The sequence below is a fragment of the Lathyrus oleraceus genome, chromosome 5 (assembly GCF_024323335.1).
Source record: "Lathyrus oleraceus cultivar Zhongwan6 chromosome 5, CAAS_Psat_ZW6_1.0, whole genome shotgun sequence".
NCBI classification, from domain to species: Eukaryota; Viridiplantae; Streptophyta; class Magnoliopsida; order Fabales; family Fabaceae; genus Lathyrus; species Lathyrus oleraceus.
The window spans coordinates 447,474,496-447,546,584 of NC_066583.1; positions in this window are offsets into that span (position 1 = coordinate 447,474,496).

Consider the following 72,089-nt stretch of genomic DNA (forward strand, 5'->3'; position numbering starts at 1 on the left):
CTTGACCCTTCAAAAGGTTGAGCATTATCTTGGTTGCAAGAATACATCATCATCATCATGGTTTTGTCATCCTCAAGGTTTCAGAATTCATGCTCAGGTTTCTTGGGATTAGGGTTTTGACCTCTGGTCAACCTTAATAAGTGCCATTCTACCAGTCAGGGTTTCTCAAGGAGATGGGGTTTATTTCTTGGATGGAGATCATATGGTTATATTATTGAGCTAATTTGAGCTAGGGTGTCATTTTGGAGCCAATCCCTCAAGTGGTTGAGGCTCAAGCTGGTCAGAGCACTTCTAAGTCATCTGTCAACCAAAAAGTCAACAGAAAGTCAACTGTGGGTTTTTGAACTGGGAAATTGATTTTTTTCATCCCATTCATGTTCCAACAATGTTTATTCATCATGTCAAATACATATCTTGAGCAATTTGAGGTCAGATCAAAAGTTTCCAAAAATGGAAAGTGACCTGTAATTGACTGTTTCCAAAAATGGAAAGATTTTGGTCCAAATTCAACTTGATCTTACATCATCAAGGAAGCTTCTAATGAAATTTTGTCCAACATGAAAGTTGAATATCTATCTCTCCCATTTCCAAAAAGTCCAATATCATGAGTTTATGATGAATGGTGGAGGAGATATGATCAAATCATTGCCAAGTGTGCTTGAAACTTCAAAAGGGCATAACTTTTGACTCATAACTCCAAATTGAGTGCCTGTTTTTGCACTTTGCTCCTCATGACCTATAATTTCCAAATCATTCATCACATTGCATGAATTTTCATAACATGACAATTTGCATATTCATGTTTATTTTGGAGGGAAAATTGCAAATTTGAAATTGGTGCATTGTATGGACAAAATACCATTGCCATTGTGTTCATTGGATGATTTTAAGTGAAATTAATCATGCATGTGGTACTGTTCACGTCCACATTTGCCATGCACCTTCCATTTTCAAATTTTGGTCACACACCCTATTTCACTTAATCACAATTAACCAAGCTTAATTAATTTTTTCAGTAGGATTAACATGTCATATAAATACATAATCCTAACAGAATTTATGAGGTTTTCACCATTTCTAGATCTAAAATTTTTTCCCTCCAAAATTTTCTCCCAATCCAAATTCAAATTTTCTTCACATAAGCTATTGATTTTCTTCCATATTCTTGTTCTCTGATATTGATTTAGTGTAGATCAAGCATTTGATCATTGATTTTGGCCAGAATTCATGCATAATCCAAGGAAGAACACAAACATGGAAGTTCAAGTTTGAGCTAGATCTAAGCCTCTCCAAGCCTCAATTCATTCTTAAAGCTTCATAACAAGTGCTCAGGAGCAGATCTACACACGGGCCAAGCCTTGAATCACCAGAATTCACTACTGCCATTGTTGGAGCTTCAAGAAGGTGAAAATTTCGAATCTCCTAATTCTCTATTTTATGCACATAGGCTTGTAGATCTATTCATGCTGGAAATTCTGATATAAAGAACATGAAAAATGGTGCAATATTGACAAAGTTATGTGGATCTAAAGTTTGGTGTTCAAAGATGTTTTTGATCGATTCTTGAAATTCATGATGATTTAGACTGAAATATTGTTAGATTTGGAACCTACATGGCAAGGCGAGTTGAATGATGTATTCACTTTTAAAAACTGCAAAAAAAAATGGAGGTTACTGTTCACCACCGTCTTCATGAGGAAGACGGTGGTTTCCGCCGTGAGCCCCACCGTGCACGGCCGTGGTTACTGTAGCGCTAGGGTTTGCTGCAAATTCACTGTAGCGCTCCAAAACGACACCGTTTCGTCTTGGCGCGTCCCTCACTTCGATTCCAGCCTGAGACATTTTTTTCAAATTAATTCACATTTCACCATTTCCCTCCAATTTGACATGTACCTGTTTCTTCATTCATTCATATTTTTTACCAAATTTGAAAAATCATAACAAATTGAAAAATGATCCAATTAATTCCCAATTTTTTGCAAAATGTTCATGTGTTTGTCTATTATTGTTTGATATGAATTTCAAGATTTTATCATTTCTGGATTTTGAATTGTGGACTGTTATTTGAGTATGATGCAAAAGGTGACATGCTTCATTCATTCTATTGTGAAATGCTCATACATTGGCCAATTGACTTGAAATTAGGTACACTGATTCCTAACTTGTTGATGGTTTTTTTAGGCTTGGTTGTTTATTTTTCTCATTTTTCATTTCTGTTTTAGGCACATGATTGTATGGTGTGACAATGTGTGTCACACAATTTGATGTTGATCTTCTCCATTTTCATTGTCTTATCAATTGAGCTCCTCTGTTTATAATTTTTGGCATGATGATTGTGATTGATATGTTGTGTACTCATGAAAATTTCCAGAATTGTTTGAGTCATTTCTGATTTAATATGGAATTTTGATTCTTCATGTCCAAGTGTGATCACCTTGTGTACCTTTTGCATTATCTTGTGCAATTGATGACATTGCTTGATGATTTTGACTTGGTCCTTTTTAGGACATGTTCTTGATTGAACGTAGTTGCTTCATGTTGAATATAAAGTTATGTTTTGACTTTTTGATTCACCTTTGACCCTAGGCTTTGCCCTAGGGGTTTGTACTCACATTTGAGCTTTGAATTTCAGGTTCAAGTATTCATCTCCATGATTGATGTTGCCTCATCATTTAAGCTTGGCTATTTGCTATGTTTGCCAACCTTTGGTTCTTTTGTAGGTCCTTTGGTGAATCACTTGAGTGTTTGCCTTATGGCTTACATGTTGTACATATTGGTTGTCTGACTGTTGTTATCTGTTGTTTGTTTGTCTGAACATAGTGCTGATTGTTTAGCTTTTCCTACAGGTACTTTAGCCGCTTTAACTCATTGTTTGAGTTGCTTTTCTTGTGGTTGGCATACCACCTAGGTAACTTCCTATTCTCTAAGTAGTCTGGAAGACCTATCATGTTCTTTTGGCAGGCACCTGTCTGAAGCCCTCCTTAAGAGGCAATGTTTGTGCTTGTTTATCTTTGTGCCTTGTACTTCAAAGACCTCCTAAGTGAAGAGGCATTGGCATATAGAAGGGATGTGCAATCCATCCCCTGCTATTCAGTTGAGTCTTTCATCTTGCTCGCACTACGTGCTGATGCATTTTGAATAAACACCCAAGATCATTGTATATCGAGTCAGTCATGTGGAGTAGAGTTCCTCATTCTGGACTCCCACACTTTCATTGATTAGAGCTCACCCAGGCCCAGGTTAAGAGCTTTTACCCTCATTACCTTTTCATCTGCTCACCCTAACTCTCAATGTTAGGGTTAAGAGCTCAAAACACCCTAACAGAACCGGCTTGTTTGTCGAGGTTGACATGACCCCTTGACTAAAGCCCAGCCTTGTATGAGCCACTTGTTTGCATATAGTGTGTGTGCTTGCTCTCCTGTGCTTGTGTTTGCTTACTTGATTGATGTTTAGGCTAGCTTGCTCCCTGTGCGAGTTAGGTTTTGATTGGAGACCTCAACATAGGGATCGTATGCATGACAACTTCTAGGCTCGAGTCGTAGTCTCCCTAGTAGTCTGTTATCTCCCTAGTCTCTGGTTAGGATAGAAGTTTTTTCCCTTTTAAGGGGAAATACGTCGCCCTGATCCTCATACCAGATGAGGTACGTAGGCAGGAGATCGTGCGAGATCTCTCCCTTCTAGTCTGTGAGTTCCCGACTCCCTTCTAGTCTGTGTGTTCACCCTTTTTATTTTTCAACCCTTCTGCTTTGGTTGTGTGTTTGGAGTCTGATGTAAGCCCAGCTATTGGCATTCGGGTTCCCGTTTGTTGTTGTTTGTTTGGAGTCTGATGTAAGCCCAACGATTGGCATTCGGTTTCCTGTTTGTGTTTCTTGTGTTACGAGTCAGACGTAAGACGAGCCATTGGCAGTCTGTTTCCATTTGCGAGTTTCTTTTGACGTCTCAGCGTCTTTGTGTTGTCTTTTGTTTCGGCGTGCATTAGCCGAACTACGGTAGCTCTGATTCTCATTCCAGATGAGATACGTAGGCATAGGATGCGATATCCTAGCGAGCCCGTTTCCCATTTCCCCGAACTACATAGACTCTGATGTTTGTTTCTGACAAACTACGTAGGCCCAGGATGCGACATCCTGCCGAGTCCACTTCCGTCCTCTTCCATCTGTGTTTTATTCCAGTGTGTGTGCATTCTTTTTGAGCAGTTTCTTAGCAACCTTATTCTATTCTTTTGAGCGTGGATCGCGTCGAGTACGACGGATGTGAGGGGTGCTAATACCTTCCCCTTGCGTAACCGACTCCCGTACCTTGCAATCTCTGGTCGTAAGACCATTCCTTTCCCTCTCTTAGGTTTACTTCGAGCGTTTCCTTTCCCTCCTTTGGGATAAATAACGCACGGTGGCGGCTCTGTGTCTTTTTCCCGCCGGTTGTTTTTTCGCGTTGCGACAGTATTTTCTATCAAAAGGGTAAAGATCCCCAACATTTTAAGCAGAAGATTGTGCATGATTGGTATAATGTACATAGGAAAGGAATATCCAAGCTTGGTCCGCACAATTGTATAGCTTTGGAAGCTTACACTCTTTGGGTGAAGAAGAGAGCTTTGGAAGTGAAGATGCCTTATACTTGTAAAAGACATATATCTATGGATGTGGGTAAGCCATTAACTCTCCCTAACCAATATTTATAGGAGTTGGAAGACGCACTCACCAAGATGAAACAAGAGAAGGATATGTTGGAAGAGCGGTTCCATGCTTTGAGCAAGAAGCATGAGGAGTTGCAGCTTGAGTCTAAGGACAAAGATGCACTTATTGAGCTTCTTGAAGACCAAGTGACGAAGAGACGGAGAGAACCATAGGTTTCATCTTCCTCTAGTATGCCTCAGCCTTCCGTCGCTTGGAAGAAGATTATTGACCAACTTGTCCTCAAGAAGACTCAGATGAAGGCTTCTTTTGAGTCAGGGATCCGACGCATTCGAAGGAAGTACGCGCCTACAGCCAGACTTTCTGACATTGTTGTTAGGGATACTTAGGATGACTAGTCTGCTTTTCTCTTGTATTTTTCATTTGGTTTCTAAAATTGTACTCAGTGTAATCCTTCCAATTATATAAATAAAAGAGATTTTTATGGTCATATCAAATTGTTGCAATTATTGTTAAATGTATATATATATATATATATATATATTTTCAAATAATAGAGTAAGTTTCTTGAAAATAAAAAACAATCAAGCATTGAATTTCATGCATTATTTGTATAAGCAGGTTTTTCTTTCGCCAGATGTCTCATTGTTGTTTCTTTTGTGCTTTAGCCAAGCTGACTCATCGGTACAATACTCGCGCCAATCACTCCAGAATTATGGAACATCTTTAGCAAGAGAATAGAGATTTGAAAGAGGAGATCGCCCGCCGGTTTGCCATTATAGAGTCAGTTCTAGCTGCACAGAGCCAGTCTTCTCCAACACCTACAACTCCTACTCCTTAGAGGATTGTTATTTCAGAGGTGGCTACCTCTACTGTTCCCGTAACTGCCACTCATTTCACGCCTGCCATGCTTGCCGGATTCCCGTGGGGAATGTCTCCGAACTTCGTGCCTAGGGGATTTGCTCCTACATTTTCTTCTATGTCGACATCTAGCCTGGTCATGTTTGTGCCATAGCCTGTTGTGCACACCTTGCCTCGAGTGGAAGACACCATTTATCATTTTGAGCCGTCTGAGGGCCCAGATGTATATGAGAAAATGGACGAGATGAAAGATCAATTTCTTGAGCTGCGCAAGGAGTTGAAAACCTTAAGAAGTAAGGATCTATTTGGGAAGAGTGTTACTGAATTGTGTTTGGTGCCGAATGTGAAGATTTCGGTGAAATTCAAAGTTCCTAACTTTGAAAAATACAAAGGGAACACATGTCTGCTCAATCATTTGGTGATGTATGCCCGTAAAATGTCCACCCAAAAGGACACCGATCAGCTGTTGATCAACTACTTTAAAGATAGTCTGACTGGTGTTGCCCTAAGATGGTATATGGGGTTGGATAGTGCGAGCATCCGCACTTTCAACGATTTGGGTGAAGCATTCGTAAAGCAGTACAAGTACAACATTGATATGGATCCCGATAGAGATCAGTTGAGATCATTGTTTGAGAAGGACAAGGAAACATTTAAGGAGTATGCGTAGAGATGGAGAGAATTCGCTCCTCAGATCAATCCTCCTTTAAAGGAAAAGGAGATGAACAAGATTTTCCTAAAGACCCTTAGCTCATTTTACAATAAGCGGATGACCGCCAGTGCCCCCAGTGATTTTATCGAAATGGTAAATATGGGGATGGGGCTAGCAGAAGGTGTCAGAGAAGAACGGTTGTCTAAGGAGGAAGTATCTTCCAGCAAGAGATACGACAACAATTTTGGTAAGAAGAAAGACAGTGAAACTAATGAAATTTCTAGTGGGAGGCAGAGAAGGCCTCAAATAAGAAGAAGTCAACCATCCCATCAACATCATCATCAGGTATCATCAGTAATTCTTGTGTTTTCAGCAAATCAGTCAACACCAGTTCAACAACAACAACGTCAACAACAACCACAACAACAAACAAACACCTACAATAATAACAATACCAACAATCATCAACAACAAAATTTTGAAAGGAAGAAGGTTTCTTTCGACCCGATTTTGATGACCTATGCAGTGCTTTACCCATCGTTGGTTCTCAAGAACCTATTCCAACCAAGAAATCCTCCACAAATACCTAAACCACTTTCATAGTGGTACAAACCGGACCTCCGTTGTGCTTTTCATCAAGGAGCACCCGAACATGATATTGAGAACTGTTATCCACTCAAATATGAAGTCCAGAAGCTAGTGAAAAGTGGAATGGTGTCCTTTGAGGACCGTGAACCTAACGTGAAAGCTAACCCATTGCCTGATCATGGAAATTCATCTGTCAATATGGTGGACGGCTGCCCTGGGGAGTTCAAAGTGTCTGACGTCTGTTTCATTCAAAGGTCCTTGGTGACGATGCATAAGGACATTGGCTTGGTGAGCGATTGTGAGCATGACCACGATGGTTGTGCTATCTACAATGTTAATTCAAGAGGTTGTGAGATTGTGAAAAAAGACATCCAGCGGTTGATGGATGAAGGTATAATTCAGATTGTTCAATCTCGACACATAGATGACGATGTCAATGTGATTGTTCCTGTTTTTAAGAATCTCGAGAAAGTGGTGATTCAATATGATAGCAATAACAGTAACAATATAAGCCAGAGATCGGTATCACCGTTGGTCATACGGTTGGCAGGTCCAGTCCCGTACGCATCCGATAAGGCTATTCCTTATCAGTATAATGCAACTATGGTGAATGATGGTCAAGAGGTTCCATTACCTACGACCAATTATGTCATGAGCATTGCTGATGTTATCAAGATGACCCGCAGTGGTCGAGTGTTTGTACCGGTGTTCCCAAAAGATATGGAAGAGTCAACAGATGGTAAGAAGGTAGAAGTGCTCGCAGTAGATTCGGTTAGTACTTTAAAGCGTCAGTCTGGTAAATCCAGCAGTTTGAAGACTAACGATGATGATGAAGTGCTTAGGATAATAAAGAAAAGTGAGTTCAATATGGTGGAGCAGCTGCTCCAAACCCCCTCAAAGATTTCACTACTGTCTCTGTTAATGAATTCCGAAGTGCACAGAGAAGCACTGCAAAGAGTTCCAGAACAAGCATTTGTGGAACATGATGTTACGGTGGATCAGTTCGATCATATTATAGCTAACATCCCTTCCTGCAACAATCTCTGTTTCTGTGATGAAGAACTTCCTGAGGAGGGTAGGAATCATAATCTGGCTTTGCATATCTCGATGAATTGCAAAGATGATGCTTTATCCAATGTGCTTGTTGACACCGAATCTTCATTGAATGTGCTCCAAGGTCAACATTATTAAAGTTGGTATACCAAGGAGCGCCTATGAGGTGTAGTGGTGTAATTGTCAAAGCTTTCGACGGTTCGCGCGAGATAGTGATAGGTGAAGTGGACCTTCCGGTGAAGATAGGTCTGAGTGATTTTCAAATTACTTTTCAAGTAATGGATATCCACCAGACCTACAATTGTCTGTTGGGAAGGCCATGGATCCACGAGGCAGGAGCTGTTACCTCCATGTTGCATCAGAAGCTCAAATTTTTGAAGAATGGCAAGCTTGTCATTGTTGGTGGGGAGAAGGCACTGTTGGTTAGCCACTTGTCATCTTTATCTTAGGTTGTAGCTGAGGATGAGGTTGGAACTCCGTTCTAAGCCTTATCTATTGCTATTGAAAAGAGAGTTGGAGCACCTATGTCCTCATTGAAGGATGCAAGGAAGATTGTTGAAAAAGGAATTGTTGATTAGTGGGGACGAGTGGTAGAGGTCTTCGACAATAAGAATAGAACCAGTATGGGTTTTCAGCAAGGGTTGTAAGCTACTAGATCATAGGATATATAACATAGCTTCTGTAGCGGAGGGTTCATTCATGGAAATGAACAACACTTAGCTATTGTGCTAGAGGGTGACGAAGAGGAAGACTGCACCAATTTTGTGATGCATGGAAAGGCATCCAACAATTGGATTGTTGTTGATATTCCTGTTATTATGCTTCGATCTAAGTAATTGCTTTTATTTGTTTTTGAAAATCCTTCTCCTATGCCTAAGGGAGAAGCGAATATTGTTTGGGCATTTTCAATTTGATCATTAATAAACTATAATTCTATTCATCCACATCTATGATGTTTTATTTTTACTTTTTGCTTTATTCTGAAAATGGTAATCCCAAAAAACATAAATAAAACAATATAATTGCCCATCTGCATAATATTTGGTCACAAATTATGAAAATATCAAATCATTATGCAGGTTGGTTTCTAACCCCATTGAATACGATTATCCTTCACCTTCTCCAAATTTAGAATTCCCTGTGTTTGAGGCTGAGGAGGAAAGTGATGAAGAAGTGAGTGATGAATTGTCTCGTCTTCTTGAGCATGAAGGAAAAGCCATTCAGAGATTCGAAGCAGATTGAGTTAGTCAACTTGGGTTCCGAGGATGATGTGAAGGAAGTCACGATTGGGGCTCCACTATGTCTAGATGTTAAAAAGGGGTTGATTGATCTTCTCCGAGAGTACTCAGATGTGTTAGTCAAGCAGAATGTCTGTCAGTCAAGCAGAAGTTGAGAAGAACGCATCCTGATATGGCAGTGAAGATCAAAGAAGAAGTGCGGAAGCAGATTGATGTCGGTTTCCTTGTGACCGCCGAGTATCCTTAATGGGTGGCCACTATTGTGCCTGTGCCAAAGAAAGATGGAAAAGTCCGCATGTGTGTTGATTATAGAGATTTGAATAAAGCCAGTCCGAAAGATGATTTCCCTCTACTAGACATTGATATGCTGGTAGACAATACTGCTAAATTCAAAGTTTTTTCATTTATGGACGGATTTTCCGGATATAATCAGATCAAGATGGCACCCGAAGATATGGAGAAAACCACATTCATTACACCCTGGGGAACATTCTGTTATAGAGTGATGCCTTTCGGTTTGAAGAATGCTGGTGCAACTTGCCAAAGAGCAATGACTACTCTTTTTCATGATATGATGCATAAAGAGATTGAAGTTTATCTTGATGATATGATTGCTAAATCCATTGATGAGGAAAAACATGTTGAGCATTTGCTGAAGCTATTCCAGCATTTGAGGAAGTATAAACTTCACTTAAATCCCAATAAGTGTACATTTGGTGTTCGTTCTGGTAAGTTGTTAGGCTTTATTGTTAGCGAGAAGGGTATTGAAGTTGATCCTACCAAGGTCAAAGCAATATAAGAGATGCCTGCGCCCAAAACTGAGAATCAAGTTAGAGGTTTCGTCGATCGCTTGAATTATATCTCAAGATTCATTTCACACATGACTGCCACATGTGCGCTTATATTCAAGCTTCTTTGGAAAGATAACTCTTATGATTGGATCGAAGATTGCCAAAAAGCTTTTGATAGTATCAAGGAACATCTGCTTGAGCCTCCAATTCTGTCTCCACCTGATGAAGGAAGACCATTGATCATGTATTTGACTGTTCTTGAAGATAGTATGGGTTGTGTTCTTGGTCAGCAAGATGAGACTGGAAAGAAATAATTTGCAAATTACTACCTTAGTAAGAAGTTCACCGACTGTGAGACTCGGTATTCTACGCTAGAGAAAACTTGTTGCGCATTGGCTTGGGCTGCTAGGCGTCTGCGTCAATATATGTTGAATCATACCACTTGGTTGATAACCAAAATGGATCCAATCAAGTATATGTTTGATGAGCCCGCTTTAACCGGGAGAATTTCCCGTTGGCAAATGTTGTTATCAGAGTATGATATTGGATACCGATCTCAGAAAATGATCAAAGGTAGTGTCTTGGCTGACCATTTAGCTCACCAACCAATTGAAGATTATTGTCGCAATCTAAAAAGGGAATGCGAAAAAACAACTGGCGAAAAGAGAAATGACAGAAGAGTCGCAACCATGCGTTATTTATCCCAAAGGAGGGAAAGGAAACGCTCGAAGTAAACCTGGAAAAAGGAAAGGAAAAGACAAGGTCTCGCAACCAAATCTTGGGTTCGGAAGTCGATTATGCGAAGGGAAGGTATTACCACCCCTACGCATCCGTAGTACTCTACGGGATCCACTCTTGTTGTTCTTGTCTAAAGGGTGTGGGTTTATCTAATGTATGATTTACTAAAAGAGGGGTCAAAGGAAAATGACTCGCACGGATGTCGCATCCACTGCATACGTATCTCATCTGAATATGAGAATTAGAGTCTTCGTCGCTCGGCTACCTATTGGTTAAAGAGGAGTGTGCTCGCTAAGACATCGCGTCTTATGCCTACGTATCTCATCTGGAATGAGAATCAGAGCAAACTGTAGTTCGACTGACCTATTTGTTTGTTTTGGGTTTTTTAGATGAACGACGTTACTACGCAATCTACCGGATGCTCGACCTTTGGAGACTTACTCGCCTGTAGTAGAAGGAGTTAACGCGTTCTTAGGAGAAGAAAAATCAATGAGTTTGTTTGTGTTTTAGGAATGCTCATGCAAAAAGGAAGTCCTAGACAAAGGAACTGTGCTACCTTAATTGACATGCAAACGAGAGACTATACGAAGCCTAGCAATCCTATGGGAAGACGATCACACCATACAAAACAAACATGCATAAAGTAAAATGCCAAAAAGGGGCTCAAACATACATGTGTAGGGCTTTAGTCAAGAAGGGTCATATCAACCTCGACAAACAAGCCATGGAATAGGTAATCAAATGGGCTCTTAACCACTGACATTGAACGTCAGGGTGAGCAGATCAAAAGGGTAATGAGGATAAGACCTCATAGCTCTTAACCCTGGACAGGGTGAGCTCATGACAAAAAATGGGGATTCAGAAAGGTGGAACCCTCTCCACTGACTGTCCGGACAAAAGATCTTGGGCTTTTGTTCTCAAGTATTGACACGTAGTACGAGCATAAAGAACGACACACTGAATAACGGGGGATTGACAACTAACCCCTTTTATCCGTCAGTTGCCTCTTCATGGAGGTTTTTGGGCACAAAAGTAAACACACAAAAAAACATTACCTCCTATCGAGGTCTTCTAGCTAAGAAAGCGGTAAAATGCGGGAAAGATAAAGGGATCAAGAGGTCTACCACACGGATAAAAATCCGAAGTAACAGCAACTAAAGAAATAAGAAACCCAGAGATCTCCCAAGCTTGCACCATCAAAGAAAACAAGTCAGCAAGGCAATCAGAATAAATCTCCCAATGATATCCCACAAATAAAGTGGAATACCAAGCAAACTATCTCTCCAAGAGTCATATGAGCCCTCACAAAAACTCACCAAACAGGTTAGAATAACAAGATGGGGTGCAATCAAGAGTTGCCTCAAATCAAAATGTAACCACATGAATCATGCCATTAAAGTTCACAAAAAGCCCACAAGAAGCAACCAAGGGTAGGAGGCCTAAACCTCTTGTCAAACATATGCATCAAAAGGGTATCAAAAACTCAAAATCAGGGGGGTCAGGACCCACACATCAATACATGACATATATACTAGAACATGTGCCCGGATGCTACAGAAAGCATGTCATAACAAACATAAAATAGGTTGGAGAGCAAACAGCGAAAATCAGCTACTGTCGCGATCGCTACTGCTTCGCTTAGCGAAGGCTTAGCGAAGCCTCGCTACAGGCTCGCCTAGCGATGGTGCTAGCGAATGCATGCGAGTTCTGGATTTTCCATTGGTAACAATACGATTTCAGAAGCCCCAAACCCTATGGTATCCCTCTTAGCAACGAAGTGATCAAACATTCAAGGCATTATTCTACACATTCATGCACATCTAAACCCGCATGCAAAACCTCACGATAATACCTCATACATTCAGAGTATTCAAATTAAAAGCATAAAGTAATGAGAATAAGGCAAACCTGACTGGAGAGATCGAATGAAATTGAATTGCGCCGTTGGGTTCGCAGAACAATCTTAGGGTTTATATGAGAGGGAATTGGTTCTTTGCAGATGAGTTCCTTTCAGTCTCTAGAGGCTGCTCTGAATTCTGTTAGCTCTTCTCTTCTGCCAGCTCTGTTCTTTTCTCTCTAGGGTTTTGTTTCACTGAAACTCTAGAATTTATAACCTGATTTTCGTGACTTTGTGGGCTCAAATGAGAGAGGTCCAAGTCCAAGATTTTTCTGTTATTTTTTAAAACGCGTGCGCTTTGCCTAGCGAAGAATTTGCTCGCCTAGCGAGCATGACAGTTCAGACTCGCTAGGCGAACACGCTGCTCGCCTAGCGAGCATGACAGCTCATGAACAGACTTTTGCTCCTTCAAGATTAACGTTTTGAATGATGAATAAACCCCATTTGAACATGTTGGAAGTAACTCAAGTCATTCCCTTGTGTTGACTGATCACCCAGATAGAACCCACAAAGTGTCTTGGATGACATTCAAGCTTCTTGGATCTAAATCTGATCGACATGATGAAATGCAATATGAAATGTTAAATGACCTAAAAATGAATGCATGAGTGAGGGGGGCAAATTTGAGGTGCTACAGCTGCCCCTACTCAATCAACTGGAGACCCGAAAAGAAGAAATCAACGGCTTTCGCACTTTCGAGGTATCAAGGGATTGAATACAATAAAAGCCTGAAAATTTGCACTGAAGTGAAGTGAAGTAATAATGCCTGTCAGAATCGGCAAAGAGGTGGTCTTGAAAGAAGAATCCGTCTGGTACGGTGAGAGTCGGTCTGAATACCGAAAAAGAATGTTAACCTGGATACCAAAATAAATGGTAACACAGAAATAACCATGGCCTGAATGCCGCTCATTAGTCTGACTACTGGAAATGACTTCGATCTGAACATCGGAAGATATGAGATTATTAATATCGGTATGAACACCGAGAGGCTGGCCTGAATGCCACTTCGGTCTGAATACCGGAAAAATTGGCCTGAATGCCACTTCGGTCTGAATACCGGAAAACTGGCCTGAATCCCACAAGTTGCGTCGTCGGAAAATTATTCGATCTGAACATCGTAAAATCGGCCTGAATGCCACAAGTTGCGTCGACCTGAACGTCGGAAACTTCTTCGATCTGAACATCGAAAAATTGGCCTGAATGTCACTTCGGTCTGAATATCGGAAATTTGGCCTGAATGCCACAAGTTGCATCGACCTGAACGTCGAAAACTTCTTTGATCTGAACATCGGAAAACTGGCCTGAATGCCACTTCGGTCTGAATACCGGAAAACTGGCCTGAATGCCACAAGTTGCATCGACCTGAACGTCGGAAACTTCTTCGATCTGAACACCGGAAAATCGGCCTGAATGCCACTTCGGTCTGAATACCGGGAAAAACTTTCATGCCTCTCAGCGTCGGCAGAAATATGGGAGAATGATAATTGAGGCGGCACACGGGCCAACGACCTATGCTGGGGATAGTAGGTCATGAACAATCTTTCAGTCTGAGCACTGGAAACAACTTCTGGCTTATCACTTGGGACACCGAGAATGCCTTATGCTTTACATGCGTATGTTTGAATTTTTCAAGGGTGTAATGCTCTATGAAAATGGAAATGCTATGCGATTTAGGAGGATGTAATGCAATATGATTCTACATGCAGGGATGCGAAATGCTGGGGAGAATGCCAAGCCGAGGCAAGGAATTTTGCTGGGGAAATGATCACAATCTTCTGGACCCTGGAAAGGCTGTTGGAGATGCACCTCACAAATAACTCTGTGGGGAAATGACCCGCCACACGGTGTTCTGGCAAATAACAAAATACCGAGGCTTTGACTGAGGAGAGAACGGCACTGAAAACCTGCTGTTGGGGAAAGCGACAGTGGTTCTGGCAACGATGATCTGCAAGAGAGACGACTCAGCAGGGGAAGAAAACACCGATACGGTACCGAGGTTCTGCTTCAAGGAAGGAGACCATGGATCTAGCGTCGAGATCATCGATCTGGCATCGAACTCTAAGGAGCAACCGCTACTGCTGGGAAGATACAGTCTGGCACTATCAATTCCGCTGGGGATATACAGTCTGGCACTGTCAACTCTATTGGGGAGTGTATAATCTGAAACAACTGCTTGGGGGAGCACAACAGTGAGAGTCTGCTGGGGTTTGAAGAATCCAATGCTCTGATAAGCTCTGCAGGGATATGATACCAAGCTCCGACTGTTGGGGGAAAACATCCGGGATCATCGGCTGGGAACTTTAAGGAAATGCCCCGAGTGTACCTGTTCTGAATAACGATCCAAAGCACTTAAAATTTACAGCAATTTTCAATGTTTATTTAGCACGTACCTGTAAAGCTCTTATGTTTCATGATGCAATGTTTATCAAAAATTCGGACGTCATTTTTGCAAACAAAATAGTAAAATAAAAACGAACACAGAGATGTACTGAATAACATGATTTTATTGATTGAGTGGCCTCTGAATAGGCATTTACATCAGGAAGCAATCCCTGGAAAGAGGTAATCGCACAAAAGATAAAAAACAGAAATTAATTTAATGGCAACGTGAAGTGGATTTCTATCGGGTTCCAATTCTGCTATGACTCGCTCGTCTTCAAGATCCTCCAGATGATCAGCTTTCTGAAAAAGGTGAATGGACTGTTTCCTATCCTTCGGAAGTTTCCAGTTATCGACATGAGATGAGATTCAGAACTACTCAGAACGCAGTCATTCGCTTAATCCCTAACTTTTCCCTGGATCGCCCTTTTCGGGTTTTCAATCCACCGGCATACCCATTTTTGCCTAAGTTACCTTTCCAGGTTTTCAACTTACCGGGTGTACAATCTTTTCATTTTTAATCCCTAATTTTTGCCCGAACCTTTTCATTTTCTTGGTTCGTCGGGATGCCCATTTTTTGCCTGGACTATTCTTTTTATTGTCCAGCGGGTCCATTTTATGCGAAGTATTTTTTAACTGCGTATGAGTTCACAGGGTAAGTGAAGTTTTCACCATCCATCGTTGCAAGCATTAAGGCCCCACCATCAAAAACCTTGGTGACAATATACGGTCCATCATAGTTAGGAGTCCACTTGCCCCTGTGATCTGTTTGAGGAGGAAGGATCCTTTTCAACACTAAATCTCCAACTTGGAAACACCGAGGACGCACTCTCCGATCAAAGGCTCTCTTCATCCGACTCTGATACAACTGCCCATGACAAATGGCTACCATTCTCTTTTCTTCGATAAGACTCAACTCATTGAACCTTGTCTGAATGCATTCAGCTTCGTCTAACTTGACATCCAACAGGACTCTTAGAGAAGGAATCTCCACTTCAACAGGTAGGACAACTTCCATACCAAACACAAGGGAGTAAGGGGTTGCCCTGGTCGACGTACGTACTGAAGTACGGTACCCATGCAAGGCAAAGGGTAGCATCTCATGCCAATCTCTGTACGTGACGACCATCTTCTGCACAATCTTCTTTATGTTCTTATTTGCTGCCTCAACAGCGCCGTTCATCTTAGGGCGATAAGGGGAAGAATTGTGATGCTGAATGTTGAAGTTCTGGCACAACTCCTTCATCATTTTGTTATTGAGATTAAAACCATTATCGATAATGATTCTTTCGGGAACCCCATAACGACAAATGATTTCGTTCTTAATGAATTGGGCAACCATATGTCTGGTGATATTCGCCAATGATGCTGCTTCGACCCACTTGGTGAAATAGTCGATGGAAACAAGGATGAAGCGATGCCCATTGGAGGCAGTCGGCTCAATCTTTCCAATCATATTGATGTCCCACAGGGAAAAAAGCCACGGCGAAGACATCACATTCAAAGGATTTGGCGGCACATGTACCTTATCAGCATAAATCTGGCATTTATGACACTTCCTAGCATATTTGAAACAATCAGATTCCATGGTCAACCAGTAATAACCCGCTCTCAACGATTTCTTAGCCATTGCATGTCCACCGGCGTGAGTACCGAAGGAGCCTTCATGAACTTCCTGTATTAACATGTCTGCTTCGTGTCTATCCACGCATCTGAGCAAAACCATGTCGAAGTTCCTCTTATACAACACATCGTCTTTGTTCAAGAAAAAACGACCTGCCAATCTCCTCAAAGTCTTTCTATCATTGTTGGATGCCCCTGCAGGGTACTCTTGATTCTTCAGAAAGCACTTGATGTCGTGATACCAGGGCTTGTCGTCAACTACCAGTTCAGCAGCAAACACATACGCGGCCCTGTCGAGGCGCATCACATTGATCCTGCGAGCGTGGTTCCACCAAATCACGTTGATCATGGAGGATAGAGTGGTGAGAGCATCTGCCATCTGATTCTCATCACGAGGTATATGATACAGCTTTACTGTTATGAAGAAAGTCAACAATCTTCTCGTGTAATCTCTGTAAGGGACCAGATTGGGCTGGAGAGTATTCCAATAACCATTCACTTGATTGATCACTAGAGTTGAATCTCCGAAGATGTCCAGAGTCTTGATTCTCAAATCAATGGCTTGCTCAATACCCAAGATACAGGCTTCATACTCAACTTCATTATTGGTGCACTCGAAAGTCAAACGAGCGATGAAAGGCATGTGGGCACCTTTCGGAGTAGTAATGACAGCACCAATTCCACTTCCTGTGGAATTGACAGACCCATCAAACAACAAAGTCCACCTTTCGTTTGGATCAGGTCCCTCCTCCACAACTGGCTCTTCACAGTCTTTCATCTTGAGGAACATGATGTCTTCATCTGGAAAATCAAACTTCATCGGCTCATAATCATCAATCGGCTGCTGAGCAAGATAGTCTGACAGAATACTCCCTTTGATGGCTTTCTGGGATGTATAATGGATGTCGTACTCTGTCAGTACCATTTGCCAAAGAGCAACCCTTCCGGTGAGAGCTGGCTTCTCAAATATATATTTGACTGGATCCATTTTGGAGATCAGTAAGGTTGTGTGAGTCAGCATGTATTGTCTCAAACGCTTAGCAGCCCATGCAAGTGCACAACATGTCTTTTCAAGCATTGAGTATATCGACTCGCAGTCTGTGAATTTCTTACTCAGGTAGTAGATGACATGCTCTTTCCTACCTGTCTCGTCGTGTTGACCGAGAACACAACCCATGGAATTATCAAGTACTGTCAAATACATAATCAGCGGTCTCCATGGGACTGGAGGCATAAGGATTGGAGGATTCTGCAAATACTCCTTTATCTATTCAAAAGCCCTTTGACAATCATCATTCCACCTGATAGCCTGATCTTTCCTCAACAATTTGAATATTGGCTCACACGTGGCTGTTAGGTGAGAGATGAACCTTGCAATATAGTTCAACCTCCCTAAGAAACCACAGACTTGTTTCTGTGTTCTTGGCTCAGGCATTTCCTGTATCGCTTTTACTTTGTCAGGATCCACCTCAATCCCTTTTTCACTAACAATAAAACCTAGCAGTTTTCCAGATCTCACCCCGAAAGTACACTTGTTTGGATTAAGCCTCAGCTTGAATTTTCTCAACCGCTCAAATAGCTTCTGCAGATTCACCAAATGTTCTTCTTCTATCTGAGATTTGGCAATCATATCGTCAACATAAACCTCGATTTCATGATGAATCATATCATGGAAAAGAGTCACCATAGCTCGTTGGTATGTTGCCCCAACATTTTTCAGACCAAACGGCATCACCTTGTAGCAGAAGGTGCCCCATGGGATTATGAAAGTTGTCTTCTCCATGTCTTCTGGTGCCATCTTAATTTGATTATAGCCAGAAAAGCCATCCATGAAGGAGAATACCGAGAACTGAGCCGTGCTATCCACCAAAACGTTAATGTGAGTGTAAGACCCCAATTTTGTCCCTAAGATCCCTCATGGCATCATATCATAGCATTGCATAAACCTTAAGAATCATTGGACACCTTGCTTCCTTCCCTGTGGGTGGGATCTTTCTTGAGAGTGATTCTTGATCACCCAGAATTTCTTGCATTTATGTATCATTGCTTTTCTTTTAATCACTAACCAAAAATGTACAAAAAATATGTCATCTAACATTTGTCTTGGAGCTTAAGCAGTCAATAGGTCAAGGCATTCAAGTGAATCCTTTGTGCAAGAGATGAGGGTTCCATTGAGATATGGATCATGTGATCATTATTTTGAGCTTATATGAGCTATAGGTCCATTTTGGAGCAAATTCCCCAAGTGGCAAAGGCCCAAGTTCATCAGAATATTTTCAGGTCATCTAAGGACCAATACAAGTCAACTGCAAGTCAACTGAGGGCTTTGAGTGTGAGAATTGAATTTATTCATCCCATTCATGTTCAAACAAGGCTTATTCATCATGTCAAACATCTACATTGAAGAATTTGAAGTCAAAGCAAAAGTTTCCCAAAATGGAAAATGACCTGTAATTTCAAGTTTCCAAAAATGGAAAGTTTTTGGACCAACTTCAACTTGACTTTCCAACATCAAAGAAGCTTCAAATGAATTTTTGTCCAACATGAAAGTTGAAGATATCTCTCTCCTATTTCCAAAAAGTCCAAGATAATGAGAATCAGATGAATTGTTGAGAAGATATGGTCAAATGATTGCCAAGTGTGCATGGAACTTCAACAAGCCATAACTTTTGATCCAAAGCTCCAATATGAGTGCCTCTTGTTGCATATTGCTCCTTATGACATATATTTTCCAAATCATTCATGGCATTGCATGAAATTTCATCACATGACCATTTGCTCATTCATGAACATTTTGGAGGGAAATTTGGAAATTTGAATTTGGTGCATCATATGAACAAAATACCATTGCCATTATGCTTATGAGATGATTTTGAGTGAGTTTACACCTCCATGTTGTACTGTTCACGTGTAGATTTGCCATGCACCTCACATTTTCCAATTTTTGCCATACACCTCATTTTCACTAATCATAATTAACTCATGCTTAATTCTGATTTGGATGTGATTAAGAGACCATATATAAATCAAATCATAACAGAATTTCACAGTTTTTGAACATTCTAGATCCAAATTTTTCTTTCCCTCCATTTTTTCCCTCCATTGAAACTTCAAAATTCTCCACATAGCATAGCAATTTTCTTCAATATTCTGGTTTATTGAGTGTTGTGGATGAAGAATCAAGCATTGGAACAGTGATTTTGGCCAGAATTCGTGCATACTCCAAGAAAACTCATGAAGATGGAAACTTCCATTTGAGCTAGATCTAGGTCGTGCCAAGCCTCAATTATTGCATCAAACTTCAAGTCATCATCTCAGGATTGGATCTGGATCAATTGAAGCCTTGAATCGCTTGTTTTCTCATACTGCTCTTCAAGAGGTTAGAATTTTGAACCTCTTAATTCTTCAAACCATTGCCATGTTTAAGTAGATCTCATCATGCTGAGCATTCTGATGGTTATAGAATTGATTTTGGTTGTGTATTAAGCAAGATATGGTGATTTGAATGTTTGAATGCATTTATGTTTTCTCTTCGATTTGCACTGGTTATGATGAATTAATGTGAATTGATGCTGGATTTGTGTTCCTCGTGTGTTAAGCTTTCGAATGATGTAGTTTTTGCCTGTTTCTGGAAAAGATTTCATGCACGTACACTGTAGCACCACCGTCTTCATGAAGAAGACGGTGGAAACCACCACTGCCGCCGCCTGTAACAGATTGAGCTGGCTAGGGTTCTTGTCCACGCGTGCATCCTCATGGCAAAACTATTGGTCTGTATTCCTTTGACTCGCTCGCATGGCATTTGACTGTGCTGACTGTGGCGCCACATCATTTATTTAAACGTTGCGTTTTGATCCTTGTGAACGCTGCACACGGTTCGATTCCTGGCTGTGTGGTTTTGTGGATTTATTTGTTCCAACGCTCATTTTTTCTGCATACGTAGTTCGATCCTCCGCTCCTGCATTTTTTCAAATTTAATTCACATTATTTCATTTCCCTCCATGTTTTCATATGATTTCTTCATCATTATTCCAATATTTTCATCCAACTTTGAAAAATCATAACAAATTGAAATTTAATCCAAATAACTTCCAATTTTTGGCTACTTGTTCATATGGATGTCTACTATTTTGTGATGCTGACTTCCTGATTTTATCATTTCTGGAATTCTAAATGTGATTGATTCTTTGGACATGTATGCAAATGTGACATGCTTCATTCATTCTATTGTGAAATGCTCATACATTGGCCAATTGATTTGAAATTTGGTACATTGATTCCCAACATGTGGCATGATTTTTGAGGCTTGGTTGTGCATTTTTAGCATTTTTCATCTCTGTTTTAGACACATGATTGCATGGTGTGACAATGTGTGTCACACAATTTGATGTCATACTTGTGCATTTTCATTTCTAGGTCAATTGAACTCTGTTGATTCTAATTTTTGGCATGATAAGTGTGTTTGACATGTTGTATGCTCATAAAAATTTCCAATTTTGTTTGATTCATTTCTGTTTTAATATGGAATTTTCATTCTTGATAACCAATTGTGTGCTTTGAAATTGTCTTTGCCATAGCTTGCTCATGAGATGACTTTCCTTGATGCTTTTAACTTGGTCCTTTTTAGGACATGTTCATGATTGATTAAATGAGCTTTATGTTGAATATTGGTTGCTGTTTTGACTTTTTACTTTGCCTTTGACCCTAGCCTTGGTGCTAGTGGTTTGTACTCATCTTTTGAGTTTTGCATTTCAGGTTCAAGCTCTTAGTCCCAATGGTTTATGTTGATCTCATGAATTGAGATGCAATTTGCTTTGTTTAACTAATGTTGATTATGTTGTAGGTCCTTGGGTGGCTAACTCACTTGAGCTGTTGACTTACATTGTGTATATTGGTTGTCTCACTGTTGACTGTCTGTTTGGTTTGTCTGAATGTGAATATTGACTTGTTTGATTTTCTTACAAGTGCTTTAGTAGCTTTAACTCATTACTTGAGTTGCTTTGCTTTGCTTGTGGTTGGTATACCACTTAGGTAATCTCTCTAACTCCATGTAGTCTGGAAGCCCTGTCATTTCTGTTTGGCAGGCATTTGGCTAAAGTCCTCCTTAAGAGGCAATGTCTGTGATTGTTTATATTTGTGCCATGTACTTCAAGTCCTCCTAAGTGAAGAGGCAATTGGCAAATAGAAGGGATGTGCAATCCATCCCCTGCTACTCAGTTGAGTCTTTCATATTGCTCGCACTATGTGCTGATGCATTTGAATAAACACCCAAGATCATTGTATATAGCGTCAGTCATGTGGAGTAGAGTTCCTCATTCTGGACTCCCACAGCTTCTTTGATTCAAGCTCACCCCGGCCAGGGTTAAGAGCTATGAGGTCTAACCCTCATCTCCCATTTCATCTGCTCACCCTGACAGTCAATGTCAGTGGTTAAGAGTCTGAACACCCATAACAGTATTGGCTTGTTTGTCAAGGTTGATATGACCCCTTGACTAAAGCCCAACTTTGATTGAGCCTCTTGGTTGTGTATAGCGTGTGATAATTGATTGATTGTTTGCTTATTTGTGCATCATTCATATGTTTGCTTTGCATTTGTTATTTGTTTTGTTTGAGGAGTCAGATGTAAGACCATTGATTGGCTATCTGTTTCCTGTTCCTTTTGGGGAGCTGGATATAAGACCATTTATTGGCACTCCATTTCCTGTTTTATTTCTTTTGTGGAGTCAGATGTAAGACCAGTGATTGGCTATCTGTTTCCTATCTTGTTTCTTTTTATGGAGTTGGACGTAAGACCATTTATTGGCACTCTGTTTCCCATTTGTTTTCGGAGTTGGACGTAAGACCATTTATTGGCCATCCATTTCCAGTTTTGTTACTCCTTGAGCTTGCTTATTTGCTTTTGCCTTGTGTTGCCTGATTCTAAAGGAACTTCCTTGGATCATTTCTATGATCTTGAGAAAGCAACTCCTATGTGGGGCTTTGTTCCTTATCCTCAACCCTTTCGTGCTAAACCTTACCCTTTTTTCATCCTTAAACCCAAACCAGAAAATTTTGTGCAAACATTTTCACCTGTTTTCAAAACTAGAAACCTAGGCCTTAAGCCTCTGATTTTCAAACTTCATTTTCACAATACTTCTTTTGAATTGAATCTAATGTCAACTTTGACCATTTTTGTGAATACTCTAATTGGTTAATTTCACTCACTCAATTGCTTTTTGTGGCCCTGTCCACTTCTTGATAAGTTTGCATGCATTAGCCGTAGATCTGAATTATCTTAGTGGTTGATGTAAATCTCACCGCATCCTTAGTGAGTTGATTGTAAGACTTCCATACTCATATGGGGTTAACCCCTCCCTAGTATGTTGAAGCCATCCTCACATGGTGGATTGTTGGTTCAGGTTGAGTGTTCTCCCTTTGATAATGAAAGACCTTAAGGCTTTTGTTTAAAATCAATCCACTCATCTTTTGGAAATCTTTTAGCCGAACTACGAGGTTTTGATCCTGTAAAGGTACGTAGGCAATGGGTTCATCCATCCAAACACAAAAATAATAAAACTTGTACATTCTTTTCTCATCTCTTCCCTCATGTTTGCACAATAAATATTTTCATAAACGATACTTTTTACAACAAGTTGTGAAAAGGGTTCCCTAGGAGTACCTAGGATGCATTGGGTGCCTAACACCTTCCCTTTGCATAATTACCCCCTTACCCAGATCTCTGTACCCCTTTTATTAGTTTTCTTTGCAAAACTTCTTAGGCTTTTGTTCACTTTCTAGCCATTCCTTTGGATAAATAGAAGTGCGGTGGCGACTCTATCTTTGTATGCTTTACTTTTGATTTAGTCAATAAATCTAAAGGCGATGAATACACCGCTATAGTGAGGTAATGGGAAATCATCTTTAGGGCTAGCTCTATTCAGATCCTAGTAGTTGACGCACATCCGTACCTTTCCATCCTTCTTAGGTACTAGAACGATGTTTGCAACCCATGGCGGATAATTGGTGACTGCTAGAAACCCTGCATCCAATTGTTTTTGCACTTCTTCCTTTATCTTGACAGCCATCTCTGGTCTTGTTCTTCTGAGCTTCTGCTTAACCGGAAGACAACCTTCTTTGAGAGGCAAACGGTGTACCACGATGTCTGTGTCAAGCCCTGGCATGTCCTGATAAGACCAGGCGAAGATGTCAACATACTCTTGCAGCAATTCAATCAACCCCTTCTTCACATTGTCTTCTAAAGCAGCCCCTATCTTGATTTCTCTCTTGGCGTCCTCGGTGCCAAGATTAATCACTTCAGTAAACTCTTGATGCGGTTGAATGACCCTTTCCTCCTGTTTTAATAACCTGGCAAGTTCTTCATGGAGTTCACAATCTTCATCACCCTCTTCTTCAGCTTGAAAGATTGGATTTTCAAAGTCGAAGCGAGCCATAGCAGAATCGTTATCAATAGGATCCGGTGATGTGCATCTGCATGAGTGATGTTATGTGCTTATGAGTGTGAACAAGGATTGAAAACTAAACAAAACATTGCCAAATATATTTTTTGATTTATACTTTGGATTTTTGAAAACTACAAAAATAGAAAGACAGTGAACGAAATATTTGAATGCAAAAAGACGTCCTTTCTTGATGATAAAAAATGCAAGTATCCGCATAGATGAACCCTACAATGAGTCATTACGCCCTGGGCGGAACGTAAGACTTGGATATGCATGAATAAACAAAGAAAATTACTCTTTCAGAAGAGTGACTTGGAAAATCTCTTTAGAAGACCAGTTGCGGAGAACTTCACCCGGGATCCTCGGACGTACCCAGTTATCGATGTCGCAATCACTACCCCCATCTTCATCGTTGATTACAGAGACCTGGCCATACTGAATGATGCCAGCACTAGAGAAAGTAATCGGCCCCTGCCAAGTCTGAGGCGTTGAAGTACCCACATCCGAAACATCGGAATCAAGTTCATAAAGGACATCAGAATCAAACGCCATGTTTGGAATATCAGCAACAACATCAGAAAAATTAATTACATCATCATGGATTACATAATCAGTAGGAACAACATCTGCGAATTCATCAGTAGCACCTTCAAACACTTCTTCCTCAACCCCTTCCATAGACTCTTGGACAGACAAATCTTCAACCTGGAGGATACCATTGTCAAGCAAGGTCTGGATACCCTGATGTAGTTTCAAACAAACTTCACTCTGAGTAGCACAATCCAAACAACCCTTCCCACAACCGGGGAAAACATCGGTCTTCAACAAGTAGCCCTTGATATCCAACAACGAAGTCTTCAGCTTTAACACATCTTTGACGGGTCTGGCTTCCCCTTCCATTATATTAACATTTGCACCACCATGTTGGGGCATGAGATTGTTGACGACATTCGGAGCCGGTGCAAGGTCGATGGCCTTTGAATCTATGAGGTCCTGAACTACGTGCTTAAAAGCTTTGCAGTTCTCAATATTGTGACCAGGTGCCCCAGAGTGGAAGCTACACCTAGCGTTGGCGTCGTAACCCACCAGAAGCCTACCAACAGGAGGAGCCAGAGTGCGTAACTGCACAAGTTGTAGTTGTTGAAGACTAGAAAGCAACTGAGCGTACGACATTGGAAGAGTGTCGAAACGCTGGTCCATCATCCTTTGCCTCTGTTGATAGGCGGGTCTGTTACCCTGTTGTTGTTGTTGGTACTGAGTTTGCTGACGTTGTGGTTGTTGTTGTTGTAGCGGTGCTGCATCCAGAATGGTCACAGCCGCAACATACGGTTGTTGATGATAGTTCTGAAAGTCATTCCTTCGGTTACCCCTGTTCTAATAAGAAGATAAGGCACTTGCATCCCCTTCTCCCCTCTTCTATCCCTGAATGAACGGCTTCTTCACCCCTGATGAAGATCCACCTCCACCCTGGATCTTGTATGTCTTCAGGTAATTCTCCACCCTCTCTCCGGTAGAGACTACTTCAGCAAAGTTGGAGGCATTGTAACCCACCAGGCGCTCCAAGTAAGGTCCGGGCAGAGTGTTCATGAACATGTTAGCCATTTCCTTCTCCAACATAGGAGGTTGAACATGGGAAGTCGTCTCCCTCCAGCGTTAAGCGTATTCCCTAAAGCACTCATTGCTTTTAAGAGACAGATTCTGAAGTTGAGTTCGGTCCGGAGCCATGTCTGCATTATACTGATACTGCTTCACGAAAGCCTCAGCCAAATCCCTCCAGTAGCGGATGTGGACTCTGTCCAGCCTCATATACCATTCCAGGGATGCCCCAGCTAGGCTGTCCTGGAAAAAGTAGATAAGCAACTTTTCATCATCAGAGTATGCAACCATTTTACGGAAATAGGCTTGCACATGGGTCTTCGGGCAAGAGTTGCCGCTGTATTTGTCAAATATCGGGACCTTGAATTTCGGTGGCACCCTCACGTCTGGGACCAATCCCAAGTCAGCAACGTCTACTCCCAGAGGATTCTGTCCTTCCACTGCCTTCAACCTCTCTTCCAGTCTCCGAAACATAGGGTCCATACCATGACTCATACCAAAGTCCTCCTGAAGCAAGGGGAACTGATCCTCCTGATCATCATGGACGGGTTGTTGACCGGAGTTGAAAAGTAGGATCGGGATAGGCCCCGGTCCACTGGGTCCGTTAACCTCTCCAGCTGGAGGATCTGTCAACGTCTCTGGTTGAGTAGTGGCGGGATTCCTCTGCATCATCTGCCTGAGCTCTTGTTGTCCCTGAGCCACCCCTTGAACCACATCTATGAACTGATTCATGCGAATCTTCATCTCGGCGAGCTCTGCTTGTAGGCTTTCCATTACTCTCTGGTAGTTTCTGCGGGTACCGTACCGGTGAATGCCTGAGTCAGCTATCCTGCTAGTGGAACACCAAATAATATGAGAACACTGCAGCGGTACCTGTTATGCAAGATATGTAAGTGAATATGTAGATGCAATGACATGTTTATTAATTCCAACGGGTATTCTACCCCCTTGATTCCAGTCTCACATCAGACAGAAAGCGCAAGAAGACCGAGTTGTGGATAAACCTCTGAGATCAAGATACAATAAGGAAAACCATCGTATGAATGAGTTCAAGAAGGGAAAGGCCTTAGCCAACAGTACATCAAAAATGATCTCCACAACAAGCCTGTGAATCATCACTACAATACAATAAGTAAAGAGAGGAACAAAAATCAGGAATCAGCCTCTTGTATACAACCCATAAGGACTGCTCCTCACTTTAGCCAATAGTGGCACTGTGTCAGGATGATCTGGAGATTCTGTCAAACGCCGGATAAGCAGATTCCTTATATGAATAACTCCATCCAACTCGTTGATGTGCTCTCTGTTGTAATTCCCATCATCTTCTCCGAATACCTCTTCAAGTCTGGATTTCTTCAAACCTGCCAGCACTTTGAGTTCCTCAATCTATCCTTGAGCTTTGTTGAGTTGATCTGTGATATAACCATTGGTTGAACGGGCGCACAGAAGCTCATTGTTCTTCTCCTTCAGCAAAATCTTCAACTTCTCCATCTGACCAGTTAATTCGCCCATCATCTCCTCCTCCTTTACCTTCCTAGAAGTTGAAAATGTATCCCATCGCTCTTGCCAACTAGCTAACTTACCATGAGCATCTGTTAACTGTTGTTTGACTCGCCTCAACTCAGAACTGGATGATCCTAAGGCTTTGTCTGCCTTCCTGAAGAAGTCCACCTCCACAGCTAATTTCCTCTCTGCTTCCCCTTGCAATCTGACGGCTTCCCCCTTCTGATATTCTGCCTCATGGAATTGATGCCTACGGTCTTGCAGCTTCACACTTAACTCCGAGTTTTCAATTTGAAGCTCCTCCATGGCATTCTTCAATTTGTCATGCTCCTCTCGGCTCACCATGGTTGACTGCTCAGGAGTAGGTGGATACAAAGGTTCTTCAATAGGAAACGGCAGACCAAACTCTTCGACTCTTTCTTGAAGCCACTCTTCATATTGAGGGTAAGTTCTACAATCTCCTTTTCCAAGCATAGTTTTTCCTCTCTTGATCACCTTGAGCCAAGCCTCAGCTGCCTTACGGGATACAGTCAAATCAGATGAAGAATAGAAAAACAGAGCTTCTTCCACATCTTTTTCCAAAGACGGAGTTCTTAAAGCATATCCAAACTGTCTAACAGCTAGAGAGGGATTGTAGTTGATACCTCCTCTTCTTCCTACCAATGGTACATTCGGGAAGTTCCCACAACTACGAATAATATCTGCCAGAAGCAAGCTCCGGTCTGACCACCAAGAAATATCTTTAGCTCTTATCCCCATCAGTCTCTTTGACCAACTCAACGAGTTTTTGGCATCAACGAACGCTCCTGACTTGGGTAGGTGGGAACTGAACCACTTATGAAACAAGGGTGCACAACAATTCACCACTCCTCCTTTTCTATTTTCATTCCTGTGATGCACTGAATGAAAGAAATCTCCCAACAAGGTCGGCACTGGATTTCCCAACACGAAGAGGCGTATTGCGTCTACGTCCACAAATTTTGCGACATTAGAAAACAGGACAATCCTGTATACGCAAAGAGCCAACACAGCATTGAAACCCCTCTGATCACCATCTTCAATCTTCTTCTTTGCTTCTCCCAGTAAGAAACTCAAATGAAAACCATTGACTTCTCCCTTCTGACACATATTAGCCTTCAAGACTGATTCCCCAAAATATGTGGCTGAAGCAACCATGTTGAGATCGGGCAGAAACTCGGAACTATAGAATAGCAACTGCGGCTTGATAGGAACTCTGAGAAAACTAGCAACCTCCTCCAAAGTAGGGACCAAAATATAATATGGGAACGTGAAACACCTCAATGGAAGGTCATAGAACTGCAACAGTGTAAAGAGAGCATCATGTTGATCCTTGGAAAGAACCGTGACGAAACTTAGAATCAAACCGTACTCCTTCCGGAATCCTTCTAGAGAATCGTGATTCATTAACTTCATCAGTTGTTGAATAGGCTCCTAGCAAACCACAGAAAACTTGTAGGCGACATGTCTCTTTCTGCCAATATCCATCTTAAGAGAACCAGAAAAACCCCGACCGGAATCAAGAAGAAGATGTAAACCCCCTAGAAATGGTTAAAGATGTGTTAAATGATATGAATGCAGAATGATGTGATGCAATGCAGTGACATGGAAATCAAGATTGTTGTATCTGCTTGAATATCTGTTGGGTCGCACTGTCTGAAGAGAAACCCACTGAGGAATATATAAAAGATCAAAGCTCTGCTCTAACAAGAATACCAGAAAACCGGGTTGGTTGAAGGTTAAGGTTTCCTGAATTTAGCCCGCCCCTCACTAGTAGGTTCTAAGAACAGAAGTTCGTCAACTTCGGCCCTTCAGTCGAGAATAATACGTTTACCACTAAAGGTTTGGCATTATTACGAGATAAAAGTCCTCCATTGACTCCCCTCAACAGGGTATCCTAATAGCAAGTTCACAGTCTCGGGGTCCTCGGATTGAGCAGCAAGAATGCGCCCACCAGAGCTAACATAATCACGTCTTGGAGGAGAGGCTTCGACTGAGTTCTCAGGAAATGGTAACCAGAGTCGACGATTTCTAAAGGAACATCTGTCGTTATGGAACACCCATAGGACAAAATATATCCAAAAGAAACCTCGTCTGGAATGTGGGTCTTCATGAACGACTTAACGTAGCAACATGCCACGCAAGCCTCATGACTATCCGCTCTAAAACCTGTGTGTACACTCAAGCCTGGGTAGTCGGTTTACCTCTCATAGAACAAACCACCCCAACAAACAACCAAACCAACAGCAGAACCAACAGATACAAGCAATGATATGTACACAATGCAATAAAAAGGGAATGCGAAAAAACAACCGGCGAAAAGAGAAATGACAGAAGAGTCGCCACCGTGCGTTATTTATCGAAAAGAAGGGAAAGGAAACGCTCGAAGTAAACCTGGAAAAAGGAAAGGAAAAGACAAGGTCTCGCAACCAAATCTTGGGTTCGGGAGTCGATTATGCGAAGGGAAGGTATTAGAACCCCTACGCATCCGTAGTACTCTACGGGATCCACTCTTGTTGTTCTTGTCTAAAGGGTGTGGGTTTATCTAATGTATTATTTACTAAAAGAGGGGTCAAAAGAAAAAGACTCGCACGGATGTTGCATCCACTGCATACGTATATCATCTGAATATGAGAATCAGAGTCTTCGTAGCTCGGCTACCTATTGGTTAAAGAGGAGTGTGCTCGCTAATACATCGCGTCTTATGCCTACGTATCTCATCTGGAATGAGAATCAGAGCAAACCGTAGTTCGACTGACCTATTTGTTTGTTTTGTGTTTTTTAGATGAACGACGTTACTACGCAATCTACCGGATGCTCGACCTTTGGAGACTTACTCGCCTGTAGTAAAAGCAGTTAACGCGTTCTTAGGAGAAGAAAATTCAATGAGTTTGTTTGTGTTTTAGGAATGCTCATGCAAAAAGGAAGTCCTAGACGAAGGAACCGTGCTACCTTAATTGACATGCAAACGAGAGACTATACGAAACCTAGCAATCCTATGGGGAGACGATCACACCATACAAAACAAACATGCATAAAGTAAAATGCCAACAAGGGGCTCAAACATACATGGGTAAGGCTTTAGTCAAGAGGGGTCATATCAACCTCGACAAACAAGCCATGGAATAGGTAATCAAATGGGCTCTTAACCACTGACATTGAACGTCAGGGTGAGCAGATCAAAAGGGTAATGAGGATAAGACCTCATAGCTCTTAAACCTGGACAGGGTGAGCTCATGACAAAAAGTGGGGATTCAGAAAGGTGGAACCCTCTCCACTAACTGACCGGACAAAAGATCTTGGGCTTTTGTTCTGAAGCATCGACACGTAGTGCGAGGATAAAGAACGACACACTGAATAACGGGGGATTGACTACTAACCCCTTTTATCCGTCAATTGCCTCTTCATGGAGGTTTTTGGGCACAAAAGTAAACACACAAAAAGACATTGCCTCCTATCGAGGTCTTCCAGCTAAGAAAGCGGTAAAATGCGGGAAAGATAAAGGGATCAAGAGATCTACCACACGGATAAAAATCCGAAGTAACAACAACTAAAGAAATAAGAAACCCAGAGATCTCTCAAGCTAGCACCATCAAAGAAAACAAGTCAGCAAGGTAATCATAATAAATCTCCAAATGGTATCCCACAAATAAAGTGGAATACCAAGCAAACTATCTCTCCAAGAGTCATATGAGCCCTCACAAAAACTCAACAAACAGGTTAGAATAACAAGATGGGGTGCAATCAAGAGTTGCCTCAAATCAAAACGTAACCACATGAATCATGCCATTAAAGTTCACAAAAAGCCCACAAGAAGCAACCAAGGGTAGGAGGCCTAAACCTCTTGTCAAACATATGCATCAAAAGGGTATCAAAAACTCAAAATCAGGGGGGTCAGGACCCACACATCAATACATGACATATATACTAGAACAGGTGCCCAGATGCTACAGAAAGCATGTCATAACAAACATAAAACATGTTGGAGAGCAAACAGCAAAAATCAGGTACTGTCGCCATCGCTACTGCTTCGCTTAGCGAAGCCTCGCTACAGGCTCGCCTAGCAATGGTGCTAGCGAATGCCTGCGAGTTCTGGATTTTCCATTGGTAACAAAACAATTTCAGAAGCCCCAAACCCTATGGTATCCCTCTTAGCAATGAAGTGATCAAACATTCAAGGCATTATTCTACACATTCATGCACATCTAAACCCGCATGCAAAACCTCACGATAATACCTCATACATTCAGAGTATTCAAATTAAAAGCATAAAGTAATGGGAATAAGGCAAACCTGACTGGAGAGATCGAATGAAATTGAATTGCACCGTTGGGTTCGTAGAACAATCTTAGGGTTTATATGAGAGGGAATTGGTTCTTTGCAGATGAGTTCCTTTCAGTCTCTAGAGGCTGCTCTGAATTCTATTGGCTCTTCTCTTCTTCCAGCTTTGTTCTTTTCTCTCTAGGGTTTTGTTTCACTGAAACTCTAGAATTTATAACCTGATTTTCGTGACTTTGTGGGCTCAAATGAGAGAGGTCCAAGTCCAAGATTTTTCTGTTATTTTTTAAAATGCGTGCGCTTTGCTTGGCAAAGAGTTTGCTCGCCTAACGAGCATGACAGTTCAGACTCGCTAGGCGAACACGCTGCTCGCCTAGCGAGCATGACGGCTCATGAACAGACTTTTGCTCCTTCAAGATTAACGTTTTGAATGATGAATAGACCCCATTTGAACATGTTGGAAGTAACTCAAGTCATTCCCTTATGTTGATTGATCACCCAGATAGAACCCACAAAGTGTCTTGGATGACATTCAAGCTTCTTGGATCTAAATCTGATCGACATGATGAAATGCAATATGAAATGTTAAATGACCTAAAAATGAATGCATGAGTGAGGGGGGCAAATTTGAGGTGCTACAATTACCAGTCAGTCCAGTATGATTTTCCAGATGAAGAGATCTTGTACTTGAAAATGAAGGATTGTGATGAACCATTGCTTGAAAAAGGGCCAGAGCCTGGTTCCCGTTGGGGCATGGTATTTGATGGAGCTGTTAATCATTACTGTAATGGCATTGGGGCAGTGATTATTACTCCTCAAGGCACTCATTTTACGTTTACATCTAGATTGACTTTCAAGTGTACAAACAATATGGCAGAATATGAAGCTTGCATTATGGGGCTTGAAGAGGCCATTGATCGCAGAATCAAGCATTTAGATGTCTTTGGAGATTCAACTTTGGTGGTGAATCAGATCAAAGGTGAATGGGCGACGAATCGACCCAGTTTAATACAGTATAGAGATTATGCGAGGAGGATTTCGAATTTCTTTACAAAGGTTGAGTTTCATCATATCCCTCTAGATAAAAACTGTATGGCAGATGCTCTTGCAATGTTGGCATCAATGATTATAGTGAAGTATTGGAATGAGATTCCCAATTTGACTGTGATGCGTCTTGATAGGCCGGCTCATGTGTTTGTTGTTGAAGAGGTCAAAGACGAGAAGCCGTGGTATTACGAAATCAAGTGTTTCCTCCAAAGTCAGATTTACCCGTTTGGGGCATCTTTGAAAGATAAGAAGACTTTGAGAAGATTAGCCGACAATTTCTACCTAAATGGTGATGTATTGTATAAAAGAAACATCGATATGGTTTTGCTTAGATGCGTGGATACACACGAAGAAAATCTATTGATGAATGAAGTCCACGAAGGTTCCTTTGGTACTCATTCCAATGGGCATGCGATGGAGAAGAAGATGTTGCGAGAAGGTTACTACTGGATGACAATGGAATCTGACTGTTGCAAGTTTGTGAAGAAATGCCACAAGTTTAAAATATATGCGGATAAGATACATGTTTCTCTGACACTGTTGAACGTCATTTCCTCCCCATGGCCCTTTTCCATGTGGGGAATTGATATGATTGGCATGATTGTGCCCAAAACTTCGAATGGACATCGTTTCATTTTAGTGGCAATTGATTACTCCACAAAATGGGTTGAAGTGACATCGTATGCGAATGTAACCAAGCAAGTTGTTGTATGGTTTATCAAGAATCAAATTATATTCCATTATGGTGTGCCAAGTAAGATCATTACTGATAATGGATCGAACTTGAATAACAATATGGTGAAAGCTCTTTGCAAAAACTTTAAGATTGTACGTCATGATTCTTCTCCCTACAAACCCAAGATGAATGGCGCTGTTAAAGCTACAAACAAGAACATCAAGAAGATCATTCAGAAGATGGTCGTAACATACAAGGATTGGCATGAGATGCTCCCATTTGCTTTGCACGGGTATCGTACATCCATCCGCACTGCAACAGGGGCAACCCCTTTCTCTCTGGTATACGGTATAGAAGCAGTACTCCCTGTAGAGGTTGAGATCCCCTCATTGCGTGTGTTCATGGAAGCCAAGTTGGTTGAGGCTGAATGGTGTCAGACCAGGTTTGATCAACTGAATTTGATTGAAGAGAAGATATTAACTGTCATGTGTCATGGTTAGTTATATCAGCAGAGAATGAAGAAAGCTTTTGATAAAAAGGTCATACCTCGTGTGTTTAGAGAAGGTGACCTTGTTCTCAAGAAGATTCTGTCTTTCAAACCAGATTCTAGGGGAAAATGGACTCGTAATTACGAAGGCCCATATGTTGTTAGGAGAGCCTTTTCAGGTAGTGCTTTGATTCTTACAACTATGGATGGTGAAGAGTTCACTTATCTTGTGAACACAAATGCAGTCAAGAAATACTTCTCCTAAAAAAGAGAAGAACAGATCGCTAAGTTGAAAACCCGAAAGTGCGGCTTAGGCAAGAATGAGCATCTTGGTGGATTGAAAACCCGAAAGGGTGATCCAGGTAAAAGCTAGAGACATAAAGCAGAAAAGAATTATCCCGATAAGTTGAGTACCCCATCTTGGGGAAATTTATGCAAAAATTAAGGATTATGGCAAGTAACTGCATCCTGCTGATGTTCAGATTTGGAGACATTTTTTAGCACAACGATCGACGATGATCCATCATCCCCAGTAGCGGCCAATAGCACAGTGGATATCAAGAGTGGGTGGAATTGTAAGACCCCAATTTTGACCCTAATATCCCTCATGGACTTTCATCATAAGCATTAGCATGGGAGCATACCTTGGCATCCTCCTTACCCCTTTTTATTGGGTTTGTTTTGGGAGAGATCACCAAGCACTATGTGATTGTATCATACTTGTATATTATCCATTTTACTAACCAAAATACCAAAAATATGTCTTTGCATTTGCCTAACTCTTTTGTAGGTAGGACATGATCCCATTGATTCATCAAGTTCACATATAGGGTTTGAGACCCTCATGAACAAAGAGCACAACCAAGAATTGATACAAGAATTGTTATAAGCATCATATATGAGTCCCAATGATCTCTACATGTTATTTTGATCAAATTTTCTTCAAGAGTTTGAGGGTGATTTGCCTTGGAAACCCTAGTTTGTCTGGGTATCTTGAGTAACTTCTCCAACAAACTATCTTACCAATTGATCAAACTTCTCAAGGGACACTTAAAAATTCATCATATTATGCATATATGACCTACCATGAGCCTATAAAGTCAAGATAATTAGAAGTTAGCAAGTTGGTTGATGGTGGTTGGCCAGATGAATTCATCTGATCAAGACTGGGTCTCCCTAGATCCTATCTCCTACAATTTTCAATATATGAAAATGATTACAAGAGAAACCGTACTCTAAATAACATTGAAAACAACTTTCATGTTGAGACCTAGATCTAGTTTGCTTGGAAAATCATTTTCTATGTTGAAACATTATAGGTCATTTTGTCTAAACCCTAATTTGAAAGCCAACTTCCCAAGGCCATAACTTGCTTAATTTTTATGAGATGAAAGGTTTCCAAGTTTCAAAATCAAATTCAATGTGTCTACTTAAACTTTTATGTTTGGAGTGTGAGCTAATTCAACTTTTTTGAGCATGTGATATGAGGTTACATTATAGGTCATTTTGACCTATACCATTGATCAAGTAATTTTTCCAAACTTCAAAAATGCATAACTCTATCATTTAAAATCCAAATCACATGAAATTGATGATCATTTTGAAGTTATTTGATATAGCTACAACTTTTATGAAGACACTTTTCTAAGTTGAAGCTCATATAAAAAGTTAAGCAAGGTGGAACATGGAGACATATGGCTTGACACTTAGAAAAAATTTGATATGTCAAAAATTTCCAAACTTCCACATCAAATTTCTTCATGATACAAACTCCAAATGGAAAAATGTTGAACATGAAAGTTATTCCTCTTGATCTCACCTTTCCAAAGAGCTCAAATTCATTCATTTTGGACAAGGAATGCATAGGCTGCGCATGGCATGAACACGGTGTCATCACTTGCCATTGATCAAACTTTAAATCTTCACACACACTTGCCCTGCAATCCAAGTTGAATTCAGACTATCTCACACTCATTTATGGACTTAGGTCAATGATTTTATGGGCCTATGCACGCCCATGTACCCATGCATCATCAATACCAAATTGGAAAGTGGATTTCAAGTGTGCAAAAAGCAATTCTTTTAGGTATAAATAGAGCCTCATATGCTCAGCATTTCACAGACATTCGTGCTAGCTTTGATCCCCTAACTCTAACCCTCACATTGCAAAGGATAATCCTAAGAAATTCAATTGAATTTGAGTTTGAATTTCCACTGTTTTGATTTTCAAATCTCCAAGGATCCATAACCTTTTGAGCATTCAATCCTTCTTCTGCAAGCATTTGGAGTGAGATCAAGCACGAGAAAGAGCAAGATCAGTTGAATCCAGACCTCCATTGAAGGTATTTTCCAGAAATTTTGATCTCTTTGATTCTCTCTAATTCTTGCTCAATTTTATTGATTCTTTGGTTGTCTGAAGTCCTACCAATGTAGGCAAGAAGATTGAGTTGCTTTGAGGCCAAATCGAAGCAACTCAATTCATGTACCTCAAATTTCAACTCAATGTATCACTCAATATACTTGGAGTTAGAGTGAATTGAGGCTAGATTCGAACTCAGTGCCATTTTTACTTTGAAATCATGTCCTTGTTTTTAACTTTGGTGATGGTTATGACTGAACCAGTCCGGCGAGGTTCGCCGGAGAAGACAACCAGTCCTTGGCCGCCGGTGGTGTGATGGATGGGTTTGAGCCATAAGATCCATCTAATTTGTTTTAATCCTGAGCGTTCCTGTTGAATACCAACTGTGTGGCACGCTGACTGAAGTGCACGGTGGAACGCCTGTTTTGATCCACTTGATCTGCCACCTTAATTAATGAGTGAGATCAAGTGGTCCACGGTTTTTCTGATATTTTAATTTTTATATGAATTTATTTTTCTCAATAACTCATATTAAATTTAATATTGATCCAAAAAATATGGGACTTTCACCAAAAAAATTCAAATATTTTCCTCTTTCATATTCTGAATTAAAATTATTTTTTGGATTATTATTAATATTTTTCATGAATTAATTGATTTTGCATTTGTTTTTAATTGTTTAAAAATGTTTTTAAATGTCCAAAATATATGAAATTTTTTCTCCAAGGTCCTTTGGCCTTGCTTGACATATGATAAATCTCATGGCTATTTCTTTGGTGTTTTGATGAGATTTTAGGAATTGGAGAAACCATATTTAATTTCAATGCACTATTTTAGTATTTTTTTTAATTTGAATAAATACCAAATAAATTTGTTGAACAATTGTGATGACGTGTTTGAGTTTGCTTATTGTTGGTGGGCCTTGGTCAAGGTTGGTTTGACTTTGTCAAATTAATATCATTGGATTTAGGGGATTGATGGTATGTACGTTCCATCTCCCAAAATGAATGGATGATATTAATTTGGTAAAAGTCCTCCTTTGACCAATTTGTGTTTTGATCCATTCCCCTCCCACTTCATATCATTCCCCTTATTCATTCATTCATTCCATTTGGCCTATCATATCTCAAAATCCTAAGGCTAGTTGATTGAAAAATTAACATGAGTATGGATGAGATTAGGCCACACCTTTTGCATATTCTTTTTGTGTGTGGTATGTTTCATGAGAATAGTACATTATACTATGTCTCTAACATGCATTAACACCAAAATTCTACTGCCCGACCACAAATAGTTGTGACTTCTACATAAGTCCAATTACGATTGCTTAACATAGCGCTAAATTTGTGACATAAAAGGCATAAGCATTCTAGTTAGTGAGATTGTAAGTCTCCCCTGTTTCATGGTATTGTGTGGAAACTTGGCCTTTTTTCCTTCCTTTGGAAGATGTCTTGGTTCAAGGATCCATGCTTGTGATAAGTGGGTTGAGTGTTTTCCAAAGAATGACTTCAAATTAAAAAGCAAAAGCAAAGCAATACTGACTTCTAACCTATTAACTACTAACTTTTAATTTCAAGCCCTTTACTTTAATTCCATTTAATTTTTGCTTTTATTCATTTTCCATTGTTCATATCATTCTAATTGTTTATAATAATGCAATTTTCACTTTGTCCACTTGGACCATCTTGTGTGATATATTTTGTTTGTATACTTTGTTTGCTAGTGTGGTCTTTGACCATTAATGTACATAATAACAACAAAAACCCTAAAAAACTTGTGTGTGGACTGTTGGTTGGATCTTGGACAAATGGACTTAGAATCTAGGCAACATTCCTATGCTAAAGGACCTGGCCAATACCAACTTATTGAGAAACCAAGTGCTTGAAATTTGAAACTTCATCTGAGACATCATTCAAGATTCTTTTGAGTTGTTATTTTGAACCTGTGACTTGTGGAATTCATCTGTTACATGGGCTATTTTGAAGAAGATCGTGGAATGGATAAGCTTGGATGTGGCTATCTTTATTTGATGCCTTGCTCTTCAAGATAATATAATTGTGCATTTGTGTGTTGCTTAATTCAAAAAAAGTCCAAAGAAATTCTGGGTTTTTATTGACATTCTTGTCTATTGGATTGCTACCCATTTGGTTAGATCTTTTCAATTCTAAACTTTTAAATTTTGTACATAGGGTAGTCTCTTCATCTTCTCCCCATTTCTTTAATTTCAAAATCTCTCCCTTCATTTTTCAAAATCTTCTATGTGTGAACTACTTTTGTTCTAAACTTTGACCATTTTGCAAAAAGATAGAAACTTTGGCCTTATGCCATTGCATTTTCATACTTCTTTTCTTAAATCAAACTTGTAAATAAACTTAACTATACTTGACCTAAACTTTCAAAAAGGCAAAAAGAACTAACTCATTCAAACCATTTTAGGCCTTTGTGCCTTTCAACATTTAAATTTTTTTAAAAGTAATGCATCCCCTTTGAAATTTGTATTACGAACTACGAGGTTTTGATCCCTCATTTTTATGTTGGTACGAGGCACAAGTCCGAAGATCTTGTCAAACACAAAAAATATAATTAATGAATTCTTTTCTCATCCCCCCATTCTATTTGTTTGTAAACATCACTTTATGCCAAATACATATGAAAACAAAAAGGGCTCCCTAGGAGTACCTAAGACACTTTGCGTGCTAACACCTTCCCTCTGTGTAACCAACCCCCTTACCTGTAATCTCTGACTTTTTATTAGTTTTGATTTGAAAACTTCTTACTTGTTGGGTTTTGTTCGTACTTCTTCCCTTTTTCTTTGGAAACAATAAAAGCGCGGTGGCGACTCTTATTATTGGATGTCTAGCTTATCCATAGCTTAATGATCATGAATTTACCGCTACAGAAATTAAGTGGAGACTCTGTTGGGGACTAGTCTTCAGTGGGTTTAGCCTACTTTTTGTGTGTATATATTTGTATATATGTGTTGTTTGTATATATGTATGTGTGATATAATCTGCTTGTTGTGCTTGGTGATCTCTAAGTGGTGAGATAAGTTCTAACCCGAACTTGAGTGCAATTAAGATAGGAGGATGGTATAGTCGTGTTCGACTTGTACGGAGTAGTCCTTAACAAGTTGGCTTGAGATTCATCCGATCAGTGGAGACTCTTTTGGATTTGGAAATGTCACACAAGTATTTGTGGTTAGGCATTACTATCTCTAATTTGGGTCTGAGAAGTTGAGGACCGTAGAACATTTACCCCCTCTTTGCCTATTTAGGACGTAGTGCGGAAACTGTTCAAGTGTAGACTTGATAACAGTTGTTACGTGATACTACACTCAAACGAGTTTCTCTTGAGAATATTTTAGGTCGATGAATCAGTCATCTTAACCTGTAATATCCGATCGATGGAATTAAGACTCCGGGAACATTTTAGAACATGATCTACGGATTTTTATCCTTAGTTCACTCCTTTGGGATGGTTCTTACCCAGACTCCATGCTCGTGACTTACAACAAACCCTTGATTCTTGGTTGATCCAATTAAGTCTTGTCAATATCAATGGAACTTAGGGGTTGATAAGGTGTAAACCATAATCCACCAAAATGGATGATTGATCTTGACAATGACTTGATTCATCCCTTGACCTTTGCTTTCCTTGTGTGTGATCCCTTATTTGTGATTGTTGCATTCATGCATTCATGTGCATCATAACATTCATCACATAAAAATTTCAAGGAACTAAGGTATTATTTGCAAATATTTTCAGACCATGGATTATGGACGAAGGAACACTAAGAAGTACAGTTTCAGATGTCCCGACTTGAAAGAGTTAAGGAAGCTAACATCTTTTGTATTAGATCCCTTGGACTTCAAACAACGTCATGGGAAGCTTTTGTCCATCTTGTCTACTGATGTGATTGAAGGAATTTTGAGTGTGCTAGTGCAGTTCTATGATCCTCTCTACCTTTGTTTCACTTTCCCAGATTTTCAAGGCATGTTAGCTGAGGGAGCACCTGTAGGTCCCCATGTGCTTAAGATGATTAGGTATGTGGAGAACCTTGAGAGGTTGTGTTTTCCCCTCGGAAAGGAACTTGCGACTGATTTGATCTTGCAATTGTTTCCAGATATATTCAATCAATTTGTCTTTAATTTCAATATGAATGATATGGACAAATCTCTTCCTGAACTGCTAGTCATGTTAAGAACTGTTGAGCAGAATCTGACGTCAAAAGGGAAGTCCACTCTGATGATCAGAAATGGAAAGAGACAGAACAAAAGACCCACCAAGCAGGGTGATAAAGGGAAAGGCAAGGAAGTTGCCAAACCCAAACCCATTGTTGTTGTTCTGAAGCCTAGTGGAGGCATAGCAAAGGAAGGCACCTGCTTCCATTGCGGTAAGACCGGACACTGGAAGAGAAACTTCCTGAAGTACGTGGAAGATAAGAAGAATGGAGTAGAGACTTCAACTTCAGGTATCTTTGTTATTGAAATTAATTTCTATACTTCTGCATCATGGGTATTAGATACTGGATGCGGTTCTCACATTTGTACCAATGTGCAGGGTCTAAAAAGGAGTAGAGATTTGGCAAAAGGTGAAGTTGACCTACGAGTTGGCAATGGAGCAAAGGTTGTTGCTTTAGCCGTAGGAACTTATGTATTGACTTTACCTAGTGGTTTAATAATTCAGTTAGATAACTATTATTATGTACCTGCAATTAGCAGGAATATTATTTTCGTTTCTTGTTTAGACAAGTTTGATTTTTCATTTATAATAAAGAACAATTCTTGCTCCATTTATTTGAATGATATATTCTATGCTACTACACAAATGAACAATGGACTATATGTCCTTGATCTTGAAATGCCTATTTATAACATTAATACTAAAAGGATGAAACCTAATGAGTTAAATCCAACTTACCTTTGGCATTGTCAATTAGGCCACATAAATGAGAAACACATTTCCAAACTCCATAAAGATGGACTCTTGGACTCTTTTGATTATGAATCATATGAGACATGCAAATCTTGTTTAATTGGAAAGATGACAAAGTATCCATTCACAGGAAAAGGTGAAATAGCTAATGATCTTTGGCCCTCATACATACTGATGTATGTGGACCACTGAACATACCATCCAGAGGAGGTTTTCAGTACTTCATCACATTTACTGATGATTTCAGTAGATATGGTTATGTGTATTTAATGAAACACAAATCAGGGTCCTTTGAAAAGTTCAAGGAATTCAAGAATGAAGTACAAAAACCACTAGGTAAGAATATTAAAACTCTTCGATCAGATTGAGGTGGTGAGTATTTAAGCCTAGAGTTTGATGACCATCTGAAAGAGTGTGGGATCCTATCCCAACTTACTCCTCCTAGAACAACCCAATGGAACGGTGTATCTGAGAGAAGAAATCGAATCTTGTTAGACATGGTCCGATCCATGATGAGTCACGTCGATCTTCCAAACTCCTTTTGGGGACATGCACTATTGACAGCAGCTTACAAACTTAATCGTGTTCCATCCAAAAAGGTTGAGAAGACACCATATGATATATGGAGTGGTAAGAAACCAAATATGTCTTACATGAAGATTTGGGGTTGCGAAGTTTATGTGAAACGACAAATTTTAACTAAGTTTGAGCCCAAATCTGACAAATGCTTATTTGTGGGGCATCCTAAAGAAACAAGAGGGTATTACTTCTACAATCCTTCTGAGGGCAAAATGTTTGTCGCTCGAACTGGAGTTTTCCTAGAAAAGGATTTTATTTCCAAAGGAATCAGTGCAAGGAAAGTAGAGCTTGAAGAAATTCAAGAATCAGAAAGCATTGATACACCTATGAAGGAATTAGAGTAGGAAACACAAGTAGTTGTGGAAGAGCAACCTGCTCAAGTAGAACAAGACCAGCGTAGGTCAAGCAGGATACGTCACCTACCTGAGAGATATGTATATCTCATAACTGATCAAGGTGATGTATTACTCATGGATCAAGATGATCTTGTGACCTACCATGAGGCTATAACTTGTCCGAGTCTGAGAAGTGGCTAGAAGCCATGAAATCTGAAATGGATTCCATGTACACAAACCAAGTTTGGACCTTGGTAGAGCCTCCTGTAGGAGTTAACCCTATAGGATACAAGTGGGTCTTCAAAAAGAAGACAGACATGGATGGTAAGGTACATATCTATAAGGCAAGACTGGTTGCAAAAGGATATAAACAAATTCAAGGGGTTGACTATGATGAAACCTTTTCACAAATTGCAATGCTTAAATCTGTTCGGATTTTACTTGTTATCGCCGCATATCATGATTATAAAATATGGCAAATGGATGTCAAAACTGCTTTCCTTAATGGGAATCTTCTTGAGGATGTGTACATGACACAGCCTAAAGGATTTGACATACCAGAAGAAGCTCAAAAGATGTGTAAGTTACAAAGATCAATCTATGGATTGAAGCAAGCTTCCAAAAGATGGAATCTTTGTTTTGATGAAATAGTAAAACAATATGATTGTTTTCCTGGTATTATATGTAGATGACATATTACTCATTGGAAACGATGTCCCTACCCTGCAACAAGTAAAGTCTTGGTTGGGGAAATGATTTTCTATGAAGAACCTAGGTGAAGCAACCTATATATTAGGAATCACGATCTATAGAGATAGATCATAAAAACTACTTAGCCTAAGTCAGAGTCCATACGTAGACAAAGTGCTAAGACGTTTTAATATGCATGATTCCAAGAAAGGATTCATGCCTATGCAACATGGCTTGTGTCTATCAAAAACACAATCCCCTTCAACTAAGGAAGAAAGGGATCGCATGAATAAGATTCCATATGCATCTGCAATAGGATTTATCATGTATTCCATGTTATGTACTCGACAAGATGTCTTGTATGCTTTAAGGGCAACGAGTAGGTACCAATCTGATCCCGGTGATGCTCATTGGGTAGCTGTCAAGAATATCCTTAAGTATTTGAGAAGAACTAATGACTCATTCTTGATTTATGGAGGTCAGGAAGAGATTGTTGTAATTGGATATACCGATGCTAGCTTCCAGACAGATAAGGATAACTTTAAATCGCAATCTGGTTATGTATTTTGCTCAAATGGTGGCGTTGTGAGTTGGAAAAGTTCAAAGCAAGATACAGTTGTTGATTCTACAACTGAGGCCGAGTATATTGTTGCCTCAGGTGCAACAAAGGAAGTTGTTTGGACCAAAAAGTTCATTAGTGAACTTGGCATAGTTCCTAGCATTGTGGATCCCATTGGTGTCTATTGTGATAACAATGGTGCTATCGCACAAGCTAAGGAGCCTAGATCTCACCAACGATCCAAACGCATACTTAGGCGTTATCACCTCATTCTAGAGATAATAGATAGAGGAAATGTGAAAATATGCACAGTACCTTCACATGACAATATTGCTGACCCACTTACGAAGCCTCTTGCACAGCAGAAGCATGATGGCCATACTAGATCTATGGGCATTAGGTGTATGCCTGATTGGCTCTAGTGCTAGTGGGAGATTGTTGGCGTAAGCCCTAAAGGCCAATACATTTGGTACTTGTATCAAATTATTTATTAATAATAAAAGGCTTTTTCTTTATAATGTTTGTTTAATAAAGTCCCTAGAATAACTAGTCCATTTAATGTATCAAGTGTGACATAATCATGAGATCCTGTCCCACCTCGAAAAATGAGAACACGACTTAGCAAAGCGTAATCGCACGCTCGCAATGATGGACTGGATAATGTCTCCACCGAACATTATTTATTCCTAAAAGGAAAGGGGAAATATCGATAAAACCCAAGAAAGAACGACAATGATTATGGTCGTCGCAACCAATATCAGGGTTCGGGAGTCGATTACGCAAGGGGAAGGTATTAGCACCCCTTACGTCCGTTGTACTCAACGGGAACCATTAGGTTAATTGTGTGTGTTATTGTTATCTTAGAAATGTTAGACTTCTCGAGTTATTAGGTGGGAAAGAAAGAAAGGGTGAGAGGAGAATGTTTTTGGATTTTTAACGAAGGATTAAACCTAAGTTTTTTATTAGTGGGCCTGACAAGATTTCACAATCCTGCTCCTCCATATCTGTCGCATTACGTGAAAAACCGGCGGGAAAAAGACACAGAGCCGCCACCGTGCGTTATTATCCCAAAGGAGGGAAAGGAAACGCTCGAAGTAAACCTGGAAAGGGAATGGTCTTACGACCAGAGATTGATGGGATCGGGAGTCGGTTATGCGAAGGGAAGGTATTAACACCCCTACGCATCCGTCGTACTCGACGGGATCCACGCTCAGAAAGAATAGAAGAAAGGTTGCTAAAGAAACTGCTCAAAACTGCACAAACTGGAGTGAAACACAGAAAAGACGGAAGAAGCGGACTCGGCAGGATGTCGCATCCTGGGCCTACGTAGTTTGTCAGAAACAAACATCAGAGTCGACGTAGTTCGGGGATAGGGGAAACGTGCTCGTTAGGATGTTGCATCCTATGCATATGTATCTTCTCTAACCAGAGAAAGAATCAGAGCACTCGTAGCTCGGCTAACGCACGCCAAACAAAACACAAACAGGAAACCGACTGCCAATCGCTGGACTTACGTCAGACTCCACACAAACAAACCCACACAGGAAACCGACTGCCAATCGCTGGACTTACGTCAGACTCCACAAACAACCACACACAAGAAACCGACTGCCAATCGCTGGACTTACGTCAGACTCCACAAACAACCACATACAGGAAACCGACTACCAATCGCTGGACTTACGTCAGACTCCACACACACAAGAGGGTTGAAAAAGAAAAAGGGCGCCCGGAGAGATCTGCTCATCTCCTGCCTACGTACCTCATCTGGTATGAGGATCAGGGTGACGTAGTTCCCCTTAACAGGGAAAGAACTTATATCCTAACCAGAGACTAGGGAGATAACAGACTACTAGGGAGACTACGACTCGAGCCTAGAAGTTGTCATGCATACGATCCCTAAGTTGAGGTCTCTAATCCTAACTTGCACAAGAAGCAAGCTAGCCTAAACAAGCAGAATCAAACACAAGCACAAGAGAGCAAGCACACACACTATATGCAAACAAGTGGCTCATACAAGGCTGGGCTTTAGTCAAGGGGTCATATCAACCTCGACAAACAAGCCAACTGGAAAAGGGTGTTGTTAGCTCTTAACCCTAACATTGAGAGTTAGGGTGAAGCAGATGAAATGGGAATGAGGGTATGACCTCATACCTCTTATCCTTGGCCTGGGAGAGCTTCAATCAATGAAAGTGTGGGAGTCCAGAATGTGGGACTCTACTCCACATGACTGACACAACAAGATTTTGAGTTCTTATTCAAAGTTCATCAACACATGGTGTGAGCAGGATAAATGACACAACAGAATAGCAGGGGATGGATTTCACATCCCTTTTATCTGCCAATGCCTATTCACTTAGGAGGTCTTTGAATGTACAAGGCACAAAGATAAACAAACACAAACATTGCCTCTTAAGGAGGGCTTCAGACAGGTGCCTGCCAAAGTAACATGACAGGTCTTCCAGACTACATGATGTCAGAGGTCATTACCTAGGTGGTATGCCAACTACAAGCAAAGCAAAGTTCAAATGAACTTAAAGCAACTTAGGTACCTCTGTAAACAACCAAATAATCAGTACAGTGCTCAGACAAACAGACAATGGTTAATAGATCTCAATAGATAGACAATCCAATATGCACTATGAGTAAGCCATAAGGCAAACACTCAAGTGAACTATCATCAAAGCCTACAAAAGAAACAAGTGTCAGCCAACAATAACAAATGACCAAGCTCAAATGAAGAAGCAACATCAATAATGGAGATGCATACTTGAACCTGAAATTCACAACGCAAAATGCAAGTCCAAACCACTAGGTCAAAGCCTAGGGTCAAAAGTGGATCAAAAAGCCAAAACAGAACTTGATATTCAACATGAATCACATTTAGTTAAGTAAGAACAAGTCCTAAAAAGGACCAAACCAAAATCATCAAGCAAAGTCATATGGTGAACAAAATATGGCAAAGACACACAACATTGTCATCAATTGGGCATACAAGTGTGAAAATGCACATTAAATCAGAAATGCATCAAACCATTTTGGAAAAAATCATGAGCATACAACATGTCCAATACAACCATCATACCAAAAATTGTAAACAGAAGAGATCAATTGGTCTATCAATGAAAATGATCAAATAGGACATCCAATTTGTGTGACATGCATTGTCACACCATATTAACATGTACATAAAACAGGGATGGAACATGAGAAAAATGTCAAACCAAGCCTAAAATGTCAATCAACATGTTAAGAGCTTATACACAAAATTTCATGGCCATTGGATTATTTTTGAGCATTTTATGATGGAAAGAACAAGGTAATGTCACAAATGTACACATGTTCAAGCATCCTAACACAATTCAAAATCCAGACATGGTAAAAATCAGGAGATCACACCAAAAAAACTAGACATCACAAGGATCATTTTGCAAAAATTGGAGGTGAATTGGATCAATATTTAATGAGATATGAATTTTTAAAGTTGGCTAAAAAATGTGAAATAAAAATGATCATAGCATATGAAAATGGAGGGAAACATTAAAATGAGAAAATAATTTGAAAAAAGGCTTCGGCCAGAATCGAACTGAGGGAGGATTCAAATGAGGCGCACACTTGCTACTGAAACGCTGGCGTTTCACCATTCGCTGGCCAAAACGACGGCGTTTTGGACCAAAACCCTAATCAAAACCAGATGGACGCAAAACCGTCGCAAAGTGGACGCTACATCGTCTTCCTCGCGAAGACGATGATGAACAGTGAACCTTCATACAAAAATTTCCAGAAACTCAAAATTCTTACATCATTTAAAAGCTCTTTCAACGTACATCAAGAATCTGGTACCAATTCATGCTAAATCATCACCAAGAATGCAAATCGAAGCAAAGTATATCACAGATCAAAAATTCAATCACATATATCTCAGCCAATAGTTCATCATTTCATGTGAAATTTCCACAAGATTCATCAGTGTTAAAAGATCTACACAAATATGATAATGAAATCAAGAATCATGAGGTTCGATTTCTAACCTCTTGAAGAACAGCATGTTGAAAACCGTGTGTCCATGGCTCAGCAAGGTCCAGTTCCACTTACCTTGAGCTCCAATGAAGTTTGACACAAGAAATGGCTCGTGAAAAGTCTTGAAACCAGCTCAATTTGAAATTTCCATTAACACCTTCAAGCTTGTGGTATGCATGAATCGGAGCTAAAATTCACCAAAGGCACATTGAATCTGGCTTAACAACACTCCATGCTCATGATTATGCAAGAAGATTCCAGGTTTATGTGCAAATTTTGGAAAATCAATGAAGAGAAAAATTGAGAGCAAAGATGGATTTCTAGATCTGAAACTGTGTGTTATGAGCAATGCAGTTACAATTAACATTATATACCACCTGCTAATTAATCTTATATCATGAAAAGGCCCTAGCTAAATGAGATTAGAAGGATATAAGGTGTATGCACAAATTATCATTTTCACCTCATGCATGGGATGGCTACGTGAACAGTGCATAAAGAGGGCCCAAAATCACTCAAAATCAGCCCATGCACACATTAGAATTGGAATTATATTCATGTGATCAACCAATTTTGATTTTGACAATTTTCCTTCAAAAATAGCATGCATGAGCACATGGTTGTATGAGTGAATTTCATGCCATGTAATGATGTATTTTGAAAGTATGAGTCAAAAGGAGAGCAATGTAAGAAGAGCCACTCAATTTGGAGTTTTGGTTCAAAAGATATGGCCATTTGAAGTTTCAAGCACACTTTGCCATGATTTGCTCCTAACTCCTTAACCATTCATCATAAATTCATGATCTTGAACTTTTTGGAAATGGGAGAGAAATATCTTCAACTTTCATGTTGGACAAAAATTCATTTGAAGCTTCTTTGATGTTGGAAAGTTGAGTTGAAGTTGGTCCAAAAACTTGCCATTTTTGGAAACTTGAAATTACAGGTCACTTTCCATTTTTGGAAACTTTTGATCTGGCTTTAAAAATATTCAATGTAGATGTTCAACATGATGAATAAACCTCTTTGGGACATGAATGAAGTGTCTCAAACCATTTCTCCACCTCCTAGCCCTCAGTTGACTTGCAGTTGACTTTTATGGGCCTTAGGTGACTTGGTCATGTACTGATGACTTTTGAGCCTCTAGCCTTTGGTCAAGTTGCCTCAAAATGATCATTGATTCACACAAACTCTCTAGAACAACCATAGGGCCTTCATCTCATGGAAATGCATGGTCTCTTGCACAGATGAATCCTTTTGATGCCAGTTTTGACTGATGAGATGTAGTGATGCAATGTACTATGCAATGACAATGTATAGTTAGTGTAATGCCAATGACCTAAAAATGAAATGAATGTACAAATGGGGGGTGCAAATTTGAGGTGCTACAATATCTCAATAGAGAACTCAAGGCTTACGTAGTTCTAGGTAGAAAATGTTTGTTTGTTGGTCGATTTTAGCGAAAGCTATAATGTATTAATCGACGAAAACATTGTTTTACCCAAAACAGATGAGGAGCGGACGTGTACCACACATCGAATGGATTTACAAATCAACATTAGGAAAAACATCAGTTATCTCAACTCAACAATTGTGGCTGAAGCATTGCTTTGCATCATCTCAAGACAAGATATCTTTCGTTTATGAAAAGGGTTTTTTCTGATTAGTCGCATGACGACGAAGAAAAGAGTTTGATTGGTTGGATGTATTTTGAGTAATGGCGAGAACTTGGATGAGCGAGATATCCATCTCGAATCCTAGTCTCAGGAGTGCGTGGTATCCACCATGTTCCATTTCCATCTTACTGGCAAAAGTGTTTAATAAAGATTAAGTGTTTTGAATTTGATTGAGAAAGGGGTTTGAAGAAACTGCATTGACAATGACAGCGAGAGTTAAGACAGGCGAGGCATCCACCTCGAATCTTAATCTCAGGAGTGCATGGTATCCACCATGTTCCATTTCCATCTTTATTGAAAAGGTATTAAGATAGGAATTAAGTATTTTTGAGTTTGAAAGACGAGTACTTTTCTGTAGCGGGGTATTCGTTACCATTAGAGATATTGACTAAATCCAAGGTAAATCATACAAGTCGAGTCGCCACCGCACTTCTATTTATCCAAAGGAATGGTTAGAAAGCAAACAAAAACCTAAAAGTTTTAACAAAAACTAGTAAAAGAGAAACAGAGATCTGGGTAAGGGGGTTGGTTATGTAATAGGAAGGTGTTAGGCACCCAAAACATCCTAGGTACTCCTAGGGAGCCCTTTTCACACTTGTTGTAAGGTTGGTGTTTTTTGTAACAAATTTTGTCTGTGCAAACATGATTGAAGAGATGAGGAGAGAATATACAAGTTATTTACATTTTGTGTTTGGATGGATAAACCCATTGCCTATGTACCATCTTAAAAAAGATTAGGATCAAAACCTCGTAGTTCGGGGTAAAAATCTCAAAACAAGTTGGTGAATTAATAGGTCCAAAAGCCTTAAGGTCTTTTGTTATCAAAGGGAGAAAACTCAACCTAAAACCACAAATCCACCATGTGAGGATAGCTTCAACATGCTAGTGAGGGGTTAACCCTATAATAAGCATGGAAGACTCATTGTCCATCACTAAGGATATAGGTGAGTATTACATCTACCACAATGATAACTCAAACCTAATAGCTAAAGGTTATATAAAAAAATGATTAAGGAGGTGGCCATTGGAACCACAAAAGACATTTGAATGGGTTATATTTACCAAATAGAACTATGTACAAAATGGTCAAAGTTGACTTAAAAGTTCAATTCAAAAGAAGTGTTATGAAAAAGAAGTTTGAAAATCAAAAGCATAAGGCTTAGGTTTCTAATGTTTGAAAACAAATGTTAAATGTTTGCACAAAAGCTTTGGCTTGGGTTAGAGTGGAGAGAAGAAGAAGAAGGGCTAAGTCCTAAGCAAAGCAAGAAGGTGAGGGATAAAGAAACAAAACCACAATGGAGTTCCTCTCTTGAGATCATATTGATGATCCAAGTAGCTCCCATCCTTTGGAATAAGCAATCACACAAAGCATAAATTCAAGCAACCATCAATCAAAGTGGATTATTGGAAAGACTCCTCAATGCATCTTGGATCTCTCTCTCTTAGAAGCTCATGATAATGATTCCTTAATTAAGCTCATGTTGGAACTCCTAGCACAAGAAAACACACATCAAAGAGTTTTATGAAGCAAATCAAGAATGGACAGGAGTGAGTTTAGAGGCTTGGTCCTTTTAATCCATCTTCATCATTAAAGTCCTTTTTACTCCAATTTTGCATAGGGAATGTCCTAGAAACTAAGTCCATTTCTCCATTTCTTTGCATAGGGAGAATTCCTAAGATCTAAGTCCAATCCTTTGCATTTGGTCCACAACAATCAAAACAAAAACACAAGCACAATAGTATATACACAACTATGTGCTCAAGTGAGCAAAAGGCAAATGGCATTAACATAAACATGTGCTCAAGTGAGCAAAGGGAAAAACAAATGGGTAATATGTGCAAGAATAGTAAATTGCCTAAAAGTAAAGAGCAAAAAGTAAATGTTAATGGTTAATGGTTAGTGTTAGTAGTTAGTGTGCCATAAGGCAAATTTAGCGCTATGTTAAGCAATCGTAATTGGACTTATGTAGAAGTCACAACTATCTAAGGCCGGTCAATAATAATATAGGCAACAACACAAGTTAGAAGTCTTGATTAGTGAACCAAGTTCCAACAACTTGCCATGCCAAAAAGAAAAAGAGAATTCATCTTGTATTGGTGTAAGCCTTTTGCACGATTTAGGAAACAACCTATCCTTAATGCAAAGCCATTCACTTGATCAATTGATCAAGATGAATTAGATTTGGATCAAGGAAGATTAAGTCTCCCTAATCAATGCTAACTTATCAACCTTCAACTCATTGATCAAAAAAAATGAAAAAAAGAAGAAGAAGGAAGCGGTGAATAATGGAAATAAAAATGGCAAAAATAAGAATGCATTAAATGAGAATAAAATGTACCAATCATATGTATTGACCAAATGACATTGAAAATCAAAGTCAAACAATGAGAAATCAGAAGTGAGATGAAGATTGGAGATCAAACAATAAGCAAAATATTTTTGGCATTTTCAATAATGAAATAAACTTGAATTAAAAATAAAAGAAAGGTCAAACTTCAAAATCACTGCAAATCAACCTTGAAAGGTCCAAGTGATTTATCCTAAGTTCAACAAGGTCAAACTAAGTTTGACAAAAAATTTCAGCATTTTTAAAAGTCAGAAACTATTTTTAATCAATTAAAAATGAATAAAAATAACCTAATTGAATTAAAATCTCAAATAAATCTCAAATAAATTATAAAATTGATGAGAATATTTTTCATAGATCCATCATCATTCAAATAGGTTAGGAAAATATTTTTGTATTTTTTGAATGTCAAAAACTATTTAAAATGAATTAAAAATAACCAGAAAAGAGAAAATTCACAAAAAATATCAAATGATGAAATAAAAAATATTAAAAATCAGAAATAGAAACTAGAAATTATTCGGAGAAGAATGCAATTGGTCCCATATTTTTTGGACCAATAAATAAAGATATATGAATTTTTGAAATAAAATGGAATTAAAGAAAATAAAATCAGAAATTAAAAAAAGAGGAAAATCAGGAAGCGTTGGATCACGTTCATTAATTGACGTGGCCAATCTGATGGTCCTGAAGCGCGCGCTCATGGTGAACCTTGGTCAAACGCGTCACACAAAGAATTAAAAAAAGTCATAACATCTAAAGGTTGAGATTGAATCTGGAAATGAGATCCAACGGTCCAGATTCAAACTAGCAATGGGCGGCCATCGGAGCCACCTTCTTCTCCGGTGAGCTTCCAAATTCCGGCCAGATTTGCAGGTTTTCAAACCTTCACCATTTTGCACGATCCTTATAACAAAATGAAGCTGGGGTGATGTACATCACCCCTGTAACCTTGAATCACACTCAAGATTCCTATAGGTTGAGAAATCTGAGGTGGAAGATTCAGGTATGAAAAATGCAGATAAAAAAAAACAAAATTGAAGCTACCACTAACTTGCCTCTCAAGTGAGGACTTCAGAAAACACTTTGTCCAGGCAAATGGATCGATATATGATGGGTTTCGAAGAAAATACCAGTTGGAGAACAAACTTGAATTCTGGAGATTTGAACTTGATTCCTTGCTTGCTTTGCCAAAACAGAAGATCAATGAGCTGAAGGATGAAGGTTTAGAAGCTCTAGATCCAAGGATTCAACCAGATGTGGTTGAATTTTGGATCTGATAATTTTGAAGAAAAATGAAATAGCTTCTTTGGTAATGGTTAGGGATTCAGTTGTGCAGCATCTTAGGCGCCATTAGGTTGAGAATTGAATGAAGAGGATCATGATTTATAGTTGAGCTTGAAGCAATGCAAGGCAATACTCGTGTGCATGGAACTTGGACCCTTCATGCATGGGCCTGTACAGGCGCGTGCAAAGCCCAAAAGCTGATGCAAATGAATGATGAACACAAACCAAGTTGAATTGGACGTGTAATTTGAATGGCATTTGCTTGTGTATCAAGATTTCATGTGAATTCCATATTTGGACCTAAATGTTCCCTTCTTCGAAAGTCCCATTTGGAAAATCCAAACATGGGCATGTGTGTAATGGTTGGAAAGTTTTTGAGGTAAGGAAAAATTGTTATGTTGGGAAGAAATCCATTTGAAGTGTGGAAATTAGTGAAATTGGAGTTTAAAGTGCAAGGTGCAAAACATTCAAAGGCAATGTTTCTAAATTTGGCCAATGTTCAAGCCCTTCCGTCTTGATGATGTAAGCCTTAAATAAAAACACTTCCAACAACAAAGTTGTATATATTTTCAAGACACTAAAAATGGACTTAAATTTTGCATCATTTGGAGTTTTGATGAAAGAGTTATGGGCGCTTGAAGTTGGACTTTTTTGCCTTTTAATGCATTTAGTCCAAAAGGACCTATAATGTCTTGCATTATCACATGTATTTCCTTTGAGATTTTGAAATTTTGTTCAACATAACATTTTAAGTAGACATCTTAATATTTCCAATGCATTTAATCCCACCTCAAAATCATAAAAAATGAATGAGTTATGTCCTTGGGAAGTTGACCCAAAATTAGGGTTTCAGTCAAAATGACCTATAATGTCTTGGAATGGATGATGACCTTCCAAGCTTCAAATCAATTTTTGATGAACATGAACGTTGTTCATATGGTCCTTAATAACATTTTTGCATTTGGAATCATCTCCATTTGACCAACACATAAAAAGTTAGGTCTCAGTGCATTTCAAAATAGTCAGATGAATTGACTATTCAACTTCTCAAGTCTATGACTCACATCTTGATGAATTGATGATTTAGGCCACTCAAATGAGTTCAAATATGCATGAAATGATGAATTAAAGAGCTTCCCTTGATTGTATTTGACCATGGGCTGAGGTTGCTTCAAGAGCAAGGCATTGTGGTGCACAGATGAATTAGGGTTTCTTTGAGGAACAAACCTCAAGCCCTTTGACTTGCTTTGATCAAAATGATGAGTTGAGATGTTAGGGAGGCATATCTGATGGATGAGAGCTTTGGGAACCATTACCATGCTTGCTTTCATCTCCTCTTTTGGCCATGTCATTACACAAATGATCTCCTTGAAGCCTTTGACCTTGTGATTGCTCCAACTACAAACAAAGGATGTTAGTGACATATTTTTGTGCTTTGGGTTAGTAAACAAAATAAGAAAAGCAATGATATACAATTCAAGCAGGCTTGGTGATCTCAAACCACTCTCAAGAAGTCCCACCCAAAGGCCAAGGGAACCAAGATGCTAATGATCTCTGGGGCAATGCAAGTGCAATGTTATGATGCCATGAGGGATCTTAGGGACAAAATTGGGGTCTTACAGATGCCCCTATTTAATTTCATTCTAGCCGGAGCAGTGAAGGTTAAAATCTTCGTCTCGATGGGGTAGAATGGGCTTAAATAATATCAAAGAGACGAATTTTGGTCCCTAAGAGACCTCATGATGCAGATGTATGCATGCAAATGGTAAAACTCTGTGGGGATAGGCGTCCACAAAAGAAAAAGAAATCCAGAGAAACTAAAAATCCGAAGGAGTAATACACTCACTAGGGAGACAGAGACTCTGGGGGAGTAAAGGGTGAAAATGCGTGAGCAAGTCACGACTTGAGACTTGCTGAGAGACACGGAGGGAATCCATGAAATAAATCAATGGAAGGACTCGAGCTGACTCGAATATGCCAATACAGCCAAAAAGTATCCGCGACGGTTACTTCGGATAAAAATCCGGACTCAGGTGGAGAAATCCACTAAGGACTCGGTTGAGAAAGATCCCAACAGAACTCTCCTGGGGAAGCAACGGGGTGAGGTATTACCGGTTACTGGGTAATAAGCTCACAGAGTCGTGTGATCTGAACACCGGTATAAGGCTGAGAGATATCAATCAACCAAACCATCTGAGGAAGACCTAAAAAGGTATATTTCAACTCAGGAAAATCTGACTCCACAGGGGACAAAAAGTCATAATAGGGAGCAGAAGGAAGGAACACCAGGGATGCCGGTTACTGGGCATATAATAGGTGACCAACCAAAGCGTGAATTGGGGAATATTCCCAAAACACTCATCATCCAAAAAGAGGGCAAAAAGGAAACTCGATTATGGGATGAACATTCGATTCCAAAATAGGGATACGAATCTTACTCAACTGGGGAAGAACAAAAGGCTTCGACCAAAGAGTGCATGAGATATATTATCTATTACCGTCAGAACGTAGATAATATACTCGCATGGAAGATTATCCACAACCGGTTACTGGGTTAATAAAGGATAAATCGACCGACAAAGAAAGGCATCGGGATACCGAAACTAGGTATATAATGATGACCAATCAAGGGGAGCAACAAACATTACCGACAACCGGTAAATGAAAGTTGACTTGCTGGGGATAAACTGCCTAATCAGAGCAATTATCCAAGAGAAGGGAGTATCATCACCGAATATTGGATAATGATAACCGTCAAGGAGGGGATTACATCTACCGGATACTGGGTAGAAAACCACGGAAGAGTAACCCTCATCGATTAGGATGAACAAAAAGGTTAACTCTGCAAAGGGGAGAAAATAGGGTTTACAACTACCGATACAAGGGTAGAAAACCACAGACTCCGCCGAGGATAAGATGAATAATTACTGATTACTGAGCAATTATTCATTTATACCATGGGGAAACACAGGCAACAGTCACAAGAGGCCAATTTAGGATCAAACCAAAGAGGCAAACTGAATCAAGACTCGTCCTAGTGAGGATATAACTCAATAGGGGAACCCATCCCAATATATGTGTTGGGATGAAACGAAAACAACCGTCGTCCACGAGGATATAGCTCAGTGGAGAATGCGGAAGGAAAGATAAATACTTTCTGCTTAATGGGCTGACTCTATATTGAGGGATCAGACGCCGACATCTGCTTGGGGAATGTATTACCAACTAGCAGAGAATAACAAACAAAGATATATGGAAAAGAATGCAATATGAATATCCGAATGTTTGAAAATTATAGGCACACATGCGTAGTTTATGTATGATGAATGGCCACAACAGATATTTCTAACACAAACGGCTTCAAAGAAATAAGCACAAAAACATCCGGTACTCCATCTCAAGAGAGAAAGCCAGATTCCACGGAGAGTATCCAATGTGATGAGGGCAAGAGAAAACAAGAAGCAACAAGATCCCTGCAGGGGATGAATCATCAGTCATTCCAGCTGGGGACAGGAGTTTATTGCACAGATAAAATCTGCCACATAAGCAATTCTACTGGGAAATCTATCCAAGGGATAAATGGATTCTGGGGATCAACCACCTAGTACCGTACCCACCAAGGCGATCGCATCTGCTGAGGAGGAAAGGTCGCTACTCCGCTGAAGGGGAGAGTGGTGAATATCTCAACAAGCATTCCACTCAGTAGGATAAACCACAAAAGGCTCCGGAGGAAGAAGATACAGTCATGCCAGGAATATGAACAAATGTCTTACCCTGTTGGAGATCATACCATCCTTGGGAGAGCACTGAGGATCTCCTAAGTATCTTTTCGTCGTTGTGAATGTTCACTTTGTTTAAAAAGCAAGTTATGAAAAATTCGTTTCTTCAAAACAATGATATTTTCTCGATTAAAACATGCAAAACATTTGTCGAATAGAAACAAATAAGAGTGCAAATAATTGGATAAAAGGCTCAAATTTATTTGATGGAATGGTAGTCTGCAAATGGCAAGACTCCATAGATCTTTACAAATTTTAAATTGGTGATATATATATTGGAAAAGGGCTACATTGAACATAATGACCATTTCTCCACCAATTCTGAAACCTTGAATCACACTCAAGATTCCTATAGGTTGAGAAATCTGAGGTGGAAGATTCAGGTACGAAAAATGCAGATCAAAGAAAAACAAAATTGAAGCTACCACTAGCTTGCCTCTCAAGTGAGGACTTCAGAAATCACTTTGGCCAGGCAAATGGATCAATATATGATGAGTTTCGAAGAAAATACCAGTTGGAGAACAAACTTGAATTCTGGAGATTTGAACTCGATTCCTTGCTTGCTTTGCCAAAACAGAAGATCAATGAGCTGAAGGATGAAGGTTTAGAAGCTCTAGATCCAAGGATTCAACCAGATGTGGTTGAATTTTGGATCTGAAAATTTTGAAGAAAAGTGAAATAGCTTCTTTGGTAATGGTTAGGGATTCAGTTGTGCAGCATCTTAGGCGCCATTAGGTTGAGAATTGAATGAAGAGGAGCATGTATTTATAGTTAAGCTTGAAGCAATGCAAGGCAATACTCGTGTGCATGGAACTTGGACCCTTCACAAAAGATGATGCAAATGAATGCTGAACACAAACCAAGTTGAATTGGACGTGTAATTTGAATGGCATTTGCTTGTGTATCAAGATTTCGTGTGAATTCCATATTTGGACCTAAATGTTCCCTTCTTCGAAAGTCCCATTTGGAAAATCCAAACATGGGCATGTGAGTAACGGTTGGAAATGTTTTGATGTAAGGAACAATTAAAATGTTGGGCAAAAATCCATTTGAAGTGTGGAAATTAGTGAAATTGGAGTTTAAAGTGCAAGGTGCAAAACATGCAAAGGCAATGTTTCTAAATTTGGCCAATGTTCAAGCCCTTACTTCTTGATGATGCAAGCCTTTAATGAAAAAACGTCCAACGTCAGAGTTGTAGACCTTTTCAAGACAATCAAAATCGACTTAAATTTTGCATCATTTAGATTTTTTATGAAAGAGTTATGGGCACTTGAAGTTGGACTTTTTTGCCTTTTAATGCATTTGGTCCAAAATGACCTATAATGTCTTGCAGTATCACATGTATTTCCTTTGAGAGTTTGAAATTTTGTTCAACATGACATTTGAATTAGACATCTTAAGATTTCTAATGCATTTGATCCCACCTCAAAATCATAAAAAATGAATGAGTTATGTCCTTGGGAAGTTTACCCAAAATTAGGGTTTCAGTCAAAATGACCTATAATGTCTTGGAATGGATGATGACCTTCCAAGCTTCAAATAAATTTTTAATGAACATTAAAGTTGTTCATATAGTCCTTAAGAACATTTTTTCTATTGGAATCATCTCCATTTGACCAACACATAAAACGTTAGTTCTCAGTGCATTTCAAAATAGTCAGATGAATTGACTGATCAACTTCTCAAGTCTATGACTCACATCTTGATGAATTGATGATTTAGGCCACTCAAATGAGTTCAAATATGCATGAAGTGATGAACTAAATAAATTCCCTTGATTGTATTTGACCATGGGCTGAGGTTGCTTCAAGAGCAAGGCATTGTGGTGCACACATGAATTAGGGTTTCTTTGGGGAACAAACCTCAAGCCCTTTGACTTACTTTGATCAAAATGATGAGTTGAGATGTTAGGGAGGCATATCTGATGGATGAGAGCTTTGGGAACCATTACCATGCTTGCTTTCATCTCCTCTTTTGGCCATGTCATTGCACAGGTGATCTCCTTGAAGCCTTTGACCTTGTGATTGCTCCAGCTACAAACAAAGGATGTTAGTGACATATTTTTGTGCTTTGGGTTAGTAAACAAAATAAGAAAAGCAATGATATACAATTCAAGCAGGCTTGATGATCTCAAACCACTCTCAAGAAGTCCCACCCAAAGGCCAAGGGAACCAAGATGCTAATGATCCCTGGGGCAATGCAAGTGCAATGTTATGATGCCATGAGGGATCTTAGGGACAAAATTGGGGTCTTACACGTATGACATGTAAGCTCTTACAGCTTGAGCCTAATATTCGGAACTACAACTGGATATGCCATCCAGGTAATCTTTTTCTCCAATTTTATGAAAAATGATTTGAAGTGATTTGAATTGAGAATGAAGTGTAATTGAGATATTTACATGTGTGAAACGAACATGGATAGATATCAATCGACCAAATATAATGAAATCGAGTAATCGGATAATCTACTTAACAATAATTAATTAATCTAATTAACTAAATCAATGATAAAATGAGGGAGATGTAATTAGACATGGGGTGCGAAACATGGAAATGGGATGTGGACTCTAAATGGCATTTTAGGCCCAAACCCATAAAAGTTAAACCCATTATTTAAATAACAATTGATTTTAAAGAAAGAAAAAAAAGGAAAAGAACAACAAGCTGCTCCAAGGAGGGGTCGCATCCCCTATCCCAAATTCCATTTTTAATTAAAAATAACTAAATGAAACCTAGAGAGTTTTTTCAAATTAATTAAGGCTATTGGTTTCCCAAGATAGCCATTCACGTTCTCCCTTCTTTTTTAGCATTACCTCTTTTTCAATGTGAAGAAAAAACAGAGAACACACTCCATTCTTTCAATCTCTCTCTAAACGTAAACAAACCATGGCTTCAAAAAAAATCAAAAAAACAAACCTCTCACCTTTCTCGTTCGTTCTTCAGACGGTTCCTCTTTGATATGAATCTCTCGCTCCCACGAACTTCTCTGCTTCGTCGATCACTGGTGGTCGCCGAAAGCCGACAACGGCGGAAGGGTTTGTTGCGTCGTGGTTGTTCGTCGTGTGTTGTCAGAAGTTGGTCGTGAGCTTGAGGTTATCGATCCTTGGGATTCTGTGGTCGCGACCTGGTGGAGGAGGCGACTGCTTTTTTCCAGGTTCCAATTCACGGTTATGGTCCTCCTTTTATACTCACCCTGCTAGGGTTTTGAGTTGGCTACGGAGATCAAAAGGGGTATCCCACTTGGAAGTGCTTGAGGTGCTCCAGTTTGTCTACCCTATTTTGGTGTTTAGTCTGGAAAAGGTAATACGAACCCTATACTTTCTTTTCTTGAATTTGTTTCGATCCCTTTTGGGTCGCTTGTGGATTTTTACCGCTGGTAAAAGGCTATTCACTGCTGTGAGTTCACTGGAATATAACATGTGTGGTTTGATGCTTGCAGGATCCTGTTGCTGCGAATTTTCAATCTGACTCGGCTTAGAAGTTTCATTAATTTGGTCCAAATGAATACATGATCTTGTTATGGAGTCATTAATTTCAGTATTCGCAGTCTTCCTCTCCATGTTTCAGTATTCGCTTATCTTGTTATAATATGAAGCAAACAACAGCCACGATGTTCCATTACATGTATATATTTCCAAGAATTGTCAACGCTTAGGGGTGGTTGGGCTGTACTAAAAGGCATTGATTGCAGCCATCGTTTCGGATATGTTTATTCGTGTTTTTTCGTGGCAGCTAGGGTCGTTTAGTTGGTGTTGTTGTACTACTTGGTAGCTTTGGATTACTTGCAGTGTTGGATATTACTGCTTCTGTTTTCCATTTGCAGCTTTTTTCAATTGCATTTTCTTTTATTTTTTAGTGTAAATTGCTTAATGGTTTAAGTGATTTTATTTCAATTCCTATTTTTGGTGTAATGGCTTCAGTGCACATCGTCCTCACTGTATGATTTTATACAAAAAATTTGCATTATCATAGTTAAGAGGGAAATCCTCCTTGTTATATTTCTGCTATTTCTATCATTTGACACCTTCAATATGTCACCCTTCGGCCTAAATTTGCCAACAATAGACTGTCCATTAGGATTTGATGCAAAAATGAGAGAATTCACTTGAAGCAGCTACTTTCAGAACAATAGTGTAATGATCCTGCCTCAAAGGCTTGACAAATATAACCAATGTGACCAAACTTCATGGGCTCATTCTTCTCATCTTTTCTCAGGGGTGTAGAGAGTAGATAAAGAAAAACTACCCATACTGGAACTAGAGGACCAGCTTCCTTCACTTCAAAAGCACTGAAAGTAGAAACCAGTGTATCCATCTCTTGCACATCAGTAGGGGAGAAAGTAAATGCACCTTTAATCTTTCAACCTCTTTCCACCACCTTTGCAATTTCACTGCCACGCACATGAATGTTAATAGGCGATTTCGAGTTAAATGCCCCCTGATGGAGTGTTGAATCTCCAATACAACATCTTTCTGACAATTGAGTGTCTTCTGGCAATTCAAGCTTCTATTGACACTCTAGGATTATGAAGTAACCACAAGACTATGATCAAATGAACGTGAGGACACTCTTGGACTTGAATACGTGAGTTCTCAAATATGGGTGAATAGTGATTTCCCAATGTAATGTGAAAAATTCAAACATAAAAAATGGAGAACATGAACGTGAACCGAAGACATGTGTGAAAAACGATTTTAATCATGTATGAATGGTTGGACTATGAATGATTTCATGGAAATCTTTAATCATGAATGAATGAAAGATCTTTCAATATGAAGTGAAGATTTTAAACGTGAAATGGTTATGAGGAGAAATGTGAATGACTGATTGATGGGAAAAGATTTTTTCAGGGTCCAAAATCAGGGTATGACAGTTGCCCCTATTTAAACATCCTCCACCAGAGGAAAATGAAACAGTACTTTTCATCGGATCGTAGTGGGGGATGGTTAAATACCATGGAGACCCAGATTTTGATCTTGAAAAATGCAAATGCTATGATATGATATGCATGAGTGAAAGACTTTTTTTCTTATTTGTTTTGCTAGGGATATGATCATACATGAGATAAACCCTAACATGATAGTTTATGATGGATACAGATTGAAACAAAGATCTGTGGGGAATGATGGAGACATGTTGTAACGGTGGCCCAGTGGAAACAGAAATGAAAGTGAAAACTTGTTGGGGATAACAATCCTGCTGGAGGAAAGACAACTGGGGAATATGCAAAGAGATTTTAACAACAAATTTGAACACGGGCTAACAAACAATAGAAGACCCAAAGAAAACTGCAACAACAGGTTCATACATGACCTGATAATATTGGAAAACATGCAAAGCAAGTACCTCAATAGGTTCATACATGACCAGGCACTTTAGAATACACCAAACAGTTCTAGAGATTTCTCACGAGAAATTCATCCGATCAGATATTTTTGAGATTCCCAACAGGGAATTTATGCAAAACAAAGATAAGCAGGAGTCTTGTTATAAGTAGATCATCCACGCAAAAGGCTACGATGATTCTTTACAAAGAAATCGAACAAAACTATCATCATTGGAGTTTTCTAACACGAAAAACTTCCAAGCTTATGGGAATTCCTCAAGATGATGAGTCATACATGACTTTCACGGAACCATCAGGAAAGACAGGGTATTCAAACTCTCTGTACGTGCCAACAATAATTGGAATTTGACCGTAAGCAATGGATTACAACCAAACTTTTAACGGATAGGTGCCAATAACAATTGGACTTTGACCATAAGCAATGGATTACAACCAAACTTTTAAGGGATAGGTGCCAACAACAATTGGACTTTGACTGTAAGCAATGGATTACAACCAGCTTTTAACAGATTTCGCCAACAACAATTGGACTTTGACCGTAAGCAATGGATTACAACCAGCTTTTAACGGATAGGTGCCAACAACAATTGGACTTGACCAAAGGAAATAGTAAAATATTCATTATCACATCATAGATTCCTAGCAACAATTGGACTTGAAATAAATCCCAAGGACTATGGGATTTTTTTTTAAAAGAGATACTAGTAACCACTGGATTTTTGATGATAATGCCAGTAATGACTGAATTTTGGAGATGCCAATGACGATTTGAACCTTTGAAACAATACTAGTGACAACTGGTCTTTGGGTCAAGAGATAACAATCAACAATGGGACCGAAGGGGCCACACACATGAGTACAAAGTACATCTTGAACCATGCATGATTTAATTTTTGTTTTATGCATGATATATGAATGATCATGATATGCAATGCTGACAATAGGCAGACTGGGAGTTTGTAGGGACTGTTTATAGAGATTCTGATTCCTCAACACCAATAACTCAAACCCGTACAATTAATAGGCGTATTCAGAGGGGAATCTATCAAGATTGACAGTTATAAATAACCAAAGGTCCACCCTTCCAGAGGGTTAATAAGTTGTGTTCCATGGAGATTTTTGTTGGTGATCCAGGAGTATTTATGCAATCTTGAGACTTTCGAAAAAACAAATGATTTTGTCTTGATTTTCACATATATCAAAGTAATTTTGTTCCTTTCACTAAATTTCAAATTCTTTTCAAGTTTCAAAATTTCATTTTTAACAAATAAATGACACTTTGCATAACAAAGAAAAACATAGAAGAACACAATTAACAATGATTGATAGGCAAAACTTGTATTTTATTCAAGGATGGTAGCACACAAATGGCGTAACTCCATGGAATGTTACAATTTTGAAAAATGGCAATAAGGAAAGGTTTACGTTGAATTCAGTGACCACTAACATCCCCAATAGATATGATTCCCCAAAACCTTGCTTCTAAGGGGAGTAACTAGATTGATCTTCCGCCTCAGATTCTTCGGTGTTAATCAGTAACAAACTTATGCAGTTTATGCCTTGTGCCCCTAACTTTTGCCTGGATCGCCCTTTCGGGTTTTCAATCCATCGGGAAGCTCCTTTTTTTCCTAAGTTGCCCTTTCAGGTTTTCAACTTAGCGAGCTATCATTTTTTTTTATTCATCCCTAACTTCTTCCTGGATCACCCCTTCGGGTTTTTGATCCACCGGGATACCCCTTTTTTTTTGCCTAAATTGCCCTTTCAGGTTCTCGACTTAGCGGGTTTTTATCAGGCATAGTATATTTTAAATGTATTAGAGTTCACGGGGAGTGAGAGCTCTTCATCATCCATAGTTGTGAGAATCAAGGCACCTCCGAAGAAGGCTTTCTTCATAAAATATGGCCCTTCATAATTGGGAGTCCACTTCCCACGTGAGTCCTTGTGTATTGGCAAGATCTTCTTGAGCACGATGTCTCCTTCTCTGAATTCCCGAACACGTACTTTCTTATCAAAAGCCCTCTTGAGCCATTTCTGGTATAATTGTCCATGGCACAAAGAAATCATCCGCTTCTCATCTACAAGGTTTAACTGATCAATCTATTTTGAATCCATTCAGCCTCTTCTAGCTTGGTCTCCATCAAGATTCTCATTGAAGGTATCTCATCTTCAATTGGAAGAATCGCTTTCATCCCATATACTAAAGAGAATGGGGTTGCCCCTAATGAAGTGCGGACGGAAGTCCGGTATCCATGCAGTGCAAAGGGTAGCATTTCGTACCAATCCTTATAGGTTTTCACCATTTTTTGCAGGATCTACTTGATGTTTTTATTAGCGGCTTCAACAACGCCATTCATCTTTGGACGATATGGTGAATAGTTATGGTGCTCAATCTTGAAGCTTTCGCCTAGTTCTTTCATGGTCTTATTGTTCAGATTCGTCCCATTATCTGTGTTGATCCGGCTTGGAACTCCATAACGGCAAATGATCTCTTTCTTGAGGAACCGTGCAACCACTTGTTTTGTCACATTAGCATAAGAGGTGGCTTCTACCCATTTGGAAAAGTAATCAATGGCAACCAGGATGAAGCGGTGACCGTTGGAAGCTTTAGGCTCGATGGCGCCAATCATGTCAATGCCCCACATTGAGAACGGCCAAGGTGATGTTAGAACGTTTAGTAGGGTTGGAGGCACGTGTACCTTATTTGCGTAGATTTGGCATTTATGACATTTTCTAGCATAATTGAAGCAATCGGATTCCATGGTCAACCAGTAATAACCTGCTCTCAAAATCTTCTTGGCCATGGCATGCCCATTAGCATGAGTTCCAAAGGATCCTTCATGAATCTCCTTGATCAACAGGTCCGCTTCATGTCCATCCACACACCTGAACAGAACCATGTCGTGGTTTCTCTTGTATAACAAACCATTGCTTAAGAATAATTTGGATGCTAACTTCCTCCATGTCTTCTTGTCGAGGGTTGTTGCATCTGTTGGATATTCTTGATTTTGCAAAAATCATTTGATGTCGTGAAACCAAGATTTACCATCGGCTTCCTCTTCAATCGACTGGCAGTAGGCAGGCTCAACTTTCCGCTCGATCTGAATGAGAGGCGCTTCGTTATGGAATCTAACTTGGTACATCGAAGCCAACATAGCCAAAGCATCAGCAATTTGATTCTCAGTTCTCGGGATATGACGGAAAGTGGTTTCGTCAAAGTATTTTATTAGTTCCATGACATAGGCGCGATATGGGATCAACTTGGTATCATGGGTTTCCCATTCGCCTTTGACTTGGTATATCACCAAGGCTGAGTCTCCACATACTTCGAGAATTTTGATTTGGAGGTCAATTGCTGCTTCAATGCCTAGGATGCACGCCTCATATTCTGCTATATTGTTTGTGCAATCAAAACACAACCTTGTTGTGAAAGGAGTGTACCCACCATTCGGGTGCAATAGGACAACTCCTACGCCATGCCCCATGTAATTACAGGAACCATCGAACATGATCTTCCACCGAGATCCGGGTTCAGGTCCTTCATCAAGTCCAAGGATTTCACAATCTTTTACTACCATAATGTCTTCATAAGGGAAGTCAAATTTCCACGGCTGGTAGTCTTCAATGGGCTGGATTGCCAGGTAATCAAATAACACACTTCCTTTAATGGCTTTCTGAGATACATATTGGATGTCATACTCAGATAGTAACATCTGCCAACGGGCGAGTCTCCCAAACTAGTGTGGCAAATCATGTATTGTCTTAGACGACGAGCGGCCCATGCTAAAGCACAACAAGTTTTCTCCAAGAGTGAATATCGGGTTTCACAATCGATAAACTTCTTGCTTAGATAGTAGATGGCATGCTCTTTTCGGCTGGTTTCATCATGTTGTCCCAGCACACATCCCACTGACTTTTCAAGCACAGTTAAGTACATAAAGAGTGGTTTCCCTTGAACAGGTGGAATTAGAATAGGGGGCTCTTGCAGGTATTGTCCGATCTTCTCAAAAGCCCTTTGGCAGTCGGAGTTCCATTCAACTACTTGATCTTTTCTAAGCAACTTGAATATAGGTTCACACGTAGCGGTCATATGAGATATAAACCTAGAGATATAGTTCAAACGTCCCAAGAATCCTTTAACTTCTTTCTCTGTACGTGGAGCAGGCATTTCTTGTATTGCCCTAACGTTGTCTGGATCTACCTCAATTCCTCGTTGACTGACAATGAAACTAAGCAACTTTCCAGATCGGACACCGAAGGTGCATTTAGCAGGATTCAGCCGTAGTTGAAATTTCCGAAGACGCTCAAATTGCTTTTGCAAGTGATCTATATGATCCTCTTCACTTTGGGATTTTGCAATCATATCATCTACATAAACCTCAATTTCCTTATGCATCATATCATGGAAAAGAGTGACCATTGCTCTTTGGTAAGTTGCCCCGACATTTTTGAGACCAAATGGCATTACCTTGTAGCAAAATGTTCCCCAAGGGGTGATGAATGTGGTCTTTTCCATGTCTTCCGGATCCATCTTAATTTGATTATAACCCGAGAATCCGTCCATAAAGGAGAAGACCGCAAACTTAGCAGTGTTGTCTACCAGAGTGTCAATATGTGGCAGGGGGAAATCATCCTTTGGACTAGCTTTATTTAGATCCCTTTAATCAACACACATCCTGACCTTTCCGTCCTTTTTGGGTACTGGTACAATATTAGCTACCCATTGGGGGTACTTCGCAACTGCTAGAAAACCGGCATGAAATTGACGTTTCACCTCGTCACAAATCTTTAGAGCCATGTCGGGTCTTGCTCTTCGGAGCTTCTACTTTACTGGCGGGTAATCTGGCTGTAGTGGTAGCTTGTGGACAACAATATCAGTATCTAAACCTGGCATATCCTGATACGACCAAGCAAATACATCTACATATTCTTGTAGCAACTTGATCAATCTTTCTTTGGTGCTTGCCCCTAGTGTAGTCCCAACTTTGACCTCTTTCTTTTCTTCCTCACTGCCAAGGTTGATTGTATCCACTGGTTCTTGATGTGGCTGAAGGGCCTTTGACTCGTGCTCGAGTCGCCTTTCCAATTCTTCAGGGAAATCACAATCTTTCTCACTATCCTCTTCCGTTTGGTAGATGGGGAGTTCAAAGTTATAGGAAGTAGTGGGGTTATCGAATTCAACAGGTTTATTGATTATTCTGCATGTTTTTTAAATGATGGTTTTTTAGAAAAGTGGAAATAAAATGCAAAAGAATTAAAAGTATTTTTGTAGTTTTTGAAAGGATTGCCATTTTAAGGAAAGAAAAACAAATGAATGAACGAAAAGAATTTGAACAAAATGCTCTTTATTTGTCATAATGATTTTGAAATGTAAAGTGGCCCTACAAATGATCCGTTAGCCTTGGGCATAGCTAAGGATTTTCAAAAAACAAAGGAAAACACAATTACTTTGACACAGGGAAAATTTCTGGAATCTCAACTGCTTCCCAATTTGTTAAGGCTGCTTCACACCGATATATCAGATTTGATGCTTCTCCATCTTCAGTGTCATCTTCAACGGCACCAACTTGATCCCCATGGATAAATCCTGTGCTTAGGAAAAGTTCTTGTATGCTACGCACGCGGTCCTTTGCAGGGACCAGGGCTCCTTCCTTAGCAGAAGGCTTGTACCCCAAACCAAATCGATCATTTTTCTAGTTGACATTGATGACTTGCCCCCAACCTATAGGACCTCCACTTTCAACCGCTGACCTTGCACTATTCAAAGAGGCGAATGACAAACTGGTTTTCTCAATAGGATCTTTTATTTCTGCAAGTGTGGCATTGGATATTTCAAGTGCTTGGAAAGAGGTCTCTAAGGCATCTTCATCAGCCTCGATATAACGGAAAGAGGAGAGTTGACTAATGATAAAATCTTCTTCACCCGAGACAATGACGAGCTTCTCATCGACGACAAACTTCATTTTCTGATGCAAAGTAGAAGTCACAACCCCAGCAGCATGTATCCATGGACGTCCCAAAAGGCAACTATAAGCGGGATTTATGTCCATGACTTGGAAACTGATAGGGAATACGTGCGGTCCGATTTGGATTGGTAGCTCTACCTCCCCAACTACTGTCCTCCGAGAACCATCAAATGCTTTTACCACAAGTGCACTAGGTTTCATTTCCGAACCTTGGTAAGATAATTTAGCAAGCGCCCTCTTTGGTAGAACATTGAGGGACGATCCAGTGTCAATTAAGACCCTAGCTAGAGCATCTTCTTGGCACTTTATGGATACATGTAAGGCGCGGTTGTGATTCTTCCCTTCCTTGGGTAGCTCTTCATTGCTGAAACTTAGAGTGTTGCAGGTTGTGATGTTGGCGACCACACCATCGAATTGGCCAACCGTTATATCTTGGGTAACATGTGCTTGATCAAGCACTTTCAGTAGAGCCTCCCTATGAGCTTGGGAATTCAAAAGCAAGGACAAGATAGATATTTTTGACGGTGTCTGATGTAACTGATCAACTATCTTGTTGTCACTTTTCTTTATCATTTTTAGAAATTCAATCGCTTCACCTGCTTGCACTGCCGGCTGTACCCCTCCATACTCTGGGGCAGGATTTGCAGTTGTAGCTTCCCTTGTTGGTTCTTGAGGGACTATATTAACATCGGGAGTATAAATCCGACCGTTGCGGGTCATTCTACTCGTCCCTGCGATGTTAGTGATATTGGTGTCAACATTATCCACTCTTTTCTCACCTTCAACACCTTTGGGTTGTTCATCTACCACTTCATCTACCATAGTTATGTCATATTTCCAAGGTACCGCTTTGGTCCTTTCAAAGGGAAAGGGGGTAGGCATACAAACTACCACAGGTGATGGATGAACAACATCTTTTCTTTGATAAGTTATCTCAACTGGTTCTGGTAGATTGAAAAAGGGTTCAATGACTGAAATTTCCTCGTTTGTTGCAGGACCACAGACTTGTAAAACGCCTTGATCCATCATGTTTTGAATATTAGTTCGTACCACTTTACATCCCCTTGGATGAACGACACATTCTTCACAGTTGTCGTGACATGTATCAATCAAACTAGCTCCCACCAATCTTGCATGGAGTGCTAGCGACGGAGTTTTAACATCTTCAACATTTTTGATTATACAAACATCAGAAGCATCCTCAATGGCATTAACATCACCATGTGCCGGCAGAGGGTTACTTTTTACGTTGGGTCCGACATCTCGAAATGAAAGAATCTTCTTCTCAACCAGCTCTCACACAATATGCTTCAAAGCATAACATCCCTCTAAATCATGCCCAGGGGCACCCTCATGGAAAGGACAATGGGCATCTTGATTATACCATGGAGGTAAAGGATTTGGTGGAGGACCTAGAGGTCTGGGAGTCACCAACCCTTTCTGCAGTAACGATGGGTATAACTCAGTGTATGTCATAGGGATTGAAGCGAAAGGAGGTCTACCTCTTTGTACTCTATTTTGATTTGGAAGATTTTGTGGACGTGGAGCTTGTGCCCTTGGCTGTTGATAAGCGGGTGGCATGGGTGCTTGCTGGTATACTGGTGCTTGTTGAATAGGTTGATAGACAGGAGCTTGTGATTGGTTGAAATTTGGTGTGACTGCTGCTACATACGGTTGTTGAATATACTGCAGTGGATAAGTTGGTTGTTGTTAAGCAAATTGATGTTGCTTTTTCCACGAATAACTCCTTCTTTAACTTGTTGACACTGCATTTATTTCACCCTCTTTCTTTCTTTGAAAACTTTCGGGAAACTTTTTGACATTATTACCAGATGTTTCAAAGGTGGTTATCATTTTTCCATTCTTCAATCCAAGCTCGACCTTTATGCCCACGACAACCAAGTCAGAGAAGCTTGCCGATACACTACTCACCATCCTTTCATAGAACATAGGCTTTACCGTATCCATGAACCAATATGATAACTCCTTCTCAACAAGGGGTGGTTCGACTTGCGAGGCCACTTCCCTCCATCATTGTGCATATTCCTTAAAAGACTCGTTATCTTTCTGGGACATGTTGAGCAATTGCCTCCTATCTGGGGCCATATCCATGTTATACTTATAATGTTGGATGAAAGCATCAGATGAGTCTTGGAAACAGCGAATTCTACTTTGATCAAGGCTTAAGTACCACTTAGAGGGAGCACCCCTCAGGTTGTCTTAGAAGCAATGTATCATGAGTTTATCGTCCTCGACGTGCGCAACCATTTTTCGATAGTACATAATAAGGTGACTTTTAGGACTTGAGTGGCCCTCGTACCTATCGAAGTCTGGGGTCTTGAATTTCGCAGGAATCACAAGACCTGACACTAAGCACATCTTCCTAGCAGCAGCGCCAAAGACTTGGTCACCTTCCATAGCCTTTAACCTTTTCTCAAGAATTTGGAAATTCTCTTTCATTCCTCTTATGTCTTCATGCCTTTCATCATCTTCGTCCGAAAAATCTGGAGCATGTTGTTGATCTTCAAATAAGGTTGCACGTGTGCATGGACAAGGGGTGGTGCGAACGTATGGACCACAGGATGAGTTTCATTGATAGTTGGTAGAGGAACCGTCTGCTGCGTGGATTGTGGAAAACCAGGGGCGCCTTCAACTGGAGGTGTGAAACTGGGAGGTAAACCATAGACTGGCCAAGTGGTGGCACTGTCCTCGCAGGTTGGGGTTCAATCATAGGACCAGTGATTTCTGAAACGACCGTCGTTTGGGTGTCCAACTTGGCCTTAATGACTTGTAGTATTTCCATGACTTGACCCATATTTCCTCGTAGGTCTTCAAGTTCTGAGCTTACTCTCTTCAATTCTTGTTCTTGATCTGCCATTCTTTGACGAGCGTTGGCTCTGGTGTTGTAGTGGTGTTGAGGACTCAGTCTGGAACTGAACAAGACACAAAAATGAGTTTTTTGTTTAAAGAATGACATGAGTGTATGTTATGGGTGAATTTTGTGCAAAGCTCTTAGTTATCTTTATTATTTATTCAAGCAATGTTAGAATATATTAAATAAGAATAACACGTAATAATTGAGGCCTAAAATGACAACTTCCATTAATTAAAATCAAATTTGAATACAAAAGGATTTAACTTCAAGTACAAATGATTCAAATACAAAAGATTTAAACACCAACAATTCAAATTCATGTACAAGTAAACTTAAGCTCTATCTCAGCTCTTATGATTGTAGCAAGATCTGTGGTGAGCTCCTTCATCATTTTCTTGCAAAAATTGACGAAATTGAAAACTTGAGGAGGCGTGTTTTCGGGACACATACACCAATCCGCTTCCTGGAGTTTTTTTGGGAGTTCCAACATGTTTAGGTTAACAAATCTAGCTAAGTTGCAGAACTTGCCATCCCATTCAACATAGAGCTCTTGGAGTTTCTTGATGACCTGTTGATCTTCATCTAAGGTTGCTCTAGCCTCTCTATACAACCTTTTCTAGTACACACAATCATTCTTTAGGAGCAAGTAGGTTGCATCACCTTCTTGGCTCTCCAAAACTGCAAACCTCCTATTAGCTTCTTCCAACTGGTACTTGAGATGGTGACAGTTTCTTTCAGCTTCTTCCTTTTGGAGTATCTCGCGAGACAACTTTTCCTTGCATTTCTTAAGAGTGTCCCTTAATTCACGGATTTGTGCCTCAAAGTCGAGCTTAATTTCTTTCTTTTCCATAAGAGATTTATCCAACATTTTCCCTAACTCACAGATTCTATATTCAGCTATCTTGAGCTCTTCCTTCCTGGTTCGGATCATTGATGTGGAACCTATAAGGATATGATCAAGATCGTCCTTCTGGTCTTCCAATAGCCTGGCTCTCTTGTTGCTATCCTCAAGTTCCTGGGCTTTCCCCTTACGTTCCTCCTTCAAATTCTGATTTTCCAAGATAACTCGGTTCATCTGAATCCGAAATTTAGTATTCTCCAATTCGAGCTCCTTAACCTTAGTAGTGAGTTTCTCCATGTCCTCAGGTAGTATAGGCTTGGGCTCAGGAGTTTTGGGAAAAGCTGAAGCCTTTAAGATAAATGCCAAATGGATTTCCCCAACTCTTTCTTTCACCCATCGAGTGTAAGGTTCTTTGGCGAGAAGGTTTCTTTTTCCAAACTCTTTACCCTTCCTAACAACTTTTAACCAAGCCTTTCGTTTTGCTCTTACATCAGGATTGCTTGCTTGGATGTCAAAGAGCATAAATGGCTGTAAGTCCATTGCGTCAGGAGGACCATCCATGGAGTAGCCGTGTTGCATTCGAGATAACATAGGGTTATAATTGATGCAACCCTTAGCATCCAACAACGGTACATTAGGAAACTCCCCACAGCTGACTATAATGTCTGGGGTTTCCAACTCTCGGATATACCATCGGATGGAACTTGCAGTGAGAGAAGCTAATCTTTGAGGAGATTTAAGTTCTTTTGCCACAAAAGGGCCTTCTTCGGGCATATGTTGCATGAACCAAGTATAAAACAAAGGAGCACAGCACAACAAAGTTCCACCCCTCTATTCATGTCGAGCGTGAAGGGCATGGTAAATGTTAGCTAAGAGAAATGGTACTGGATTGCCAGAGAAAAAGACTTCTATGGCTACCTGATCCACAAATTTTTCAACATTTGGGAAGAGCATAATCCCATGGATCAATAAATCCAACACAACATAGAATGCATTCCAATT